This window comes from Drosophila novamexicana, unplaced genomic scaffold (genome assembly GCF_003285875.2).
Source record: "Drosophila novamexicana strain 15010-1031.04,08,12 unplaced genomic scaffold, DnovRS2.1 tig00004549-arrow-arrow-pilon, whole genome shotgun sequence".
Classification (NCBI taxonomy): Eukaryota; Metazoa; Arthropoda; class Insecta; order Diptera; family Drosophilidae; genus Drosophila; species Drosophila novamexicana.
Genome location: NW_020825047.1, coordinates 1,727,414 through 1,799,502, shown reverse-complemented (window position 1 = coordinate 1,799,502; position 72,089 = coordinate 1,727,414). Strand labels below are relative to the sequence as shown.

The window sequence follows — 72,089 nt, the reverse complement described above, 5'->3', positions numbered from 1 at the left end:
GTGTTCTCCTTCGTACATAATCTCTCACACCCGAGTGGCTGGGCAAGTCTGCATCAAATTCGGCACAAGGTTGTCTACCCAGCCATAAACAATGACGTTAGCTGGTGCAGGAACTGTTTTCCATACCAACGCGCAAAAATCAACAAACATAATCATCTGGTATTAGACAAAATCATCGTGCCCATCGGCACGTGATGATGTGATCAAGTCCACCTAAAATTTGTGGTTATGCCGCCGCATCAAAACTTTCGATATTGTCTAACCATGATTGATCGTTTTAGACTCTACCCAGAAGCAGTTATGCTTACAAATATCACTGCCAAATATCTCGTGTTCTAGAACACCTAAAACCATAACCCCGGCACTCTAGGCACTCAATTAAAAAACTAAGGAACTAGCTCATCTAGTCGGTAGAGAGCACATCCATACCATCCACAATCAAACGAACATCTAGAGAGCTGGCACCGATCTTTGGAAGCAGCCCTGATGTGCCACTCGGACATTTGATGGACTCAATTTCTGCTAGCCCTGATTCTAGGACTACGCAAATGCAATAAGCAAAACTTTGGTTCGTGAGTTGCTAGAATGTTGTATGGCACACCACCTCATTTAACAACTTAATTTTTTGATAACGCAGATGCGATCATGTGCCCTTTAACTTTTATAAGCGCTTTTTTTGATTAAATGCGAAATATACGTGCAACTCAACATGTCAGTCAAAAAATATTTTTCCACATACAGGCCCTCATAAAGTCGTTCAACGCCAGAGCGACAGAGTCTGCGAACTGAAGATCAACGGTAAGGTAGTTTCAGCTTATCTTTACCCAACCTGACTACAAGCACACTCTTTGTAATCTGCTCGTCTGCGCAGACTACTTCATGCAGTGCTGTCAGTTTTTATTTTTCTCGGCAACAAAACTGCAAGATATCGGACACCAAAACTACAAAAATAAAAACAATCTTTAATTAGGAGAATGCGAAACCATTAAGCATATAGCATATAGACTGGGCAACCAGTGTGTGTGTGTGTGTGTGCGTGCTAGTGTGTGTGAGTGTGTGTGTGTAGGTGGGAGTTTTTTGTTTGTGTTTTTTTTGTATTCTGTTTATTAGCAAACTTTTATAAAATTATAAGTTACATTTTATGCTTAGGATGTAGTTGGGGGACGTGATTATTGGGTAGCGTGAATTGCCTACGGAACGGCCGCAAATCATTTCTTCACAGGCATGTTGTTGCTACCTAAACTTGCTCCGCTCACCGTCTGTTGCGCTCGACTCACCTGAGTTCCAGCATTACTTCTGCTGCGGGGGTGCTGGCTGCGGCCCACTTTGTGCGGTCTCTAGCATGTTCCTGACTATGTTGTCCTCTGCGATTCCTCTGCCGCAAATCACTCGTCTGTGTTGTCGTGGCCAAATCGGTTTAAGTAGCTTCCGAAGCACCCGTGTCCTATTGTAGCATTCTTTCTCCAAAGTAGCTGCTTATCGTCTGCTGAAGGTACTCTGGGACACGGAACGTTGACAGGGCATCCAATATTTTGTCCCACCTTGCTGAGTTAAAGGCGTTTTACATCCAGCGTGACAATGAGGCAGTACTTTTTTGTGCCGCTCTTCCATCTAGATCCTTGGATGGCGTTTGTTGCTATGCCGACCACTTTATCTAAGGCTTCTACTGTCGATTTTACCTTGGTGAAAACCAAATTGATTTTGGGACAAGCCACCATTGTTGTCAACAGCTGCTTCCAGCCTGGTGCAGATTAGCTTCCCCAGTGCTTTGCCCAACGTGTCCAGGAGGCAACTCGGATATTGCTAGTTTCAGCGCACGGTTAGGGATTCCACCTGGACCCGGCGCCTTAGTGGGCTTTAGGCTGCTGGCAATCGTCGGCACCTCGTCGACTGCGACTTCGTCGATTTGCGCCGTGGCTGCTCCTTGGCTTGATGGGCGTGTTTGCGTATGTACTTCGGGTCTGTTTGGGAATAGCGTTTCCACCATCAACTTCAGCTCACATGGGTTAGAAGGCTGCGTTGCTTGCCGGCGTAGAGCCTTTTTACAACTGTTTTATATGCCTTGACCCGTGGAACATATTCGGCTGAGTCACATAGCTCCAGGAAGCATTCTCTCTTGCTATCACGTATGGCCATCTTAAGCCGTTTTCTGGCCCTTTGGTACCCTATTTGCTCTTTGGCATAGTTGGGTCGACCTCGGGCACGCTTGTATCTCCTTCTGGCTTGGATGCAGTTCCGCCGTGCTTCGGAAATATTTTCTTTCCACCAGTAAGTGGGTACATGGTGGCGCCGAAACGTGTTCCGGGTTGGCATGATTTCGTCACAGGCACGCGATTTAATACATGTCATTTGGGAGGCTCTACTCTCTGCGTTGCCCGTTAGGGCAAGCGATTGGACAGCGTTCGAAAAGGCCTCGGGGTCGAAAGTATCCAGTCAGTAATCTTTCCGACATATGCTTCTCGTTCTGGCCGCAGTTCCCTCGCCGATCGCACATATTATTGCAGAGTGATCGCTTGCGGTGTATACTTCGGTTAGTTCCTATTGAGATCGATTACTGATCCGATACCGCCCCGCATAAAGGTGCTTTTCGAGCCGGAGTTTAGCAAGGCTATATCCAGGGCTGCGAAGCTTTTTAACAGGGCACGACCTCATGCGTTAGTTGATTGGCTACCCCATTCCACTGCCCAGGAATTGAAGTCACCAGCAATAATGACCTTCCACTTGCGTCGTCTACTAGTGCGTCTAATGCAGCTGTGAATTCACAAAGCTGCATGCTTGGGAAAATTTATCGATAATTGTAAGAATGGTATTGCCATTGATGGTATGTAAATCTATATGTATGATTTGCATTGGCCTTGCTGGGGTTTCGGTTTCTTGATAAATTAATTTTTTTAGGCTGTCCATCATATTTTAAAGTTTGACATATATCGCAATCATTTATAATAGCGGCCAGTTTACTTTTTAGTAGGGCTGAGTAAATTTTCTCCTTAGATGGGCTACTGTTTCTTTAATATCCCTGTTTGAGTCTGTCGTGTTTTTTAACATAATTGTACATCTGATAATTTTGTACAGGTTTGTGGGTAAGAAGTATTCTTTGAAAGATTCTTCTATGAAATTGAAATTGTTGGGGGCGAAAACTGCGTACGTGGGGTTCTTATATTGTTGTGTATTAGTTTTGAATGGTGTTGAAACTATTATTTGGGAGGAACGTTTATTAGGAATAGTAGTTGCAGGTTATATTCGTTACCTGGTTTATTTGTTACCAGAACTGAATTTGTTGGGTTCGCTTACTTTGCCTGATTGTTTACGTTTACGTCTACTGTGACGCGGCTAAGTGCGTCTGCTACGACATTTTCGGAACCTTTTTTATAAAAAATCTCATAATCATATTCAAGTAGTTGTAACTTACAGCGAACCAGTTTTGAATTTGGTTCTTTGAAGTTCATAAGCCACGTGAGTGGTCTATGGTCTGTGACAATTTTAAATCTTTGTACAAACAAATAGCTTCGGAAATATTTGGTTGCCCAAATTATTGCCAGCATCTCATTTTTTACTGTTGAATAGTTTAATTCGGTATCCTTTAGCGTTCGGCTAGCGAAAGATATCGGTTTTTCGTTATTAGGCGTACCTTGGGAGAGTACTGCCCCTATAGCGATATTACTGGCGTCAGTAGTAAGAGTGAATGTTTTAGTAAATTCAGGGTATTCTAATAGTGGATCATTGCAAAGAAGGTTTTTACAAGTTTCGAATGCAGATACGAATTCTTCGCTAGTAATAACAGCTTTTTTTTCTTTTAACTGTTGTCCCTAATGAATTTTCGGTAATACCCCAATAATCCCAGTAAAGACTTGATTTCTTTTTTGCTTTTGGGATTAGGATCAGCTTGATAAGGTTAATCTTCTTTGGACTAGGTTTAATTTCCTTGGCAGTGACGACGTGCCCTAAATATTCTATCTCCTTTCCTAGAAACTCTGATTTGGCTGGTTGGAGTTTTAAATTTGCGTTATTGAGTTTATCAAATACTGCTTTTAAGTCTCTAATGTGTTCTTGTAGGGATGCCGAAAAAATGATTATGTCGTCCAAATATATTAAACAACATTTGCCATTCAAATCGTCTAATACGTTGTCCATTACTCTTTGAACCGTGGCTGGGGCGTTGTTAAGCCCGAATGGCATTCGAGCAAATTCAAAGTGACTACCTTCCGCAGAAAAGGCTGTTTTATCAATATCTTTTGGATGCATCTGAATTGATCGTATCCGGTAGCTAAGTCTAGGGCAGTGAAATAATTCGCCCTGCCTATATTGTCTAAGATGTCGTTTATGTTTGGCATCGGGTACTTGTCCATAACTGTTTTTCGTTTAATTTCCGGTAGTCCATTTCTTGTCATTGGACGCATCCATCTTTTTTGATACCAAAAAGGTTGGAGCGCTCCATGGAGAGTAGCTGTGTCTAATGATATTTTGATCTAACAGTTTTTGTATTTGTTCTTGAATTTGATCTCGTTCTTTTATACTTTACCGGGATGGTTTGGTATAGATTGGTATTTCGTCCGTTGTCTTCACTGTATGTTTCACTAGTTTAGTGAAGGTAAGAGGGTCTCCTTCTTGGTTAAATAGGTTTGGAAATTTTAAGCATAGTTTTTAAGTTCTATTTCTCTGTTTAAGTGTTTAGTTACATACTTGGGCAGTTGCAAGCTTTTTTGCAACCAATTAATTCTAACTGCTTGTGCAGCGAAATTCAAACACTTAGATTAGTTTTCAAATGGATTTATTTGCCGCGCAGGGCACTTATTAGAATTTATAAGTTTTATATTGTTGCTTGGCAGCCAACTCGAATTAGTTGTGCCTAGGTTGCGATCAAACGAAAGACTAACTAACTATGACAATATGTAAAGCGAATCGAAACGAAACTCCAATAAGACGCTCGCCGGTTAGAGCGAAGGGCAGCAATGCAAAGCAAAGCAATGCAGAAGGAGAGTGGGCAGCAGCTTACAAAGAGCGCGCAAAAACTATTTGCTCTTAGGCTGTAATTATGATTGTTATTTTCTGCTGTTCATTCATCCTGTTTGGGCAGCAAACACAGCTTTCGTACAGCTCTACGTATGACTCCAGTCGCAGTTTGAAGCACAGCAACTCTGGATACCCCATCAGATCCAGAGATCAGCTCTTGCACTCTGGCGAGTGCACTCAGCGGCGGTAGATTCTCATCCTTTACAAGGACAACATCGTTAATGGAGAGTCCAGGCTGAGGAGTGCGCCATTTGGAGCGCTGTTGAAGAAGCGTCAAATACTCTTCGCGCCAACGGGCCCAGAATACTTGTTGGAGATATGTGACGCGCTGAAAATAATTTAGCCGATTGAAGTTAAGCTGCCTTAGATCGGGCTCAATGTATGATGAAGATGGCGCTGTACCCAGGAAGTGTGCGGGTGTCAAGACGTCAAGATCACCTGGATGCTCTGAAAGTGGAAGCAATGCTCGAGAATTAATAATTGCCGTGATGTGGCAGACGAGCGTACGCAGCGAATCGAAATCCAAAATGGAAGAGCAAACAGATCGATAAAAGTGGTGCTTAGCAGTCTTCACAGCGGCTTCCCATAGTCCACCAAAGTGCGGAGAGCGAGAAGGGATGAACAACCATTCAATTGAGTCGGTTAGGCAAAACTCGTTAACGGCCTTGACATGCTCGTCACTCAGGAACAGGCGGCTCAGATCTGCTAGTTCGTTCTTGGCACCTACGAAGTTTGTCGCATTGTCAGACCAGATCCTTGAAGGTCGAGAGCGAGTCAGGATGAAACGTTTTAGGGCGTTTAGAAACGATGTTGTGGACAAGTCCTTTACAAGCTCTAAGTGCACCGCCTTTGTAGCGAAGCATATGAACAGACTGATATAGCATTTCACTGGTGGCCTGTTGCGCACTTCGTTCTTGTAGTATAATGGTCCACAGTAATCCACGCCAGTGACCATAAAGGGATACGATGTATCAAGACGATCAGCTGGTAGGTCTGCCATTATATGCTCGGCCAATCGTGGCTTGGCACGAAAACAGATTATGCATTTGGCAACAATACTGGAGACTGTTTTTCGACCGCCAATGGGCCAGTACTGGAGCCGAATCGAAGACAATAAAGCGCGAGGTCCAGCGTGTAAGTTTCGTTTATGAAAGTGAACTATGATTGCTCGCGTCACAGGATGCTGACGGGGCAATATAATCGGATGTCGCGCTGAGAAGTCCAACGACGAGTTTTTCAGCCGTCCACCGATGCGGAGTAGGCCGAAGTCGTCAAGGAATGGTGCAAGAGAGGCCATTGAGCTAGACGGTTTGACATGCCTTCCTTCCTTCAATGCCTTGTAGTCATCGCTGAGAGTAGCCATTTGCACTGACCGCAGCAACCAATGTGTGCCATGATGCAAGTGGTCAACAGTTAGTTCAGCTCCTCGGATTCGATTTACAAATTTGTAAACATAAGCAAAGACCCGCTGCAGCTTGGAAAACGAATTGATGAACTTGCAACCAATCGAGAGATCCGGTTGCGCTGCAGTTCCGAGGAGTACCTTGTGTCGAAGTTCTGGTAAGGATTCGACAGGTACACAGGAGGCAGGCCACTCTTCTCCTTTCCCTTACTGAGAAAACTCGGACCATGGGCCCATAATGGAGACCGGAAGAGCTCACTAGGCAGCGCTCCTCGTGAAATTATATCCGCCGGGTTTAATTCAGTGGGAATATGATGCCATTCCATTCCAGTGGTGAGCTCTTGGATGGCTGCGACTCGGTTGGCAACGAAAACATTGAATTTCGAAGCATCATTGCGAATCCAAGCCAAAGTCACGGCAGAGTCTGACCAACAGTAATACCGACAGTCGAACACTTTCATTTGGCATATTTCGCTGAGAAGTTGAGCCAGTAATGCAGCTCCGCAGAGTTCCAGCTTTGGTACCGTGATGGTTTTCACAGGCGCGACACGCGATTTGGAGCATAAGAGACGCACGCTGGTGTTGCCATGGCACTTTGAGACTGTATAGACGCATGCTCCATAAGCGCTTAGGCTGGCATCACAAAATCCGTGAATCTCCACTGTACTGTCTGATGAGAATGCTCGACGGGGATACTGGAATTGCTGAGTATACTCAAAATCAGCGCAGAAGTTGACCCAGGCTGTGCTTAAGTGTACGGGCAGGCTCTCATCCCAGTCCAGCTTTTCTCTCCAGAGATCCTGCATAAAAATTTTCGATTTTGTTATTACGGGACCAACAAGACCAAGGGGGTCGTAAAAGCGAGCAATTGCGGAGAGTATTGACCGTTTTGTCAGTCTGGAGGGCAACCTCAGTGGAAGGAAGGAGAAAAGGAAACAGTCTGAAGCGGGATCCCAAACGAGGCCTAACGTTTTCGTGATGTCACTGCCATCGTCAAACTTAAGCAGCGTTTTTCTATCCTCTTCCGGTATGTTTTGGAGTACAGATGTGTCGCTAGAACACCATTTTCGCAGCCTAAAGTTCCCCTTCGCGAGTAGTCCAGATGTTTGTTTCAATATCTCAATTGCTTCTTGAACACAGCTACCACCAGAAATGAGATCATCCACGTAGAAATCTCTTTTAACAATGTCAGAGCCAATAGGGAAAGTTTTCTGCTCATCCATGGCCAGTTGGTGCATAGCTCGCACTGAGAGAAACGATGCTGGTTTGTGCCGTAGGTGACGGCGTCTAATTTGTAAATCTGTATCTTCTGATGCTGAGACTCACGCCACAAGATACATTGAAAATAACTGTCTGCGGGTTCGACTCGTACGCATCGATACATTTTGCATATATCGCCTGTCAGGGCGACTGCAAATGTACGAAACCGCATCAGTATCGAAAACAGCTTCGGTTGGATGGTAGGACCTGCCATCAGTGCATCATTCAGCGAGTGTCCAGAGGTAGTAACTGCCGAGCCATCAAACACGACCCTTAGCTTGGTTGTAGTGCTATCCTCCTTCAGCACGCAGTGATGTGGCAGGTAGTACTTGCATTGGCCCAGTGCAGCTGAGGTAACAAGTGACATGTGACCCAAGTCAAGATACTCCTTGATAAATGCTGCATACTGGGGTTTCAATAGTGGATTACGGTCTAGTTTTCTTTCTAAGTTCAGGAATCGACGAACCGCCTGTTGATAGGAGTCACCCAGCGGATACATGCCTAGTCGTAGCGGTAAACGAACTGAATAGTCGCCAGTCGACAGACGTTTAAAATTGGCCTGAAAGTGTGCCTCACAGTCGCGTTGCTCCTTGTTTGGTACGGCCTCAGGCTCGGTGCAGCATTCCAATTCCCAAAAACGACGGATTAATTCATCAATCTGTGTATTAGGCTGCAGATGCGAGTCAACCAGCAGATCTGGATTCACCATTGATCTCATGGCCATGAATGATGATTTTTCAGCATGTGAGGCACCTCCCGTAGCCACCCAACCAAGGCGAGTCTTTTGCAATATCGGCAGTCCAGCAGCCAGTTTAATCTGGCCGACGCATAGCAGATCGAAGAACAGACTGGCTCCAATCAACATGTCGATTTGCTGAGATTTAAAGAATTCAGGATCAGCTTGTTGTATATTTGATGGAATGTTCCATGATGCAGGGTCAAGAGTGAAGCCAGGCTGATTATCGGTGATGGATGGTGCAATCAAGGCCGGGATGCATGTGGAGTACTCCGACACTCGAGATTTGACATTGATGTTGACCGAAACCCCATCGGACACAAATGCTGCGTCACCAATGCCAGAGACGATTGCTGTTGACTTGAATTTGCGCAGCTGGAGCTGATGAGCAAGACGAGAGGTGATGATGTGCAACTGCGACCCAGAGTCGAGCAACGCACGGCAGGGCACGAAGTGGCAGTGGCAAGCAGGACAACATCGTGCTTGAGATGCTGGGCGGTAGTGAGAGGCGAAGATAAAAGTGCCGCCAAGGTATTTTGAGATGACGAGTAAGTTTCGGTATCTTGAGCATTGTTTGGGCTAGAAGCAGCGATGTGACTGCTTGTGTTTCCAAGATGCAACAAGCTATGATGTTTGCTTCCACAAACTCTGCAAGCGCTGGAGCCGCAGACTCTCAGCTGATGTCCCCTTTGCAGGCAGTTTAGGCACAGCGCAAGCCGCTTGGCTTCGTGAAGGTGCAGCAAGGGCGATAAATTTGCGAATTGCAAACATTTATAAATAGAGTGGCCTGCGACTTCACAAAACACACAAGCACTCGTTCCATTCCTAGTCACTACAAACGTTATTCTACTACTGTTGTTCTGGCCCACCTGGGAGCTAGGCGTGTACATTGCCGTAGCGTGATCCGCATTTTCCAGCCTTTGGCAACGCCTCTCTATGAAGGTTGTAAACCGCTCGCATGATGGTATGACGTCCAACGGCGCATCATCCTCCCAGCTAGCCTGCGTAACGCTATCTAGTTTTTGCAGCAACGTATGTACTATGACGCAACCGGCGATCTGTTCCACACTGCCCATCGATTTTAAAGCACGTAGATGAGAGTTGAGCTTATCTGAAAATTCGCGCAGCTGTGCAGTCGCGCTCTTGTCCACCTTTCTCAAACCCAAAATTTCAGCGATGTGTGCCTGAAAAATAAGACGCTTGTTATTAAAACGCAGTTCTAAAGCGGCAGCATAATTAGCGTTTGAAATTTCCAATGAGCGAATTGTATCCAGCGCTGTTCCTTTAAGGCATGACCGTAGATGCTGGAGTTTTTCAATGTTGGTCAAATACGGATCCTTGTCAATGACCGTGGTGAACAGGTTCGAGAAATCGGCCCATTCTGTGTAGCCTCCACTAAACTCCGGCAATTTAAGTTGAGGCAATCGAGAGTGGTTTGGAACAACAAAGGTAGAACGCGAGTCATCGGCTGCGGCTGAATTGAAGGTGGAACAATGCGGAATCTGCTGAACCTTGCTTCGATTTCCGCGCTCGCGTTGAAGGGACAGCCGTAGCTGCCTAATAGTTGACTCAAAACTTGTCTGAAGATCCTCCTCAACGCTGGCATGATCCACCTCCAACAAACCATCACAGACTGTCTCAAATTTCGCCTGCAAGTCAGATGCCATGCTTATGTAATCTTGCAGCTCGTAGTCATCAACATCGCGAAGTCGAGCGGGATCAAGTTCCGAGGACAATCTATTGAGTCGATCACTTAAATTCTTGATCTTTATTTTAAAAACAGCAGCCTGGGTTCCAACCGCCACTTGACTAGCTGATGTCGCCTCATCATTTCCATTTGCACTTGCACCTTCATCAAACATTATGAGTGTAGCGCACAACAAGGTTCACACAGCCGAACTACAATACAAGTCTGATCGCGCAAGTGTTCGTGCGAGCAAGATAGCGTATAGCGGGTTATAGCGCGCAACGATTAACGGGGATTTGCTACGGCGTTTATGTATAACAACTGTATGCAGATGCGCAAGCAAACGGCTCACCACACCGCTTTGCCCGAACTGATAACTGTCCGTTGACACGACAAGAACGAAGTACAAGAAAAAATAGAAGAAATGAAAGAAAGTATCACGTCGGGGTCACCAAAATGTGTAGTTGCAAGCTTTTTTGCAACCAATTAATTCTAACTGCTTGTGCAACGAAATTCAAACACTTAGATTAGTTTTCAAATGGATTTATTTGCCGCGCAGGGCACTTATTAGAATTTATAAGTTTTATATTGTTGCTTGGCAGCCAACTCGAATTAGTTGTGCCTAGGTTGCGATCAAACGAAAGACTAACTAACTATGACAATATGTAAAGCGAATCGAAACGAAACTCCAATAAGACGCTCGCCGGTTAGAGCGAAGGGCAGCAATGCAAAGCAAAGCAATGCAGAAGGAGAGTGGGCAGCAGCTTACAAAGAGCGCGCAAAAACTATTTGTTCTTAGGCTGTAATTATGATTGTTATTTTCTGCTGTTGGATGATGTCCGCAGCCGTCGGTGTTATCTCTGCTGTTACTTGACCAAACAATGTATACTAGAATTTAAATATTGGTCCTTGAAGGTAGTTTCCTATATTTTTCGACTTCTAGTCGTGTATCTAGACAAAAGTTCTGAGTCTCATTCGAAAGGTTATTAACTTCCAACTCAAGTTATTCAGAGTACAGTCCTCCTGATATAAATAAGTCTTTGTTAATAGTAGTTGGTTCGCACCAGAATGTTCCGTGTTCAATATTAACGGGTAGCTATATTACTTTCTTAGATTCTTCTTTATAGTATGTAGGTTTGACAATATTTTACCAGAATCTAGGTGCAGTACGATATAAGTTAATGGTGACCTTGCGTTTTCTTTGATTAGGTATTCTGTTTGTTCGTCGAGGTGCTTTGTTGAAAATTTGCGTCCTCATTATAATTATCTTTTTGAGCATATTGTTGCTCGACATTATGCATGGAGCCTTTAGGCTGTGAATTCCCTGGGTATTTGTTCAATTGTCTGTATTGTTAGTCGGAACAGTTTTCTTCGGGCATGATCGCCGGAGTGTTATTATGTCTTCTTTGCTTAGAATTGCCACTATCATAACTTTCGTTATGGCTGCGTTCGGCTCGTTCGTGCAGAGCTGCTGTTCCGTGGTCTATATTATCGATTTCGTTTTTGTTATTTCCTATTTTCTTGTGAGAAATATATTTCTCTTTATTTTAATGCACATTCTAGGGCCTCTCGAAGGTTGCTCGGCTTAATGGACCTAACAGTGGCTCCTAATGGGCCTTTTAATTCCTGACAGGAACAAATATAGACATATGTCTGCAAATAACTTTTTTTTTGTTTTTATTGTAAAGCAGTAACTTGGCCGGGGTGGTAAAACTCAATCTTACCAGGACCGCTCCGCCGCAGAGTAAAAAGCCTGCCTAACACGCACACAATCGCTATTCGGTCTATGCCGCCGACTTGTAAAAAATAATGTGAACACCGACGCACTTTATGTATGATCGTTCGCACTTTATTTCTATTAATTTTCCCTGCTGCACCGTCACTTGTCTCGTTTTCCTATCTTTCTAACCTCGCAGCTACCTCGCGTTCCCCTTTAAGCTCGTTTTTTGCCGTCGCACTCACACATCCGGTACTTACGCTCGCTGAATCAAAAGTGAAGCTCCTGATCAACTTCAGCAGCTCGCAACCCTGTTCGCTCTTTTCGCCGTGCGACAAAAACTCTCTCTCTCTCTTGCCTATGTTCTCTTTAACTCCTAATGTTAATCTATGTAGTTACATAATTAGCTCGTCTTGATATCTTTTTCGACTTCATATTATTTATTCTTAGCATACTAATCCTTCCTTTATACTCCTTCCTATAATACTCCATACATAGTCATATAAAATATATAAAACTTATAAAACCTCATTCATGTTATTCACTTTTATGTTTTCTTAGTGATAATAATTTTTTTGCGACCCTGCGTCACACCCTCCCCTTCAGTAGCTTTCTACTGGCGTAAGCGATGACTCGTTCCTCCTCGCTCCTTGAGTTGCTCTAATGCATCCTGCTGCTTTACGCCCCATGGACATGCTTTACCCTTCTTCAGGAGGGCAGTCATCGGCTGAACCACTGATGCAAAATTGGGAACGAAGCGTCGATACCACGAGGCAATCCCTAGGCACTGTCGCAATTTCTTGCAATTCGATGGGGCCGTTAGTCGTTGAATCGCGAGCACCTTTGAGGGGTCCGTGCGGGTCCCTTCACCGCTCACCACATGCCCCAAATACACTAGCTCCTTTCGGAGGAATCGACATTTCTCTCTGTTTAATCTCAGGTTTGCTTCCCGCAGCCGTCGAAACACCCTTTCAGGATTGGCCACGTGTTGCTCCTAAGTCGATGATGTCGTCCAGATAGGCGAAAGCGTGGGGCTCCATTTTTGGAACTTGGCGCACGCCGAGTGCAGACCGAAGGGTATCACCTTCCTGGTGTAGCCCCCGGCCCGAGACCGTAAACGCAGTATATTGTCTGCTACCATCTTCCATGGGTATCTGCCAATATCCTTGCTTCAAATCCATCTAGCTCACCGGCTAGCGCGACTCTTTCTGAGGTGTGAGGTTGATCCTCTTGCCCGTATGATCCAGCCACCCTTGCTAGCTTCGCGCCTTTATATGCTGATCCACGCATAGGCCCCGAATCCTCGCCTCTGCTGACCTCTGTCGTCGCCTGCCCTTTCACTCTAACCCTTGTCGAGTCCCCCTTATGCTTCTGTTACTGTTCTTTACTGGCGCTCTAGACACCCCCCGAATGTCTGACCGCGCCTCTAAAGGCACTCTAGGCACCGTACTGTCCGACCGCGCCCTCGGGATTCTCTCCACGGGACGGACTACCGCCCCCTGCCGAATCCCTAACCTTGCCCCGGGATCAGCTCCACAGGACGACCAGTCGTCCCTTCCCTGATTCCCAGTTTTCCGGCGTGCCTTGCGTCATCTCGCTGTCCCTACAACGTATCGTCGTACTTATCGCACGGAGAAAGTCCATTCCTAGAAACACTAGCATCGATGTGGAGGCACGCCGATCGTGGCTAAACGGATTTCCGCATGCACCATCTGTGCGACATCTAGCCCTGATCCGTACCTCCCTTATCTTCAAATCCTTCGCCACTTTTGTCGCGCAGGCAGCACTGATGGAAGATCGGGTAGCACCGGTGTTTCGGGCTCCGTTGACGTCAGCTCCCGGTCCGGATGGCACAGCTGCCCGTTTCCCTGAGCCGGCCGACTACAGCATTCCTTGCTACTCACCCCTCTGGTCCCGCATTGCACACAAAAGACCACCTGAGGGTTGGGACATTTCCGCCTAAAATGCCCATCTTGTCCGCATCGGAATATCGGGTGTCGCCTAGCTGTTCTTCCAGAATCCTGACCAATCATCCTGTTGGTAACCTCTTCTCTCGGTGCCGGTAGCGCCCCTGAACTGGCGATGAAGCTACCCTGAACGGGTTGTTTTTGCCGGTTGTTGTCTGCGCTTACCCGTCGCCTAGAAACGTGCCCATGCCATTCCCTAGTCGAGATCGCGAACTGGATGGCTACTGTTGATCCTGCTGCTTTATCCCTTCGTATTCGACGGCTAGCTGTATGAGCTTTGACAGCGATGAGATGTCTCCGCATATACTCTGGGGCTGCGATGTCGTATATCCTACTTAATTCTCTCTCAGGGCTGTAGCCTGCGTGGTGCACCAACACCCTTATGTCCACCACATACTGTTTGAATCCCTCGCCTTCTCGTTTACGGCCAGCCCGGATTTCGTCTTCTAACAATTCGAAATATCGCGGGGGCAGAAAGAAATCTAAGAATCCCTCCTTGAATTTATCACATGACACGTCCTTTAGCCAGCTCGTTAACGTGGTAACTTGTCTGGGACGATGTCGTATGACGGGGCTTGATTCTCGATGGCTTCCACGAAGGACAATGGATCAGTTTTTCCAACGAAACGTATACCCCACTTCCTGACTTGTTCGGGTACGATGCAGTGTCCCCTCAACTCCAGTGGTAAGCGCGTCGGTGTTGGTGGGACACCCTCAGCAACACTAGATGTCACCGATTCCCCTTTGGCTCGGGATCACCGGAACTTCGAACAGGCCAGGAGTGCTCGGGCGGGGACCGGAATCCGATTCGGATTTCGACCGCCGATCCCATTCAACCAGGTCGGGTTTGAGCTGGGCTTTCTGCTCGGGGGTCCGGATGTTTTTGGCTTCTAGTTCGGCTAGCTGAGCCCATACTTTGGCCGTGTGCGGGCCCCCAGAGACGAAGCTTGCCAACCGGCGCCGCAAGTTTACGACTCTCCCTAGGTCACTCAACCCGAACTCCTCCTTTCGTCGCAAGTGGATCCAACGCACGCCCACCCCTGGATTCTGACACTCACTCATATGCATCCTTTCGTATGTAACCTCTTATCTTTGTCGATCTTATGGCCGAGCTCCGACTTTTGTTTCCTTCCTTGGGTTGTGCTTCTATCTCTGTAAGCTAGTGAGTCTTTTCTTTATTTTAACCATTTTCTTTTAATCACTTTTATTTTTAATTATTTTATTTTATTTTTTATTTGGTTTTATTTTAGGTTTTTTTTATTAAAACCTGAACTGATGAATTAAAAATGGGTAAAAAGGGTATATTGTATTTGTGCAAAATGCAAATGTATGTAACAGGCAGAAGGAAGCATCTCCGACCCCATAAAGTATATATATTCTTGATCAGCTTCAGTAGCCGAGTCGATCTCGCCATGTCCATCTGTCTGTCCGTCCGTCCGTCCGTATGTATGAACGTAAGGATCTCAGAACTTATAAGAGGCTTAGATTGAGATGTTCCTAGTGCCTGCGCAGATCGAGTTTGTTTCCAATAATCGATAACTTACTCCGTTTCCAAGCAATCGATAAAAATCGATATCGATATCATGTTTATTTCAGCAATTTTGTTAAATATTAAGAACTAGAGTCACCAAACTTGATATGTGGCTTCTAGAATATTATATATATTTCAAGTGTCTTTCATTTTATACCTATCGCCACCTCCCCGCTAACACCCCAGAGCTATAAATCAAGTTAATAACCCAACTTATATTGCCAACCAATCTAAGCCATAATTTTAATACAATTTACTTTTTGAGAACACACAAATATTCTATGGTACAATAAGACATACTGTAGAAAATTTCATTAAGATCGGTTAAGAGAAAACCAAAGTTATATGTAACTGCGCAATTGGATGGCACAGCTAGCGAAAACATCAGGAATTTGTGTGTACATGTACACACACACATTCATGCGAGTCTGCTTTACATTATAACAGCATTTTAGTAGGTTTTTTTTCGATAGTATTTGATTATTGGTGTGGCTGTTAAGTAGAGGCATATAAAGTATTGCGGTCTGTCGCGAGTTCGAGCCCTACCTGGAAAACAATATTTTTTTTTTGCTGGCTTGTCTGTTGAGTAGAGTCGACAGCAAGTAATACGGTTAGTTGCGAATTCGAACCCTGCCAAGGGAACTTTTTTTTATACCCTGAACCCATTAAAAATGGGTATAATTATATATTGTATTTGTGCAAAATCCAAATGTATGTAATAGGCAGAAGGAAGCATCTCCGACCCCATAAAGTATATATATTCTTGATCAGCACCAATAGCCGAGTCGATCTAGCCATGTCGGTCCGTCTGTCTGTCCGTTTGTATGAACAAAAGGATCTCAGAACCTATAAGAGCTAGAGACTTGAAATTTTAGATGTAGGTGCTCCTAATGCCTGCCTAGATCGAGTTTGTTTCCGATAATCGATAACTTACTCCGTTTCCAAGCAATCAATAGAAATCGATATCGATATCCTGTTTTTTGGGCAATTTTGGTAAATAATAAGAGAATATATATATGCATTTGATGTTGGAAGAAGAGGGTTCAGGGTATCCCCTAGTCGAGAGCTCCCACCTAGAACCTCTTACTTGTTTTAATTAATTGCATTATAAAAATGTGTAGTGTGCCATGGTAAAACAGATAATTGCATATTTTTTGTTTTTGTAAAATATTATAATCATCGGATGGTTATGTTCTTCTAGTCAATAAGCCGCACTGAAATACCGATTCGAACATATTAGTCACAACTCATTTGTCATTTCTGCGTTTGCTGCACAAGTCGCTTTGAAATGTAGCACCACTTGCCGTATATTCGAACTTGTTGTGCTTGTAGGCGACTTGTTCGCTGGGTTTGATAATGTGTTGGTCGCCCTGAAATATAGCCTCGACTGCAACTTCTCCAAACTTGTTTGGATGTTCTAGACGAATTGTTCGCTGGGTTTGATAATGTGTTGCTGCCTCTGGTCTATAAGTCGCCCTGAAATATAGCCTCGGCTGCAAATTCTTCAAAAGTGTTGTGTCGCGTTGCTTGTTGGTTCGTTTTGAGTTGTTGCCTTTGGCTAAGTAGATCGCACTGAAATACATATCCAATTGCAGATGTTTTCGAGCCGATTGTACGAGGGAAGTTTTCTTTGTCTTGAAACATCTTGTTGCGTTGAAAATTGTAAGTCGCCCTGGAGTACAAGTTCGACTGCAACGGTTTTGACTTCACCATTCGTACCACATTTTATATTTTACTTTATTATTTACTTCCAGCTGTACTTGCACTAATTGTACGAGATAAAAAAGTTTATTTCTTTTTATAATTTTGAACATAACGTTGCGTTAAAATTCGTTAGTCGCCATGAAATACGAATTCAACTGCAATAGTTACAACTTCACTGTTTGTACTGCAATGCGTGTGTGCTTTACTTTATTAATTCATCTATTTTTGTTATATTTAATATTGCGTGCGACTTTGATTTATTTTTGTTTTCTTTTATATATTTTTTATTTTGAGAGAAAATATTTCTTTTAATCACATTCGTTCCACCATAGCACCTTTTTCTTTTTAGACATTTCAAAAAGGAGCTTCATGATCCGTAGTTACGACTGCGCCAGGTACCAGAGGAGAACCTTGTCCAGTGTTAAAGGTGACTTTCTTAGTGTGTTAAGTTATGTGACCTCTGATGTTGAAAAGGTTCCTCCAGTTCAAGTTAATAATTAAGTCAAGAATTTAATGATTTGAAATAAAAAGATTACAACCGCTTTGTGTTGAAGTTCAAGCCAAACTAAATATTTTGTATATACAGAAGAATGTATATATCTCAATGTCTACAAGCTGCCAAGCTGGTCGTGGATGGTGTCCCATTTATATATGTGTCGCAACATCAACATCCTGTCTATTGCCTATGTTGCGTTTTTGGGTTGATGCAGCAACATAGTGCTACAATGTTGTGTAGGCACTTTTGGTCAAGTACAGGGTGTCATAGTTAGAGTGCCCAGAGTGGCTTGACTCCTGGCGGCTTGGGGATGCCATCTCGAGAGGGGCTGAGATGGTAACTCCTGCGCTTCTGTTCTCTTACCTTTATTTTCTGTTCAGTACAAAGCAAGCCCAAAACGCAAATGAACCGCACCGAAATGGCATATTGTGCAAGTGCGTGAAGCGAACAGTGTTTTGGGACTGGTTGGCTAAATACTTATTCTCTATGTGTTCTTTGAGGGTAGGTTGAGGTTTCATCAGTTGGGTTAATCTTACATTTGTAAGTCTCATATGAATAAATAATTCCGTCTCTATAGCTAGCTAATAGTATTATTATTTTCCTATGGCAGCTATAATTAAAAAGATTTTGTATACAAATTAGTGCATTTATAAACGCACTTTTGTATATATTGGTTGATTGCATTCACAAATGCAGTTGAGTTAATTAAGAACAGTAATTTATGGAAAGGAGCGGTACGCTTCGCTTTATTCATATCCAAACTTAGACTAATAAAATACAATTTTGGTTATAATAAGCAAAGCTAGCCTGCGTCGCCGTCGCTGCCGCGGAGTCACCGTCGCTGTCGAAGAGTTGCCGTCGCTGCCCTCAAAAGTGCACCGTTAGCGCCTCGCGTGTGGTGTCGGATGACCATTGCGGCTGGCAACAAAGTTGCGACATATCCGCCGCGATCATGACTCTGGTCATTGGCTTTCCCAGAGCGCTGGATCAGCAAATACCAATAGTCAGCGGTTAACTTATATACATACTCACTCAGTTGATGTGAACTTTGTCTCGCCCAATGCCGTTCGCCAACAGGTCGACTTTCAGTGTCAGCGCCGGGTCTTGACTCCCCCGGTTCTATGGCGAAACTTTTGCACAAATCTGCTTACCCATACATTCAAAATATATGGCAAATTACTGCCCATAACCACAACGGCAAAAATAAGTCAACGACCTCGGTAGGCCTAGGGCATCACTTCGCTCATTCCCCTCCGAGCGATTCGGGCGGGCACTCGCCTACGCTCTCCCACATTATTTTTCGCTCAGTGCAGTGGATATTGTGGAAAGCGTTGCTAGACTTCCGTCTGGAACACTCGGGCTCGGCCAATATACTGCTGAGAACTGCATTCGCTGTCTAATAAGATGTATTTTGTCTGCTGGATGCAAATGTGAAACCTTATGGTCACATAGGAGCCCTGACTAATGAGCCAATTTGTAGTTTGCCCCGTTTAAAAACATTTGATTTCTTAGACAGCGAAGAATGTCGTCACCCCTCCAATTTTGGAATTTGCTGCAGATACGCCCTGATTGCTGACCACACGGTACGGTTAACTTGCTCGCTTGCTTTGCTCTGTAGCACATAGATCGCAGTGCGCAGATGCCAGATTTCGAAAGCTGGAAGGTATTCGATATGAACTGTAATCCGTTGTCAGAGTGAATGACCTCGGAAACTGTAAATTTGTAAAAAACTTTGCTGTCCAAAAAGTTCACTACGTTGGAGGCCATAGCGTCCCGCATTGCTATAAAAAAGGTGAACTGGTGAAATGGTCGACTTTCACCAAGATCAAAGCGTGCCCTTGCTCTGACGTGGGTACTTTCCCAGAAAGTCAACGTGCAGTTTTTGGAATTGTCGCTCGGTCACTACTTCTTTTCCACGCATTCGGAGGTTCGGTGCCTTGATTTCTTTGCATCCCTTACCTAATCCCTTACCTGACTAGCCATTCCGGGCCAGTAAAGCTGACGACACAAGGTCTCAAGTGTTTTCACAACATCATGACCAGCAGTCTCATCTACATGAGCCTTCGCTGTTAAGCCTGTCAAAGAGCTTGGCACCTACATCTTCCACAGTGTGCCTTCTAACTCGTCTTCTAGGCGGACGAGTCCCATGCGCTTAAAAAGCAGGCCATACTCAACTTTCAAATCTAGTAGCTTATTCTGATTTAAACGTACCTGTTCAAGCAAAGGCTGATATTTCGCTATCTCGAACTTGGGGACTTCAAATTCTAGTAGTCTTTTTGGATCCCTGCCCACTGCTTTGACACTGCTCGATAGCGTATCGGCCATACCGTTTTCGCTGCCTTTACGGAGCTCAATGGTAAAGTCGCAGCCTTGTAGTTGCAATGGCCAACGAACTAGTCTCCCGCTAAGGTCCTTCATGGACAACAGCCATGTTAAGATGCTTCTTAATGGCATCCCTTCTAGGTCTGAACTTCTTTATTGCCAGTATCGACGCTAAGCACTCATTTTTGGTATTGGATTGGATTATCTCGTCACTCAAAGGAAACTTGTTATTACCCTTCTTCAGCATTTCTGTCAGTGGTGTGGCCATGGTCACGAAATCTTGCATTAAGCGCCGGTAATAATCTGCTGTACCCAAAAATCAGCGAACTTCCTTATATCGAGCGAGGTACTGGGATTCGCTTGATAGCTATAACCCGTTCGGGGTCCACCGCCAATAATAAAACCGAGACATTTGAAAGCCTTAAAGCAAAATTTAGATTCGTGCAGTCCGATTGAGAGGTTTGCTTCCATTAAGCATTGACTCGTCCCAGGTAGCTTAAATTCTTTTGGAAATCGGGGAAAACAGTCAGTAGATAGCCCAACAAAACAAAAAAGTTTGACCGTAGGTCGGTGGGGATTACTTTGTCCATCAGACGAACTAAACGTTGTGCTACATTTCAAAGCCCAATTGGCCTTATTTGAAACTGACACAAGGGCCTGACTGGTTGCTTTTGTCGTCTAATTCATCTTGCCAATTCACGAACTTCAGATCTACGCTGAATATGTAATAGGTTTCTTCTATCCTGGATAAGATGCCTTCTATACGTGGCAGCGGATACGCGTATTTTACTGTCAAATTGTTGAGCTTGCATGCACTTTCGCACTCCTTGGGCTGTTGCACTGTTCTATTAACCCCAAGCTCAACTGTTCATCATTTACTACTTTCAGCATCGCTGGCGATAACGGTTCAGGTCATTCTTTGAATAGTTTGCACATACTACTAAGTCGACAGTGCATTTCTCTAAGTCCGTCGTTTGTAATCCGGTACGTTCAAAAGACAAAAACGTCCCGCTTAACCGCTTCCAACCCTATTCTTTTTTCTCTAAACAGCTCCCATGAATTCAGCTCACTTTCCAGCTTTTTCTCTTCTTTCGCGTAGTGCGTCATCAGGCAAAAGCTCATCCACTTGGCGTTCCGTGGAGATTAGCTTGGGATCCAAAATATCTATGGCTAGGTTAAATGCTCGCCAGATATTAATCCCAAAATAGGCTCGCTGTTCGATGTAAGGGCAGATAAAAAACGTTATATTTTTACGCTGTTCCCTGTAGATTGGAAGCTCTAAACGATCTATAATCCTCCACCGGTTTTGACTAATTCTACAACCAACTCTCGACTTCCTTTTTCCAGCAGACTAATGCTGGCGCCTGTGTCTAAGAAACCTCTTATGCGAGGTATTCCCATGAATACATCGGTAAATTCAGGCGAGTGGGTTTTTTCGCCTAACCCGAAATATATTCTTTCTTGTCTCTAAGTATTTTCTCGATATTTCTTCAGGAGCTAAATGCCTAAGCTAATTAATACCCTTATTCCTACAAACATATTCTGACCGCTCGGCTGTTTCTTCTTCTGGGCAGACTGCATCCCTAAGTCGCCCTGCCTCTTCACGCTCACCCAACCGTTTCCCGATCATTCTGGATATTTGGGAGAAATGGTGTCTGGACAGGCACAATTAAAACAGAACAAGTTGCGTTCGGTGGATGTACTTCGGAACCTAACAGCGGCTGTAGCGGTTGGTAACCTGCCTGCCCTTGTTCGTTACCTCTTAACGGGGCGCAAGGGAGCCCGGCAGTTGTAAACGGTTGTGACTGGAGGTCTTGCTCGGTACTTTCGCCCTTACTCCACAAGCTAGTATCATTTGTCCGACACCTAGAACGCGTTTTGCGACCATGATCAATTTGACCTCTGCCAGTCGCCATTTAAACTAAATTCTTATGCTACCTGAATCCGAAGAAAACAAAACAATCCACAACTGAACAAGTACCTGTCAAGACAAAAAACAACAAAATACATCAACCTAAAGAGGGGTGGGAATGCCATGTTTTGGTTGGAATACCATCTGATTTGAACTACGCCATCCAATGCCGTCTCTTAAGGTTGATTGCTGATTACTCAGGTCATCCCTCTCATGTATGACCGGCAATCGAGAAACATTTACCCTACTAATCCGTGTCGTTTTTACCATTCGGGATATCCCCGTATTCTACTCGGACCTAGAGTTCGATAACCATTTAGAAAAAAAACGAACATTCTTATTTCAATTACTTCAGTAATTTACTAACCTAATTCTACTATTTATCACAATATTTTATCGCAGTTTCGTTTATATTACTATTTATCACCAGGCAATGTCCATGTTGGCAAATAGCTTACTACAAAAAAAGGACAGCGATGACTCAGCGTGCCCCAGTAAGACATGAACGCGGCCGGAAAAACAAAAATAAAATTCCTTGAGCATTGTGCGCGTCGCTCTTCTAAGCCGTGTAAGTCTCCAGACTCTAAACATTTCTCTAATGGGTCAGCTGATCGTTAGAATGCCCCTTCTGTCAATCTCAGCCCGCACAATTGACGTGAGACTAGTCTCTTGTCATCGGCATTCGAATAGTCCAAATGGCAGACAACTTATTGCTAGATTTAATTGTTAGTGCTTTACTTTATGTATTTTTAAAATTTTGCCGTGAAACAGTCTTAGCTGACCTCATCCACAGCAGGCTCATTGGTTCAATATGAGCTACCTTTGAACATCTGTTGCAAAATGACCTATACAACACTATAGAAAAACATACTACAGAATTGAACAACATCAATCAGCTGGAACTACAAATAAATGAACAACATAAACAGCTAGAACCACAAATAAATGAAAACAACAAAGGTTAGATTATAATATAAATTAGCAAAAGACATCATTAATCCAATTGACTCTTCCAGATTGAGTCCCTGTTCAGGAGCAGGCGTACCCGCCCTACCTGAGACGATCACCTTATCTCGTCTCCCTCATATTGCCCACTTGTTGGCCTACATCAGCCTGTATCGACAGTCATGCCCTTCTCTCACTGTCAACGAACAATTTACCGGACATGATTCTTTCTCTTCAATAAGTGCGTATAATTTCTTGTAGCTCATAATTATCGACAGTATTAATATTTCTTATTTATCGTTACAGAACATTACGTATACTAAATCTAATGATTTAGTTTATGCGTTGGAGGCAAGGACAATCACACTAAATTGGACAACTATCCGGGCTTTCTGGCCGCTGCCTTAAGCCTGGGGTGAAAATTACGCCGCCATCCCGTTTTTTGGCTCTCGTCGTCTCATCGCTGCAGCTCGTCGTTGGGGTCTCCTCTCTTCTTTCTTTTGGATGACATGCGTTCGCCCTCAGCCCCAGAAATGTTGTCGGCCGGACGAGGGCCCTCAACGTGAGCTTCGATCCGTACTATTTTGGACATGATAGGCTATGGCTATTTTCGGCATATGCATACATTCAAAGGTGGTCACCGTTGCTTAGTTGAGTCGCTCTCCTCCTACTCTGCCTCTCACGGGCGGCCGCAGTCGCAGTCGCAGTCGCTCTTCTGAATTTCCCCACTCAGTGCAGTTGATTGCAAGGCGGGCGTTGCCGCCCTCCAGCTATTTGCGTGCCACTGTGTGCTCAAGCTCACTCACGATACCCTGACAACACAACAAAAACGATATCGACGCGGCCGATAATATTGAATACAACAAACTGGATTTTGTTGATAGTCAAAAACATCATCATGGTAAATCATATACTGAGATGGAGAGAAAGGTTAGAAAAAAGCCAAAACATATATGAAGCTAACTGCAGCTGAGCATTTAAACAAAACTCACTCATTTATAATTAATAAATTAAAAGTGTGAAGTACTAAAAGTAGTGTTGTTATCTGATGGAAACAAGTTTACTATTTTTTGCCAAAACTACTGCGTAACGGAAACTAAATATTGACCACGAGAAGCAGAACATTGCACCAACAGCGGGGCAGTGATGATATCGGGCTGCACAGTTGATAAAGGCGTGGGCGAGCTTGGTTTTATTGATGGGATAATGGACAGCACAGTTTATCTAAACGATTACCATGTTGTTATTGAGTTCCCTCATTTATCTTTTCCTGAGGATGTATACTTTAGAGGTTGCAATCTTCAATTGCAATCCTCTTATTTTTCTTTAATCAACTACCAATAAGCATTGCTTTCGCAAAGGACACTTTTTCTTGCCATTCAACGTATTTATGCAACCGATGGGTCTTTGTTATATGACTCAGTTGATATGAATATTGCTATTAATTTTTTTTCTAATAACCTGAATTCCCTCTTAGATGATTGTATTCCTAATTCAATTCCTATACCTGCTTCTTCAAAGCCATCCTGGTTCACTCCCAGCCTTTTCAACTTAAAAAATATAAGGTCGAAATATTTTAAAAAGTTTAAAAAGTCTGGTTCGAGTATTGGTTTGGCTAAATATTCCATAGGCAAGTCGAACTTCTTCTATTTTTTTTTCAATTCTCAGAGCTGTGCGAATTATCTTACTCGCTGTAAAAGGGCAATTTGCCCAAGTCCGTCACAGTTTTATAATTTTGTAAGCTTGCAGCGTAAATCTTCAAGGTGTCCTCTAAAAAATAATCACTTCGACTTTGCAGCATTTCTACGAATCATCTTGGACCTTTACTCTGAACTCTTTTTACAAATCATCTCCACTCTTTTATATCACATGCCCGGGTACTTATGCATGCTGGAGATGTGAAACTAATTCTATCATAAACCAATCACCTACATCATTCTCGTCTACAAGACGATTTGAACGCTATGCTAACTTTGCTGTTCGACACATTAATTACATCTAATTTGTTCAATGTGTATGATTATGATCTTCAATCGTACCACACCTTATCTATATATATATGATCTTCCAGAGGTATCCACCCGCAGGACAATCCTCGAGGTTGTCTTCCCACATAACTTGATTGTTGGCGACATAGATTCTTCTTTTCTGGTAGGGCGTCTTCAATCCTCTGTTCCGTCCAGACCTACCAGGAATTTTCGCCCTTTATTCCTGGCAAAGTGCACAACAGATTACACTATCTACAATTCTGTCAGTGTACTAAGTGAAAATAACAATAGTTTGTATCACGTTTTCTCCGCCGAACAGTCCTTTAGAAACTCACTGACCATTCCCAGCTATGAGTAGGGGGCATAGCTTGAAGTAGGGTCGATGATTACCCATCACTATCTCTTAATCGTAGCTACTTAACAATCTATATATCTAGTCTAAATTTTCTTACTTTCTTAATAGCTTCTTGCTTTTTTTTTTTAATATTTTATATTCTTAAATATTATAGTAAATTAAGAATATTATTATATACTTAAGTTCACTAATTTATCTACACCCAAAATAAGGATTTTAGGAAATAATTTTCATAATTTAATGTATTAAATAATTAAAGTTGAAACTTTAGGGGAAACTCTCTCGAAATTTAGATTATAATATAAAAATACCTATTTCAACAAATAAATTACGTTTTTGGTTGCCTAAGTTTCCATTAGGTTTAATTACATATATAAGGTATTTTTACGTAAAGATATCATATTATATACCGTAATCAAAGACAATATAAACAATAAGATGAGTAACAACAACAAAACGCTACTATTGTAGGAATGACCTGACGCAAATAAAATGCAGCCGTTCTTGTGCGCGTCACTTTTTTGAATGCCTTCGCAGATCACCATTTTTTCACCATCGTTCTCGTTTTTCTTATGCTCGTGTCAGAACGAAAGTAAGAGCATCGAATGTTTCGCTCTCTGAGCAGTGGGACACTTAATGCTATATCACAGTAGAATCTTACATGCTAATTATTACTGCACTATGCAGCTTGATTTTTTGAAAATTGAGAACGAAAACGAAATCTGTAGCATTGCGCTCTCACTGCCGAGAGAACGAAAAAGCTAAAACTAGAATGTGCTCTCAGCTTTGGCTCTATGAGGGCCGTGCAAGCAATTATGTTTGTATGCGTGTGAATATACATAAATAACAGCATATTTGAATGTATTGTTATCCACTACTCTGGCAAAGGCTCTGGCTGCCAAGGAAACAAATTTCTTAGTTTTTTTAGCGCAGATCACAACCTACCCAAATTTCTGTTGACATATGAATGCATTTTGTGTACTGAGGTTGGCTCCATACAGAATATGTATTTTTAAGTCGATTTGCATTACTAGTGCAATTATTACCAGCGTCCACTTGCTGCTACTTATCTGATCTCTCCTTTATTCAGCCATTACATAAATAACACACACAAAAGTTATGCAAAAAAAAAAATTATAAAATTAAAATCAAAATTATTTGTATTTATATATACAATGCATAATATATACTGATATACATATACAATATACATATATCATATTACTTAAATAATAGACAATATATATTGTATATATAAAGTATATAAATAATTCAGTAAAGCCTTAAAAAAGGCTACCATATTAAGTCATATAATAGCCTCTGTCCACTGAATACATTTCTTACACATTTCTGAAAATATCACATTTTTGCAAAATGTGTGAAATGCGCCCTGTGTCCTTATAAGAAAATACATCTCACACATCTTTCAAACAAGTCACATTTTTGAAAATTTTTTAAATTCGCCTAGAACATTTCGTGTTTTTTGCAATGATTAATCGAGATATCTATCGATGTTGTGAAAAATGGTAAAGAATCATAATCATAAATAGCTGATATATCAACGAAGGCAAGCGGCAATTTTAAATAAGAAATTTAACATTAAAATAATCCCACAGTTTTTAGAATTTAAACATGGCGAAATCTCGAAAAGAATACCTAAAATGGAGCCCTTACTTCGAGGGCGCAATTATTGAGTTTTGGAAGAAGAACTTTACGGCGCTTATGTATATTAAAGAAACTCCATCAGCTGTTTATTTAAAGAAGCGGTATTTTGTCACTCACATGTTACCGCCAACCGGTGGAACACCAATATGTGAAATTTGAAAAAGTGGCATTTCTTAAACCAGTGGACAGAGGCTATAAATAAAGCATGCATTTCATGGATAAAGCACTAGCACTTTGCGTCGATCGTAGGTTGTAAACTTTTTCGCTCAATGTACTTCGATAACGAAGCGACACAAAGCAGCATCTACCAACTTTGCTGACGGCAGGCTGGCGACTAACTTCTTTGCTCGTGTCAGCATCAGCAAGTCGCGACTTCGGTATTCGTTCGTCTGGTCTTTGGAGAACGAACAACCAGTTGGTAGGCATGCCGTACGAAGCCTCAAAGGCCAAATGATAGGCCAGGCTAGAAATGTTGCGCCGCATTCAAATGTATAGGCGTTACTTATCATAGGTTTTATTTTGCCTGTACCATTATGGTCTTCTTTCTAAGTTTTGACTTATCAACAACGTACCAGACATAATTTTTTTTTCGATAATTTTTAAAATATATCGAGATGCTGTGTTGACATCACTAAAGCTTAATATTAATTCATTCAAGTGAAGGTGGCGCGAACTTATAATTCTGAAAACTGAATTTATTACATGTATGTAATAATCGATTTGCAATATACGCTTGCTGTTAAACAAAAGTTAGGTAACAAATTGGTAATACGTTTATTATTGTAGTGATAAGTACTAGTTCAAACGATTATTGCAGGTTGTTTTATTTTTATGTACTTTTATAGATGTCAAATAAGCATTTGTATGTACGTATGAATATCATTAAATGTAAGTGAATTTATGAAAATAATTTTATTATTATCTGTATATGCATACTTAAGAATAAATGTTGAAATTTTATATATACATGTGTATGGCGTCAGTCATGCGATAAGCCGTGAAATTGCAATATCCATACAAACATATGTATTCGTGTAATAGACAATTATATACATACCTCACGCAAAAGCACAAAAGTTTACGAGTTGGTGGTCGTTTTTGTAGTTTTATGTCCACAGCTAGTTTCAAACAGTACTTAAACATACTTTAGGAAGCTATTATAACAACATTTGGAATGTAGGTTATCAAAAAATGTGGAATTTATTCTAAGACCCTGAACACATTGAAAATTGGTAAAAAGGCTATAATGTATTTGTGCACATTTGCAGGCTTCTGCCCATTGAAAAACATCTCCGACCCCATTAAGTTAAGACATATGTATGTATATCACCATTATAAGTCAAGTCCATCAAGCACTTATACGTCAGCTTGTTCGTGTATTATACCACTTACCAAACTACATAAACATAGATAGGACATGCAGTACAACCAAAATGGACACATCAAAACGCTGACATCTGGTCCAAAAACGCGAGCAAGAGAGTAAGAAATACATATGATTTGTGTGGTAGAACGGCATCGCTGTCTTTTTATTCGCTCACACTACTGGAAACTGCCTTGGCTTACTCTTCTCTTCCATATGATTTGTGCGATAGAACGGCATCAATGTTTTTTATCTCGCTCCCACTACAGGAAACTGTTTTGGCTTACTCTCAGTGCTATGTACCGTTTATTAATGCAAAAAAAGTAATTAATTATTAATTTGTTATTATGTCGGTGCGGAATTCTTGCATTTTAGCTCGTTATCGTTGGTAAGGGTATCTAAGCTTTGGCATGTGCGCATTTAAACTATTTTCGACTTGCACATTTTGTATATGAATAGAAGCATTTTGTATATGAATCTGTGCCTGCCGGTTGCCTGGCCGACTGGCCACTTCCATTAAAAAATTGTCATTGTCCTCATAGTCGGACTCATCTTTTTCTTGTGCCATTTTTGATGCCACTTTGTCGAACTCTTGAGCAAGATGGTTTTCCTATTGCCAACTTTGCCAGGAGACCCGCTCAGATGTATTCGCTCTTTTTTTTTTGCCTATTTTCATGTTGTTGCTGATGAGCGGTGGGCTGAATGCACTTTGACAGAGAATCGGATTATGTTTCACATGTCTTGTTTTGGGATTGCTCGGCTTGGTGCTGATCGCCGTATTGAATCTTGCCCTGTCCGTACTGGACCCTGTTCTTTTTTATCATACTGTTTAGACTGCTTGTTGGTTCCTAGTACGCTGCGCAGCCTTCTCTTCTAGGCTTCTGAAATAGTTCTCTGCGATGCGGTATGTTTCATGGCTTGCCCTGATTTCCTGTGCGACGCCAGGGCGGATGATAAATGAATGAAATTCTCACGCATACTATTCGCTAAATCAGCATCTAACGACATGTAAAACATGTTTGTAAATTTCGTACGCGGCTACCGCTTACGATCGCAATGACGCGTGTGTTTCTTGCTTGCCATCGAACTCTACTAAGCGTTACTCAGCCTCTCACAATCAGTAGCCCACCTTCGGACTTTAAAAGATTTTAATAAAAAGTTGATTCTTTTAAATTTTTAAGGCTTATTATTAACTTGGGTCGGTTTATTCTTGTTTATTACATTATTTTTAAAAATTGGTATATGGTATTTAAAATTGAGCATCCCACCCTAATGTTTTCGTTGGAATTACAGTTGTGGACTTTCACTCAGCGACTTCTTGCTGCCTTCGCAGTGTTATTTTCGTCTTCGGTGCCCCAATCGCTCCCACGTCTTCGGTGTAATGTTGATGTGAGGCATGTGTGCGCTGCACCTGTTGCCGCGCTCTGTTGGGTTTATGTTCTCTAAATTTGTGGTTTTATATGAGTTTTTTTTACTGATCTCACTGTCGTTCTTTATGTAGTTTTGATAGCTGGACACTATTTTTTACACTGAACTCATTTAAAATGGGTAAAAAGGGTATAATGTATTTGTACAAATGTATGTAACAGGCAGAAGGAAGCATCTCCGACCATGAAGTACATATATTCTTGATCAGCTTCAGTAGCCGAGTCGATCCCGCCATGTCCATCTGTCTGTCCGTCCGTATGTATAAACGCAAGGATCTCAGAACCTATAATAGCTAGAGACTTGAAATTTAGATGAAGGCGCTCCTAGTGCCCGCGCAGATCGAGTTTGTTTCCGATAATCGATAACTTACTCTGTTTCCAAGCAATCGATACAAATCGATAACGATATTCTGTTTTTGGGCAATTTCGGTAAATAATAAGAGCTAGAGTCACCAAACGTGACTTATAGCTTCTAAAATAGAATATATATATGCATTTGATGTTGGACTAGAACCTCTTACTTGTTTTTTTTTGGCTGGTGTGGCTGTTGAGTAGAGTCGTCAGCAATTGATGCGGTCAGTTGCGATTCGAACCCTGCCAAGGGAACTTATTTTTTGTATTTTTCTTTATTACTCAAACGAGCGCGTAGCGTGAGCTGCATTTGGTGTTGGAATAAGAGGGTTCAGGATATTTCCTAGTCGGGAGCTTTCGACTAGAACCTCTTACTTGCTTTGTTATGTCACTATGCTTACAATAGATTAAAATATTAATAATTATTTTACGGCTGTGTTGAAGGTTTTCAAATATAATTTGGATATGATGATGAATCCATGTATAGCTCTTAGGATGAAGTAAATAATTTCTAAATGCGTACCGAATCTTAAGGACCACATTGATATATTGATAGCTGGCTAACTTTATCAGAAATACCTTTATTTTTTAAAGATAATGTCTGGACGTGGCAATTTGTTGTCCTTATTTCATAAAAAGACGGAGACATCGAACGGTTCTTCATCTAGTGGAGAGCATGCCAAGGATAGTGGCTTAGATGCTACCCAGTCGGTTTCAAGTGGAGAATACCGACGCATTGCCAGGGATGATATTGCAAGTGAGCTTGCATCAACTATTCAAAATGTCAGCATTTCAATTGGACGTGGACGTGCAAATTTGCTGCAATCCTTTAAAAATGAATCCCAACAATTAAGGAACGAAAAAAAAACATCGACTTTTTCAACACTCGTAGATGATATAAATTCTCCTGGACAAAAAAAAGAATTGGTTCAGGCAAAAAATTCAGCTTTTACTTGTGATAGATCTGAAATCAAAACAAACAATTCTATGGATGACACAATTTACGGCACTAAAGGTAAGGGCAATATCGTTCGATAACACTTTGCATCGGTACTATTCTGGTACAAAAAATGTATGAGCAACATCAGACACGACAGAGCTAGATTCTTTAAATTTAGCAGCTAGAACTAGAAGTACAAAACTTAACATGTAGGATATCTTGAAGTGTATACGAATCCACATGTTCCTTTTTTATACCCTGAACTCATTAAAAATGGGTAAAAAGGGTATGTTGTAGATGTGCAAAATATAAATGTATGTAACAGGCAGAAGGAAGCATCTCCGACCCCATAAACTATATACATATATGTTCTTGATCAGCATCAATAGCCGATCTAGCCATGTCCGTCTGTCTGAGACTTGATTTAAGCTGTAGGTCCTCCTAGTGCCTGTGCAGATCGACTTTGTTTCCGATAGTCGATAAAATACTCCGTTTCCGAGGAATCGATAAAAATCGATATCCACATAATGTTTTTTGGGCAAATTGGGTAAATATTAAGAGCTAGAGTCACCAAACTGATATGTTGCTTCTAGAATATTATATATATATCAAGAATCTTTCATTTTATATCTATCGCCACCTTCCCGCTACCACCGCAGAGCTATAAATTAAGTTAATAACCCAACTTAGATGGCCAACCAATCTAAGCCACAATTTTAATGCAATTGACTTATTCAGAATACACAAACATTTTATGGTACAATAAAATATACTGTAGAAAATTTAATTAAAATCGGTTAAGAGAAAACCAACTGTAACTGCTCAATTGTATGGCACAGCTAGCGAAAACATCAAGAATTTGTGTATATGTGTACACACACACATTCATGCACGACTGCCTCGCATTCTAACAGCATTATAATTGCGACTTTTTTCTGAAATGCTATTTTAGTTCGTTTTTTTCTCTATAAAACTTAATTATTGGTGTGGCTGTTGAGTAGAGGCATAGCAATGTTGCGGTCTGTCGCGAGCTCGAGCCCTACCTGGGAAACTATTTTTGTTTGTTTTTTTTGCTGGTCTGTCTGTTGAGTAGAGTCGTCAGCAAGTAATACAGTCAGTTGCGAGTTCGAACCGTGCCAAGGGGACTTTTTTTTTATTTATCTTTATTACTTCAAACGAGCGCGTTGCGCGAACTGCATTTTGTGTTGAAATAAGAGGGCTCAGGGTATTCCCTAGTCGACTAGAACCTCTCACTTGTTATTACTGCTAAAGCAAACGAGCTCTTTTACCTATTAACTTACCTCGTCCTTTTAGGAAATAGGGTATTTTGGGTAGCTTTTAATTAGTCTGTCCAAGTCATTTACTCTGTCTATGTTAAACAGTCCGTTCTAGAGATACTATTGATGGCTTCGCATTTGTTTATTTTATGAATGGAATACTTTATATTTATGATCCCTTTTCTTATTTTGATTTTTGTTTCTAATTCTTTAAAACTATCATTTCCCAAAATAGCATCGTACGCTGAAAGGTTAGCAATATGAAATATGTTACATTTATTTCTGGTTGGTTAAACTGATTGGCAACTTTGTGGTGTGTAATGCGCTTCCACCTATAGTTACTGCTTTAACCAATTTTTGATTTCGGATCAGATTAGATACTAATTTTGGTTGGATGCTGATCCTGTTTAAACCTAGTGGTATGTTGAGTGATTGGCCGCTCCCTATTTTACACGCGAAACATGGTAATAAGGAATCTGTTATTCTAAAAAATTTGATGATGAATAGCTTATGGTATTTTAATTAGTTTCCCCATGTTCGGTATATTCGTACAAGTGTACGTATTGAAATGTACACAATTAAATAAAACACTTTGTTTAGTTTAGTCGATATCAATATTTATTAATTTACTTTTCTGGGCACTTTAACTTGTTTCACTCACTAAGGTTCAGAGAAAAGTAAGGCTAAACTATAAAAGCATTTCAGCATCAAAACTGAAAATAACAAAAGCCTACTTGGTCATTGTACCTTTTGTATGAATGAGTGTTTGTGTGTATTTCAACACTCATTATTCCAACAGTACGCATATCCTTCTTGACTCTCGTAGTCTTACAAAGCTTGTTTTAGTTCTCTTCTTCGGCCTGAATAGCAAATGTATCCTGTCTTTTGTCTGTTTGAGTCATGGTAATGGAGCTCTTTTGTCTACTTCGAATTGTGGTCTATTCATATAATTGAATATTCTTGATCGGAGGATTGGTCAACATTCATAAGCTCTCGCCACAGTTTACGCTTATGATCTGTTACCGATATTCAGTTACCTTGTTATTCGTTATTTAATTTTCGAATGAATTGAATCTTGGCTGCTCCAGTTCATGATGACATAGGTACGTTTTCGGTCGTTGTCTACCAGCATGTCTAAAAGAGCTGCAAAACTGCTCAATGAAGAGCTTGGCCGAGGTGACAGCGCACATCCGGAGATCGGTCTTTCCCCTCTAGGAAGATGCCTATTTACCTATTTAATGTTAAACGCTCAGTTTAAGGCTACTACTAACGCATTTCAGCCATTATCTGTCTCTAGTAAACTTGCGCATGATCTCGTTAAGACCGTATATACTTCGCTTTTTTTTGTTTTATCTTCTTTGCTGCCATTGTTGTGGCTGAGTATGTTTTTGGTAAACTGCGAACTCTGATTTTCAAGTACATTAGCCGATGCCGCAGCAGTTTACCTGCTAGTTTAGCCGTTAAAGGAATAACTACATTGGGTTCATTGCTTTAAGGCCTTGGCTCGCTGCTGCATCCTGTCTGCGCACTCGTGTCTGTTTTGAAACGCTTTCGCATCGTGCAGTCATGTTTTATATATTCTCATATATATATTTTTTATTTAATCACATATACAATCACATTGTAACACTTTGTTGCAATCATAAATATTTCCATTGAAAACAATGGATTTATTCAAAACATAAACGCAAGTCAGTGGCTCGAGCAAATCTATTATGATAGGCCAATTGATGGCTGTACGGCAAAGTGGTGACCATGCATCTCGGGGCCAATTTCCGTGGTTGCTATGTACAAGAACTACACAGCTGCACGGGCTCAAGAGACATTGTCCTTTCAATCATACAAGATTTTCCTTGAAATTTTCTTTGTAGTCTTAACATTACGGCCGACTTTTCTTTGTCTTGCTTGTGTACTTGTGTATTTTGGTATATTCTTGTCGGGCACTCGCGATAAGAAAACTCCTGATTGTTACTTGGAGCAGGGTCTCGACAGTTATTCAACACTTTTCATTTGACTGTGGTGTGAGGCGCCCACTAAGGTAGCCACCCCACAGTTCATAATTATAATTATAGGGTATAAGCATTGTATAGCATATAAGCATTGTATTCGTAATAAGAACTGTTAAGGCAAGGTGCCGATGTATTGAAGCTAATTAAGGGCAAGGATCCCAGTTTGAATTAAACCGCCGGCCGCCGCTGCAACCGTGCGTTGCTGATCGGTTGCTCAACACTGCCTTCGAGAGCGCAGCTTCAATTCGGCGGCGAAGAGCGAAAGCTCCGAAGCGAGGCTGCGAAAGCTCGCGGCGAAGTTGAGCGGCCGAGGCAAGCGCACGGCTCGCTAGCGAGCGAGCCGGCACTTTTTGGACAACGATCAGAGTGAGTAGACGTGTCGAGAAAAGGAGCGCGAGTGATAACAGTGAGGTGTCCAGCGGAGCGCTAGGGCTCCAAGGCAGGGCGGCAGGGCCTTAGTTTACGAGATCCAAGAGGGAAAAGTTAATAAAACTAATAAATAAAGTGTATGTAATCAAAGTAATGGAAAGAAATGCTGATCTTTTTTGTCCTTATTTGTGCTAAACATCGGAAATTGCCGAGGTTCACCAAAAACCTACGGGGATAGTGTGGTTGGTGCGAGGCCAAGGCCCGATGGTGTAGATGGTGCGAGCCTGTAGCCTCCTAGTGTATTTAGTGCGAGGCCAAGGCCCGCTAGCGTAGTTGGTGCGAGGCCAAAGCCCGCTAGTGTAGATGGTGGGAGGCTACATCCTTCTAGAATAGGTAGTACGGGGCTGCGACCCAGTAAAGTAGGTGTTGTGGACATAGAGAAACAGGTATGGTTAGGTCGGTACGTTCATTTTTCCACCCCCTTAAACTCTCAATCCTAGCGAACTTAAATGTCTTGTAAGTCGCTGGGCCTGGTAAGACTGAGACTCATACCCCGGCCAATAGCTTCCTTATAAGTGGCGCCCGAGCAGGGACCTGAGTCGTTTGAGGGCGTGGCATATCGGCGGCTTAAAACCCCGCGGGGGCGCCCAATTAGGTGAAAAAAAAAAATGTAAAGGGTACTTGTAGTCGGGCACACCATAGAGAGTGGGTACCCTGGTAGAGAGCAAGAGAAAAAAATACCTCGCACATGGGCAAATGAAAAGAACAGGGTGTTGATTAGTCGAGCATACTCCAGAGAATTCGTTTCATATCCTGTGTTAGGCAGAAATAAACACCTGCACAATCTAGGCGACCTAAAATGTGTGCAGGATCGAGCGCATAGAGTGAATATCGGGAAAATAACGGCGATCGAAAACAGGCGACAGCGAGACCAGGCTTGCACACGTGTGCATAGACGCGCGCCGCAGCCGACGTCGGCGTCGAAGGGCGTTAAGGCGTTGCGACAGAGGCTGTACAGTGGGACAAATTCAACTCGCATGCGGTGAAAAGTTGAATTCGTCTGTACAGCCAACGCAAGCAATGAGAACGGGTGTGTTGAAAACTAAACAAAACGGAGTGAACTATAAAATAATGAAATTAAAGGCAAGTTAAAGGAACGAGAAGTTAAAGTTGAGGGAAAAGTGACTGATTTTGTTTTATTGTTTTGGTGGCGTGACCGGGGGAAAAAAAAAAGAAAATAATATAAGAATAACAAAATATATATTAAAAATATATATTAAAAAATTCGGATAATAATAACAATTGTCAGTAATTGGTGAAGTTTTTTGTTAAAACAATAATGACCAAAAGGATAAATAATAATTATTATTGACTAAAAAAAAAAAAACAGAGTGAGTGGAAAGCTCAAAATGAAAACCCGTGGGTAGGCGTGCGTTGGATCCACCAGCGACGCAAGGACGACGACCCTAACCGTATTCTCGGTCGGAGGTTAGGCCTTTCACAAAAGTTTCGGAACAAGTTCGGAAGTGAGGCATGATGGCCGCTCCGACCCCCTCGGGTTCTTGGAGGACCTAGAAAAACGAGCCATTACGGATGGTATCGCCCTCGATCTATTGCCCCGGGTATTGAGCGAGGTGTTCTGCGACAGGGCCGCTCGGTGGTTCTTGAGCAGCGGGCTTAGAGATGTGCCATGGTCGGTGCTCAGGAAGGGCTTCTTGTAGTTCTTCCTGCCCCCACGCTACTTCGAAAGGCTTGAGGACGAAATCCGGTCCCGCAAGCAATGCGTGGGGGAGGAATTCAAGGAGTACCTGATAGAGCTGAGAGCTCTGATGCATCACGCCGGATACGAACCGGCACAGGAGTTGCACCGGATCTACGAAAACGCCGCTCCCGAATACAAACATTATGCAAGATTTTTCCACACTGTCCCACCTGACTCAGCTCGCTATTAGCGAGCGGAATACTCCGGAAGCAGGGCAGGGAGCCAGGTGGTCACGAGCTCAAGTAGCGCGGAGTGGGAAAGGACGGTACAGCCCCCGGGGGACACCATAACCAATTGCGGTCTACTCCCATCGGATCCGGAGCGATCGGTGTGGAAAGACAAGTCTCCTCCCCGCCGGCAACGGCCACTGCGGAAGTGGCCCACCGGATGATGAGCCAAGAGGCCGGAACCGGGTGCGATCCACGACGAGCGTGCCGTAGGTGTGCACAGGAGGGGCACTTTGCCAGGGAATGTCCCAACGCGCCCGTTTTGTTTTGTTGGGTATGAGGACAGCGGGGCAGAATTAGCCAGGATTGTTGTCACTGCACGGAAGCGGAAAGCGGGCAACGGCGTCGCTCAGGTCAGGGTCGGGTCGACGCCGACCCACACGGGACTCGGTAGTAGTACACCCGCTTAAGGTGGAGGGTGGCCGGATCGTCGCCAGGGTGGAGATTGGCGGGCGGGAGCTGCCTGCTACTATCGATACAGGGGCCACTCGCAGCTTCATGAGTGAAGACGCAAGTGGGCAATTCGGGGGAGAGTGGAGAACGAACAGGCGCGCATTCGTCTGGCAGATGGGTTCGCGCTCGAAGTTGGGAAGGCATTGACGATAGACGTTGGCCTAGCGGGGAAGGTGGTCAGCATGTTGATGCTTATCATGCCCGCAATGCTGGACCACGTCATTCTAGCGATGGACTTCTTGGGTGCAATGTGCAATACGATACGCTGCAGCGAGGCGGAGCTGGTCCTAGAGTGGCTGACGTCTCCGACCGCGGGGCCTGAAACCAGGGAAGAGCCGAAACAAGGCCTCTCGCGCCAAGGAGCGGGAGTGCCTGCTCGGCAAGCGTTGGTAGAAGAGACGAAGAAAGAACCGAAAGAGGGCCTCTCGCGCTAAGGAGCGGAAGTGCCTGCTCGGCAACCGATGGTAGAAGTTACCAAGAAGGAACCGAAGGAAGGACTCCCAGGTCATGAAAGGGGAGCATCTGCTCGGCAACAGGGAGAGGATACCATGAAGGAACCGAAGGAAGGCCTCCCAGGTCAGGAAAGGGGAGCACCTGATCGGCAATAGAGAGAGCATACCAAGAAGGAACCGAAGGAAGGCCTCCCAGGTCATGAAAGGGGAGCACCTGCTCGGCAACAGAGAGAGGATACCATGAAGGAAACGAAGGAAGGCCTCCCAAGTCATGAAAGGGGAGCACCTGCTCGGCAACAGGGAGAGGATACCAAAAGAGAACCGGAGAAGGGCCTCCCAGGTCAGGAAGAGGGAGCACCTACCGGCAACCGATGGAAAGAGGAACGAGGATGGGAACATCAAAGGGGTCTCGCGCAGGATTGGACCAAACGCTTAAAGAGGAGGCGGCACGGAAAGGTGCCAGATAACAGAGGGATTGGGAGCAATGGCTAGAATCCATGCGGACACAGGGGATCAGGAGCGACTGCCAGAGGGGAGCGATCATGGAGTTCTATCTGGTTGGAGTGATACCCGGAGGTGGCGGGACGCGAAGCGAGCCCAGCATCGAAAAGGCAGAGTGGCCAGCGGATCGGGATGCGGAACTTAGGGAGCTCATGGAGTCGGAACTGGCACTCTTTGAGGGGCTGTAGGGGGTCTCGCATATCGCGGAGCACAAGATCCGGCTAAAGGACGATAAGCCTTTAAAACAGCGATATTATCCGAAGAATCCGGCCATGCAGAGGGTGATTGACGAACAGGTAGATGAGATGATCCGGGCAGGTGCCATCGAGCCGTCGCGTAGTCCGCAAAAAGATGACTGGCGAATGGCGCATGTGCATCGACTACCATCAACTCAACGCGCATTCCATCCCAGATGCTTACCCTGTTCGCAGGATTAATCACATCCTTGAGCGGTTGCGTCACGGCCGGTTCATCTCCACTCTGGATTTGAAGCACGGGTACTGGCAGATACCGATGGCGGCCGATAGTCGGGAATGTACGGCCTTCACGGTCCCCGGAAGAGGTCTTTTCCAATAGCGGGTGATGCCATTCGGTTTGTACTCGGCGTGTGCGACCTTCCAGCGAGCCTTAGACATAGGGCCAGAAATGGAGCCTCGTGCGTTCGCCTACCTAGACGACATCATGGTAATAGCGGCAATGAAAGAGCAACATGTAGAGAACTTGAAGGAGGTGTTCCGCCGTTTAAGGTCGGCTAATCTCAGGCTGAATAGGAAGAAGTGCAGTTTCTTCCGGGAGAGGTTGGTCTACCTAGGACATGTCATTTGTGGGGAAGGAATACGTACCGATCCAGAGAAGGTGGAGGCGAGGGCTTCGTTCTAAACTTCGCAACTTAGGAACAACCTTTAACAGCGCTCTTAAAGCAGTGGCGGAAATGGGCCTGGGATCAATAACAGGAGGAGGCATTGCGTCAATTGAAGGACAGCTTGACAACTACCCTTGTGATGGCTTGTCCAGACTTTTCCACCAGATTCGTCCTACAGACTGACGCGGGCGAGTACGGCCTCGGCGCAGTGCTGACGCAGACGATAGAAGGGCAGGAGTGGATTATAACGTACGCGAGTAGAAAGTTGCTGAAGGCCGAAGTGAACTATTCCGCCACCGTGAAAGAGTGCCTGGCAATCGTTTGGTCGATACGGAAGCTGCGTTACTACCTATAAGGGTACCGTTTCAACGTGATAACGGATCATCTGGCACTTAAGTGGCTCAACTCGATCGAGAGCCCTTCAGGCAGGATCGCGCGATGGGCACTGGAGCTACAACAGTTCCAATTCGACGTCCACCGTCGAGGGAAGCTCAACGTCGTGGCCGACGCACTATCAAGACATCCTCTAGAGACCTGTCAACAAGCAGTGGTAGCTGAGTCACCCTGCAAGTGGGTCGCGAGTATGCGTACTAGAATCGCCGAGGAGCCGGCCAAGTTCCCGGACTACATAGAAGAGAATAGGCAGCTATATAGGCATTTGGGCCACCGGACGGACGACGAAGACTACATTCCCTGGAAGCTATGTGTGGCTAGTGGTCAACGGCAGAGGGTATTGGCGGAATGTCATGATGCTCCCACGGCCGGTCATCAAGGCGTGAGGAAAACAGTGTGGAGGCTAGCCCAAAGGTACTACTGGATATGTATGTTCCGTGACGACGCCAAGTACGTGAAGTGTTGCGAAACCTGCCAAAAGTTCAAACCGGCTGGACGAATGCTGACGAGGCAGGTAGCGGAGCCAATGGCAGTACTCTGTGACAACTTCGTTGGGCCCCTTCCACGCTCGAAACACGGCAACACAATGCTATTGGTGTTTCATGATGCCTTTTCAAGTGGGTGGAACTGGTTCCTCTTAGAAGAGCCACGGTGACACACCTGCAAACCGCGTTCCGAGATAGGATTCTAAAAAAGTTCGGCGTACCCAGGAGGTTCGTGTGCGACAACGGAGTACAATTTACAAGCCGTAGTTTCAAGGCTTTTCTGGAGTCTTTGGGCGTAGAGGTTCAGTAAACCGCCCCGCAAGAAAATCCTGCCGAGAGGACCAATAGGACCGTGAAGACCCGGACCCAATGGACGTGGAAGAAGGGCGTTAACAGCAGACCTAACTGAAAAGAATAAGTTAACAATAGATAGAGGTTCCATATATTGTGAGCTGCACTGCTAGGACAGGGAATAACATAAGCAACCGATAGGCGATAAGTTAGTTGAATACCCAAAAGTCGTCGCCACAAACGCCGTGTGGAAGCGACGGTATCGTCGTCGAAGTAAGGGGCGGGGGGTGTGAGGCGCTCACTAGGTAGCCACCCCACAGTTCATAATTATAATTATAGGGTATAAGCATTGTATAGCATATAAGCATTGTATTATTAATAAGAACTGTTAAGGCAAGGTGCCGATGTATTGAAGCTAATTAAGGGCAAGGATCCCAGTTTGAATTAAACCGCCGGCCGCCGCAACCGTGCGTTGCTGATCGGTTGCTCAACACTGCCTTCGAGAGCGCAGCTTCAATTCGGCGGCGAAGAGCGAAAGCTCCGAAGCGAGGCTGCGAAAGCTCGCGGCGAAGTTGAGCGGCTGCGGCAAGCGCACGGCTCGCTAGCGAGCGAGCCGGCACTTTTTGGACAACGATCAGAGTGAGTAGACGTGTCGAGAAAAGGAGCGCGAGTGATAACAGTGAGGTGTCCAGCGAAGCGCTAGGGCTCCAAGGCAGTGCGGCAGGGCCTTAGTTTAGGAGATCCAAGAGGGAAAAGTTAATAAAACTAATAAATAAAGTGTATGTAATCAAAGTAATGGAAAGAAATGCTGATCTTTTTTGTGCTTATTTGTGCTAAACATCGGAAATAACCGAGGTTCACCAAAACCTACGGGGATAGTGTGGTTGGTGCGAGGCCAAGGCCCGATGGTGTAGATGGTGCGAGCCTGTAGCCTCCTAGTGTATTTAGTGCGAGGCCAAGGCCCGCTGGCGTAGTTGGTGCGAGGCCAAAGCCCGCTAGTGTAGATGGTGGGAGGCTACATCCTTCTAGAATAGGTAGTACGGGGCTGCGACCCAGTAAAGTAGGTGTTGTGGACATAGAGAAAGAGGTATGGTTAGGTCGGTACATTCACTTTTCCACCCCCCTAAACTCTCAATCCTAGCGAACTTATAAATGTCTTGTAAGTCGCTGGGCCTGGTAAGACTGAGACTCATACCCCGGCCAATAGCTTCCTTACAGTGGCTACAAAACGACCTTTTTCGATGCATTTAACGATGCATTTCGTTGTTCACTTCATACAGCTCTGTACTGCTGAGAAGTTGAATACTCTTAAAGAAAACACTTTTATATTATGTTTTTTCACACGCCATATTAAACGACCTATTAGAAGAGCTGCTGTGGCCCGGAAAGCAATCGGGGACTGGTGCCGATCCGACCAAGAAACAGCAGATGGCAATGCAGAGCACCTTCATGACTCATTCACGCTGCTCATTGGCGGACAAAGCGGACACTATCAGATTCTTGGAGCTAGCAAGTTTGGGTGACACACGCATCGCATCAGCATACCTAGACGAGATTGAGAAGAAGCGATAAAAATGCTTCCTAAAAACTGTATCCAGTTGCTGACCAACGTTATTAACCGATGCTTTGAGGTTGGACATTTCCCTTCCAAGTGGAAACGAGCTGAGGTTATTTTAATACCAAAGCCTAGTAAGCCTGAGGCAGATCTCTCCTCCTATCGTCCCATTACTGGCTGCTCTCTCTAAATTGCTCGAAAGAGTTTATTTACGTATACTGTTGCCAGTATTGAACGAGGCTGGTTTGATCCCAGACCATCAGTTCGGCTTCAGGCGCCTCCACGGAACACCGGTACAGTGCCATAAGATCGTAGAGCAAATAATAATTCAAAGAAAAGAAGTAATGCTGTGCGGTCATGCTAGACGTGAAGCAAGCCTTTAATAGGGTATGGAACTCCAGTCTACTGCATAAGCTTAAGGAAAACTTACCAGCATCCTACTTCGATTTTCTTAAATGCTACATCTCCTGCTGACAGTTTTACACTAAGAAAGCAGACTGAAAACAAGCTGGAAAAATACTACTGGTTGATCGGCAGGCAGTCCAATTGAAGCTTCTCGTTAAGCTTTTAGTTTAAAAATCAATTATCAAGCCAACATGGACTTACATCATCCATCTTTAGGGTACCGCCAGTAGAAGCAACATGTGCATTAGTCAGCGATTTCAACATAAAACTTCGCGTATTTGATCTAACGCGCATATTTACCATGGAAATAAGGTAATTCACAGCCAGCTAAATATTCCTTGGCTAAAAGAGGTTATTGCCAAGCTGAGTTATCGCTACATCGCCAGACTAGGCAACAGCTCAACAACAAGGCGGCTCAAAAGGAAACACCCTCTTGATCTCCCCCAAAGAATCTAACTCCACATATTCCACTGCTACTTAACTGTCAACGTTCACAGAAAACATTTAATTATTGCCCAAAAAGATTTAAAAAGATAATTGCAGATTTTAAAAAAAATAATAATTATGAAAAAAAAAAAAAATAATATATATAAATATTGAGTTTTTAAATGTTTTAAGAAATTCTACTTTCTACATCATCAAAATTATTTCTATACATTTAACTAATATGTTGTTCTTTCTTACCAACATTCATTTACAGGTTCGCCGGTTAATTTGTCATGTAATTATATAGGAGTAAAGTCTGACCCTAAGAAAGGAGTTTATCTTTATGAAGTACGATTCAATCCTCCTGTTGATTCCATTCATTTAAGAATGAAGTATTTAAATGAACACAAAAACCAATTTGGAGGAGCTAAAACCTTTGATGGATCCATCCTGTACTTACCGATTTTATTAGAAAGGGAATTGACAACTTTTGTTTCCAAAAATGTTGATAATAAGGATATTGAAATAAGACTTCTGTTTAAAAAAAAAGAGTCCCTTAAAAATTGTATACAATTGTACAATATATTATTTGACCGCGTCATGAAAACTTTAAATTATGTTAAATTTGATCGAAAGCATTTTGATCCCTCACGACCAAAAGTTATTCCCATGGCGAAGTTAGAAGTTTGGCCGGGTTATGTTATTGCTGTCGATGAATTCGACGGTGGTTTAATGCTGTGCTGCGATGTATCACATCGTTTACTATGTCAAAAAACAGTGTTGGATATGCTAATAGAGATTTATCAACACAACAAGATGAATTACCAAGACAAAGCAAAAAAATATTTAGTTGGAAGCATAGTTTTAACTCGATATAATAATCGGATGTATAGAATTGATGATATATGCTTTTCCCAAAATCCACATTCAGAATTTGAAACAAGAACGGGATCTCTTAGCTACGTTGAATACTACAAAAACCACCATAATATTTACATTAAAGACGACAAGCAACCATTACTTATAAGCTTAAAACAAATAAGGAAAGAGAAAACTGTCAATACAGAAAACATACAGTTTTGCTTAATCCCTGAACTTTGTTACCTTACCGGCCTACAAGATGAAATTCGGTCGGACAAAAAACTAATGCGTGAAATAGCAACTTTCACTAGTGTTACTCCAAATCAGCGTATTCTAGCTCTTGATAAATATTTTAAAAATGTATCTGAAAACGACGAAGCGAAAGAAATCCTCGAAAACTGGGGCTTATCGCTCTTTAAAAATTATCATAATGCAATTGGTCGCAAAATGGATCCAGAGCAAATATTTTTTGCTAACCAATGCATTTCAGCTGGTCATAAGGCAGACTTTTCAAAAGATGCCATAAGCAATGAAATGCTAGAAGTTAAACATATAAAAAGTTGGATCGTTATTCACCAAAAAACTGATGTCCGATCGGCAAAAATGTTTTTAGCTAACGTAGAACGATGCTGCGAAGCTTTTGGAATGAGCATATGTAAGCCAACTATAATTACATTAGAACAAGATAGAGTGGATACATATGTTGATGCTTTACGACGAAACATTAGTACTCAAACCCAAATAGTCGTTTGTATATGTCCGAATATCAGAGATGACAGATATAGTGCTATAAAGAAAATTTGCTGCTCGGAGCTACCGGTCGCATCACAGGTAATAAATTGATTGATAAATAAATATATACTTTAATTTCCTCGCATTAGATTTGTTAAAGTTAGTGCGGTAACCGAAGGCAATGTACATTTAGCCTGAAGACGAAAAGATTTAAAATCGTAGCTAAGTAATGAATAAAATCGGATGAGTTAAGAGATGGTATAGAAATGAAAGGAACTACCAATAAGAAAGCGAAAGTTGGGGATTTAATTAGAGCTGGGCAACAATAAAAGGGGTATTATCTATTATTTATCTACGAATGTCATTGTTGCGTCGTGCTGACCCAATATTCAGTAGAGATTCGGCTGCACATAGGATTTTAAAAAAAATTTTCCAGCCTGTAGGCGATACATTCGAAACCGACACATTTTTGCAATAATATTACTTGGCTTTGTTATTCAACGGAATACTACATTTTCAAATTTTAAAAAAGAATTTCTCTAAATGTATGCTACAAAGAAATTGATCGATCCACAGAAGCTTAAACGGGTAGAATTAATAAAATTATATACTGTTTTATTAAAATCGATGATATCTTTGTTCAGGTTTTTTATTTTTGGCCATGCTCATGGGTGTAAGCGATGCATAAAGTGTACCTGAGAAGGCTGTCAACATCTTCATTTTGCCTAATTCGTGAATCAATTAACAGTTTGAGTGCATTTAATTTAAAATCATTCTCATTCTATTGAAATACTGTAAACTCTTTGAAACAGTAGTCAATAGGATACCTCGCGCGAAACAGATTATGCTTACAATTTCAAAAACTGCCTTAGACTTAATGAATTCTTGTATGTCGAATAGTAGTCAAGCTCTTGTAGCATTATCCATTCAGAAATATTAGCATAGACTTAAAAGATTTTGATTTTTTACCGAGACAACCTCAGTAAAAAACTATTTGAAAATGTGTTTAAAGTCCATCGTGTAAGGAACAACCAGTTGAAATCAACGGATTCTGCCCAAAAAAAAGTATGTTTTTTAAACATTTAACCCGCAAGTCCATACAAGAGCGTTGAATTTTGCCTAAAACGTATCAAAACAAGTAAAAGGGTCTAGTCGGGAGCTCCCGACTAGAGAAAACCCTGAAACCTTTTATTCAACACCAAATACAGTTCGCGCAACGCGCTCGTTTGAAGTGATAAAGAAAACGAGAAAGAAAGGCTTTTTTTCATAATGCTTATAGTGCTTTGCCCGTATCTAAGAAGCACAGGGAAAATAGTTAATGCCGAGTTTGGGCAAGATATCTGGATAAACAAAATGTTTTTTCATACAACTAAATTTTGCATATATATGAGGAGTAAAGTGAAATTAATAAATGCCGAGTTTGGGCAAGATATCTTGAAAAAACCGAAATGTTTTTTCATTTTTTCATTTCATCTAAGAGCGTTGAATTTTGCCTAAAACGTGTCAAAACCAAGTAAGAGGGTCTAGTCGGGAGCTCCCGACTAGAGAATACCTTGAAACCTGAAACCGCGCCACGAGCTCGTTTGAAGTAATAGAGAAAAATAAAAAAAAAAAATTTCCCTTGGCAGGGTTCGAACTTGCAACTGACCTAATTAGTTGCTGACGACACTACTCAATAGCCACACCATCTCAAAAAAATAATAAAATAGTTTCCGACTCATAGCACCACTTGTTATGTCTCTACTCAACAGCCACACCAATTATTAAGTATTATTGAGAAAAAACGAACTGAAACAGCACAGAAACAATCGCAATTACAATGCTGTTGATAGAATTCGAAGAAGACGCACATGAATGTGTGTGTACATGTACACAGAAATTCTTGAAGGTTTCGCTAGCTGCCCCATCCAATTGCGTAGTACAACACATAACGTTTGGGTCTTTCTTACCCGATCTTAATGAAATTTTCTACAGTATATCTTATTGTGACATAGAATATTTGCGTATTCTCAAAAAGCTAATTGCATTAAAATTGTGGCTTAAATTTGTGGGCAATACAAGTTGAGTTGTTAACTTGATTTACAGCTCTGCGGTGGTAGCGGGGAGGTAGCGATGGGTGTAAAATGAAAGATACTTGATATATATAATTATATTCTAGAAGCAACATATCAGTTTGGTGACTCTAGCTCTTAATATTTACCCAATTCGCTCAAGAGAACAGGATGTGGATATTGATTTTTATCGATTTCTTGGAAACGGAGTAAGTTATCGATTATCGCAAACAAACTCGATCTACGCAGGCACTAGGAGGACCTACATCCAAAATTTCGATTAGTTTCTAGCTCTTATAGGTTCTGATATCCTTGTGTTCATACATACGGACAGACGGACATGCCTAGATCGACTCGGCTATTGATGCTGATCAAGAATATATATACTTTATGGGGCGGAGATGCTTCCTTCTGCCTGTTACATACATTTACACAAATACATAATACCCTCTTTAACCCATTTTAATGGGTTCAAGGTATAAATATTCCTATTGGAACCACATTAATATTTTGAGATTTAATATTCGGGCTACTCTTATTTTTGCGAATAAACAAATGTCCCTGGACACAATAACGACTTCTGCATAATTGTATCAAGATCGGTTAAAAAACAGAGAGGCTATAAAGATTTAAATATATTTTAATAAATTCACCACTGGTCGAGTGCCTGAGCTTCCCTGTTAAACTTTTGAACTTTTTTCTGCGCATACAGATAAAAATACACTTAATACACACAAAAGTGGCGCTTTTTATGTTGGCCTAAAGTAACTTCAATATTTATCGTCCGATAAAGCTTGGAATATTCAGATGAATTAATGGGAATTATAGAATTCTGATTTCAATACAAAAGGAGTTAATACACAAACAAATAAAAACGGATGATCCGCTCAGCTCGTCTTATAACGATGAATCTATATTATATAATGTCGGCAGTGCGCTCTTCAAATGCATACATTTGTACATATAAATACATATGCACGCGTGAACTTCCAAAGTTTATTGCAAAAATATAATATGCACATCTTTTTTAGCTGTTTGGTATAAGAGAACTAAGATGCTAAAAGATAGATACTGTGTTTAAATTTTTGACTAAAAAGATAACAAATCAATCAATAAAAAACTATAATAAAGAAAATTTTTGAACTCGAAAATTTATAAATTACTATTTCAATAAATAATAATCTGATATGTTAAGATACCGACCGATTGATCATGTTAAAGAATCTAATACTAATGAAATTGAGCTCATAAAATAGATACACGAACATAGCTTTATAGACGGCTGTGAATGATGAATAATATGTAAACTTAAGGTGTTAGTGCTTGAAGAGAAAGAGGAACACTTCAAAAAAAAAAAAAAAGTACAAGATTTTGGTTAAAATTTGTATTATAGTGCTATTATCTAAGCGGCGTACATTCAGGGCATATATGTATGCGAATTCGTTTCGCAGTATAACTGCCTTGAACTTAAACTGACATGCATGTCAGGCTATATATTTGTTTTCCACAATTTAATATACTTCAGTAATGTAGTGTATATTTAAAGGTAATAAATTCAAGGACGTTATCCAACGAAACGAAAAATCGTTCCATTGTCCAAAAGATTATTTTGCAAATGAATTGCAAAATAGGAGGATCATTGTGGACTGTAAAAATTCCCTTTAAAAATGTAATGATCTGTGGAATCGACTCATATCATGATCCTCGTCAAAAGGGAAGCTCTGTAGCTGGTATGTTAAATAATAATATTGATAAAATTTAATTCATAATATCGTAAATATTATTGCAGCATTAGTAGCTTCGCTAAACTCATCTTATACGCATTGGTACAGTAAAGCTGTTATACAAACTAAAAAGGAAGAGATTGTTAATGGACTTACCTCGTCTTTTGAAGCTGCACTAGAATGCTATAAGACACGAAATGGTTACTTCCCTGATAATGTTATAATTTACAGGTATGAGTACTTTTTATTAAAAGTAAATGTATTATTACTAAAACAAAAACTGTGTCAACACTTAACGTTCGAAAATTAGGTTTTAATATACTTCAAATTACTTTAACCGTTGTGCGCCAACTTAACTTTCTAATAGTATTTCCAAAAATTTGCTTGTTAACTAATGGAGAGTGCTAGTTGACTATCGTAGTTGGACGCTGTTAGCATTTTTTTTTACCGCTAGTGAATAGATCTAGCTCGGAGCTTGAGAAGCTTGACAACCTGAACAGTCTAAGAAGGGCTCCAGTTCATGCAAGTAAGGGGCTCTAGTCGGGAGCTCCCGACTAGAGGATACCCTGGACCTTAAAAAAAAGTTCCCTCGGTAGCGCTCGAACTCGCAGCAAACCACCCCACTTGCCGCCGCCTCTAATCAACAGCCACACCAATAATTGAGTTCCAATAAGAAAAACAAAACAGATAAAAATAGCACCACAGAACACAATTTAATCGCATTTGCAATGCTGTTGAGATAATTAAAAAAACATGCGTATTAATGTATGCTGCCGCTGACATGTGGGATGCCAATATATATATATATATAGCTACATGTTTTCTTCAATAAATTCTGTGCTTCTTAACCGATCTTAATAAAAATTTTGAGACACTATCTTATTATACTACAGAATATTTGTATATTCTCAAAAAGAAATATAATAATATATCAAATATACAAACTATTCTAGAAACTGCTCGAACCAATTTCGGTATCGATTTGGATTGATTACTTGGAAGCGAAGCAAGATATCGATTATCGGAAACAAACTCGTACTGCCCGGGCATTAGGCCTACGTTTCGAATTTCAAGTCTTTATCTCTTATAGTCTCTGAGATCCTTGCGTTCATACATACGGACGGGCGGATAGACAGACAGGCATGGCTAGATCGACTCTGCTATTGATGCTGCTAAAGAATATATATACTTTATGGGATCACTGATCTTCGTAGCATGAAATACATACTCACCATTTGAACCCAATTAGAAACAAGAGGTTCTAGTCGGGAGCTCCCGACTAGGGGATACCCTGAACCCTCTTATTCCAACACCAAATAAATTAATAAAAAAGGTTCCCTTGGCAGGGCTCGAACTCGCGACTGACCGCACCACTAGCTATGCCTCTACTGAGCAGCCACACCAACAGTTATGTACTTATGATAAAAAAGGAACTAAAATAAGATTACAAAAAAAAGATGCAACTACCATGCTATTAGAATGCGAAGCAGACGCGCATGAATGTGTGTGTGTACATGTATACAGAAATTCTTAAAGCTGCTGCCCCATTCAATTGCGCAGTTGCTTCTTTATAAAATTTTCTACAGTATATCTTCTTGTACCATAGAATATTTGTGTATTCTGAATAAGTCAATTGCATTTAAATTGTGGTTTAAATTGGTTGGCAATAAAAGTTGGGTTATTAACTTGATTTATAGGTCTGTGGTGGTAGCGGGGAGTTGGCGATAGGTATTAAATGAAAGATACTTGAAATATCTCGATTTTTATCGATTGCTTGGAAACGGAGTAAGTTATCGATTATCGGAAACAAACTCGATCTGCGCGGGAACTAGAAACATCTACATCTAAAACAGACAGACGGACATGGCTAGATCGACTCGGCTATTGATGCTGATCAAGAATATATATATACTTTATGGGGTCGGAGAAGCTTACTTCTGTCAGTTACATACAGTTGAATTTTGCACAAATACAATATACCCTTATACTCATTTTTAATGGGTTCAGGGTATAAAAATTCGTTGGTGTTTCCGGTTGTTAATAATATTGAAAGTGCAAGTAGTATCGAAATTGTTTTGTAATTCAAGCAGGCGATACAAGTGTTGGAACCGGTAGGATCGAATTACAATACGATTCTAATGCATTTTTATATCAGATATCTTAACCAGCCTAGGCATTTCCTAGTTTTTCTAAGCTCCTTACATGTAAATCTCAATCAACGATCGGTCGATAATTTAGCTCTTATATAAAATACTTTTTTCAAGACATTGACCAATCCCGTTAATTATTAGTTTATATAATACATAAAAGCCATTTTATTAATATTGCAGTACTATATTTTAAAGAATTATAAGAAGAATCGATCGAAAAATGATTTGTATAATATATATTATATGTTGTATATTATATTTATTTGTTTGTTCATCAAACTCGGCATTCCCTTTTTTTTACTCATAATATATAATTTTAGCTTGGTAGAGAGGAAAGAAAATTGTCTTACTGTGATATTATCTAGATTTTGTTACGTAAAAAAATTACTAAGCCAAGAAATAAAAACTTGGCGCACAAATTTGAGGTCTAGATTCGCTTTTTTGTTATTAGCAGCCTCATCTGCCTTCCTCAAAAAGGGATCTGCAAACAAAAAAAAAAAGATGCTTTTATAAACTCACCTTTATAATTCGTAAAGTATTATAAATGTGTTATTTTATATCTTTGTCGTTGGCAAATGCATTTGTTATAACCTGAACTTGTTAAGAATGGATAAAAATGGTATAATGTATTTGTGCAAATCTATGTAACAGGCAAATGGAAGCATCTCCGGCCCCATAAAGTATATATATTCTTGATCAGCATCAAAAGCCGAGTCGATCTAGCCATGTCCGTCTGTCAGTATGAACGCAAGGATCTTAGAACCTATGAGCTGGAGATTTGAATTTGTTTCCGATAATTGATAACTTGCCACGGTTATCGGTTATCGATTACTTGAATCGATAAACATTGATATCGAAATCCTTTTTAGCAAGTTTGCTAAATAATAAGAGCTAGAACCACCAAACTTGACATGTATCTTTTAGAATAGTACTAATATATATATATATATATATATGTATATATATATATATATATATACATATATATATTCAAGTACCTTTCATTTTACAACCATCCCCCCTTCTCGATTTTACCCCATAGCTATAAATCAAGTTAATAAACAAACTTGTACTTAAGCCACAATTTTAATGCAATTGACTTTTTGACAATTGATCTTGATCGCTTAGGAAACATAAATGATATTAAGAAAACGTTTTTGGCTACATGCGTAAATTGCATGAATTTCTGTATACATTCATGCGCGTCATCTTTGAATTCTATCAACAGTATTGCAATTGCGATTGTATTTTTTTCTGCGCTGCTATTTTAATCCTTTTTTTCTCATTAAGCCTCAATTATTGGTTTGGCTGTTGAGTAGAGGCGGCAGCAAGCAATGCGGTCAGTTGCGAGTTCAAAAATTTGTATAACTACTAAAGCAAACGAGCGCATAGCGCGAGCTGCATTTGGTGTTGGTAGAAGTTGTTAGTTCAGAGTATCCCCTATTTTACTTTTAATTATTTGTTGTTTCGCTGCCTTGATCGCAGTCTGTAGCGCAGCTTGTTGCGCTGTCCCTTTTCTGTTCTCATATACACGCGCCGAGTCTGCGTTGCAGAGAGCGTCTTATCTGGCTGTTGCTAAATCCTTGCGTCTGGTTTGATTACCACGCTGCGTACAAGTGCTCAGCTTGTTGGTGTCTGTGCGTAAAGTAAGTCGTCACACATTCTTTGTGGACATTTATGTTAGACGCTAGTTTAATTTGTACTCGTGAGAGTTCCAGCATTACCCGCAGTTAATATGTAATTATTATATTTTTTATTTCAGAGATGGGGTTGGCGATGGTCAGTTGAATGTATGTGCCAAGTACGAAATTCCGCAGTTTGAAGTGTGTAATAAGAGTATTAAAATTACCTTTATAATAGTTCAAAAGCGTAATAATACTCGATTCTTTTCGGTAAGTTATTTAAAACTATATTATCCATATATAAAAAAATACTTTAGTCCCCGATAATAAAATAAATAATGGAGCTCGAATGAATTTGAACAATGATCTTTAGTTTGAGTTTGAGACCGATCGGATGGTAAAGTTTCATAAAAACGTTTTTCGCCAATTCACCGCTGTAGAGTTTTGAGCTGATCTGAAGAGAATGTACAAGCGCCAGAAGATCGTATGTTCTGATTATCTTAACATTAATTTGCTTTATGCCATCTAAAGGGTTTTATTGGCGAAAGATTGCACGTGTCCTAAACCAGTATCTTGAACCAGTGAGCTATATCTGTCGTGACGTCGAAATGACAACAATGTGTACATTATAGTTGTGTTGATGATAGCCAGAATGTTGCTAGTACATACAAAAACTCCCTTTAGTGTTAAAACGCTGATATCTAATGAGTTCGATGTCCTTGATGGTGCCAGCTGAACCATTTTCTTGATGTAGAATCGCGTTGGTAAGTCAAGTAATGTGATGTAATGCAAAACTTTAAAACTTATGCTACACCGCCAGAGGCTGGTTTTCAACTTGAATGTGAAGCCAATTATTGCGAGCGAGCTTACCAAGCCAGATATCCATCAGTGATATGTTTAATATTATATATGGCCATGTCCTGATTTTAGGCACTCAGTTACGCTGCCTGCATCCCAATCGAGAACATAAGACAGAGCTGAGTTTGCATTACAAGAAGTCTGGAAAACAAATTTCTTTTATGTCCATGCTGATGGGTGCTGGAGACACCACAAACCGGAAGTCGTTCAGTGGATGGACAATAAACTTCAAATTATGCCAGGTCCAACTGTTTGATTGTCTTCAATAGCTACAGCATGTGATTCAACTTTAAAGGAACCTACCTAGCAATCTCCTCATAGCCCCGACAGTCAGCAGATCACAACAAAGGTGGGGTTGGGATTGTCTTGAAGTTGGAGAACGGTGTTAAAGTTTGCTAGCGCCTCTGCTCTGGCCATGTTCGGCCTAGACCGCTTCCTGAAGATTATGTTTTAGAGCACTCCTGAGTGCGAATGTTTCGCTTCCACGTCACACTCAAACTTCCATCAGAAATCAACCCTTTAACGATAGTTCGCCCACAAGAACGCTCGTTCGGACTCAGCAATGCAGCAGCTTACGTCGATAAATTCAATGTTACGTGCACTTGGACCACACTACGCCCCACGAAAGACTCGTCCGCAACGACTAAAACGGAGCGCAAGTTGCCTGACTGACTGACTGATTGGTGATCAACGCACAGACAAAACTTTAAGAGCGAGGAAGCTGAAATTTTCAGTGTAGCTACCTTATGTGATGAAGGTGCACGTAAAGACGGGGCTTTGTTTGTGTGAAATCGCCCTCAAACTCATTTTCAAAGATCTATTCAAATTCATTTGAGGGGTGTTTCACACTTCTCGCAAAATGCATCTCTCCTTGGTGGAAATGGGGGTCAAAGATTTGGTGGGTGACGTTTCGTGTTCAAATCTATTTCCAAAGTTCTTTAAGAAGAATCATTTGAGACGTGTCTTACGCGTTTCGCAGAATCCAAGCTTCCTAGGTAGAAGATTCAAAGATTATTTCGGAAAAGTTTTAAGTTATTTTCGATTTGCATCAAACTTATTTTCAAAGCTCAATATAAAAATAATGTAATGAATACGTGTTTCTTCGATTTAGAAAATTCCATCCGCAACTGTGGAAATTTGTTTAAAAAACTTAACATAACTTTTTGGGTGACTATCGATATCAAACTCATTTTCAAAGATCAGAAACTGTTTGACACGCCATCGCAAGGTTCACCGTAATTTGATGGAAAATGCGGGTCAAAGGTTTAATAAACGCACATTTTTTATTCGGCCTCAATATTCTTATCACAAGACTAAGAAGGGCGGAAACCTCTGACGACATTTGGTTCCTTATTCGATGCACTTTAAACATATTTTTGAATATAATTGGAGATCTAGATGGTACGGGTAGATAATATACAAAATTTGTAGCTCAAAAGGTTTCACGGGCAAGGCCGGGCAATACCCGCTAGTCTCTCATATTTTTTCTCTCAGAAGTCGGAAAATGAGCCACCCTGCCAGCTTAGTTACTTCGATTTGAGCTCGATCGAAGCTCTGGTGTTATGGCGCAAAGTATCTATTAGGCGTATTGTCTTCCTGAATTTCCAATAATTGAATTAAGGCAAAAATGCTTATCATCAAGTCACGAAAGTACACGAAATCATTTGGCTCCATACAGCGTACATTCGGATTTGTGTATTTGTGAAGCGTATAAGGAATCATGGACTCAATGTTGCAGATGTTCGTCACGGGACTCGGATCCTTCTTCGGCTTGTACAGAGAACGAACTTGTGGAATGATATCAGGGAGATTCGTTCTCACGGAAATGTGTAAAACCCATCTCATCTTTTGCATCATTCCTGGATGAAGGTGATCTTCTCCGTGTGAGTGGCAGGCTTAGCAATTCGTCTCTAGACTATGCGGAGCAACATCCTAATGTTACGTTTCATGATTGGAATTTAAACCCTGGTCTCCGCGCTCTCCTAGATAGCGAGTCTTCCCAAAGAGCGCGTGGAAGCCTTTCGAGCGTTCACCGTAACGTAAGTCTATTATTGCGGACCTTTCTTCTATAAGTCGGAAGCACCTACGAGGTTCTTATTATACTCGCTTTCAGAGAAACCTGCCCGACTCCTGTCCTGGCCTCTTGTTAGGTTGTCCTCTAACAGCCATCATCGAGCCTAATTTAACCAAACTAAACTACAACCGCTTGTTTGGATGGCAGCGAGTAAGACAGCTGCAACAGGTGTTCTGGCCTCGGTGGAAAGAAGAGTATTTCACCTTGCTGAAACACTGGGCTAAACGGCGTACTCAAGCATTAGCGTTGTGCGTCAATAACATGCTCCTCGTCAAGGATGAAACATCTAAGTCCTAGGAAGGTTGAAGTATCTCGTGTAGCCGATATATGAACCACACCTGGACTCATGCAAAGAGCCGTAAACAAGTTGTGTCTCCTGCCTCTTAATAAGTCTGTTGAATGTCATGCTTTTAGGAGTATGTTTGACTCTGCAATAGTCGCAATTAGCGTTAGCAAACATTAAAGGACGTACACGAAGTTTAGCGAAACATCTGTTCATTGAATAGCTTAATATCTGTACATTCGGCAAAATGCATTTTTTCCACTTATAAACATCCAACTTTAAACCACTACCAGCCATGATCCAAATGGAGATACCATTAACAGCAATAGAAGATGTGTTGCCACTACAGCTGATTAAAGGTCTCCATACTAAGAACATAGAGAGGATAGGCGCTTTACGAGCCAACTTCAAGACTAAAACCATTACAAATCTCGAAGTAACATGCGGAATACTATTGGTTTTCGTAACCTACATAATAAAACTCAACTTTGCAGACAAACCATTATTATTGGGGTAACAGCTACACCCACTAGCAACAAACAGCGACCAGCCAAGGTTAGCGAAACAGAAGGTCCCCCGGAAAATAGCATACAAAACATAAATACATTCACGATCACCGAGACTTTCGAGATCAGAGAGGCAGGATATAACACCTTAGTTACCCAAAATACCAACATTTGAATAATCAGCCTTTTTACATTTGGTTTCCATACGTGACAAGTTAACGTGCTAGGAAACGCTAACAGCGCGTTTGCTGGCCAGCTACCATGGAATCAGAAATTCGCCAAAACGATTGCACAAGAATCAGCAAAGTCAATAGAGTTCGTTGGTTCCCAAGCAATGTGAACCCCTGCGAATTGCACCAATTCCGCATTTCTACAGACGCTGGCAACGCAGACATCAAGAACGACATTTCCACATTAGACCATGGTTTTCTTAGCTTATAATTTAGACATTAAGTTTAGTTTGTAATTAAACTCATAGTACTTATAAATTTATTTAAAAAAATATTTTTTTTATAAATATCAACCCACAAATTAGATCAACTATGCATTCTTCTGTAAGAAAAGAATAAGCATGTGTTTGCATGTGTGCATATCTCAGAGCGGTGATCGTGGATGTATTTATGTTTTATATGCGATCAGCTGCGAGTTCGATCCCTGCCAAGGGAACTTTTTTTTTTTTTTAATTTATCTTTATTAATTGAACGGGTCATTAAAATGAACTACTGAACTTATTCAGTGATTTGTAAACTAAATCTGTCATTTAGTTTATTCGTTCAGCTATTCAGTCGGTCATAACGATGTATTTTGTACTCGTTCAGTTGGTCATGACCGATACATTCTTGATACTCGTTCAGTCGGTCATGACCGTTGTATGCAACTCAGCAGTTCAGTCGTTCCAGAACGATACATTCTTTTGAGATGTTCAGTTCTTATTAAACATAAAAGGTAGCGGGATTTTAGTTTCACTTTTGATTTGACTGCATAACTGAACTAAGCGAAGTTCATGACCGACTGAATAGCTGAGCAGAATTCATCGTTCATGACCGACTGAATAACTGAACGAGTGAACTAACTAACTGATTTAGTTCACGGCTAGAAATTTAACGAGTGAACTTATTTAGCAAATTGAACTAGAAATCCCCACTCTAGCGAACAGCATTTGGTGTTGGAATAAGAGGTTTCAGGGTATTCTCTAGTCGGGAGCTCCCGACTCGAACCTCTTGTTTTTTGCTAATATATTTTTATTACTGCTAAGGCAAACGAGATACATTTGGTGTTGGTAGAAGAGAGGGTTCAGGGTATTCCCTAGTCGGGAGCTCCCGACTAGAACATCTTACTTGTTTTTATATATGCTTGGCATATATATGTTCATATGCAGTACCTAACAAATAAAGACGAACGACGAAAATAGAGTAAGAGATTGAGACAGAGACAGGAAGAACCAATTTAAAAGATACAAACAGTGTCTTACCTCACCAGTGTTATTGTTTGCAAAGATTATGAATAAAAATCTATGTCATTTCTATATGGAATTGGTGGTACTAGCCTTGACCAGGTTATACAATATCGATCTTACGCACTTGACAGCAGTTGCTTGATAAATAAAAAAATATCTAAAAATTCCTTAATGTAGTATCCTATCAAAATTCACTTGAAAATTGAGTTGCTTTATAATGAGGGAATAAATAATTTTAATTACATCAAATAATGTCTAATCAAAACTTAGATTAATGGCTGCTAAACAATTTATTTTAAAATTTTCAGGAAAGTAACAACAATTTCGAAAATCCTTTACCGGGGACGGTGGTTGATAAATATATTACAAGAACGCATATGTATGATTTCTTTTTGGTTTCACAAATGGTTCGACAGGGTTCCGTCAGTCCAACACATTTCATTGTCTTACGCGATGATGCAAATTATGGTCCTGATATCATACAAAAATTATCTTATAAGTTATGCTTTCTGTATTATAACTGGCCTGGAACTGTACGGATTCCTGCATGTTGTATGGTAAGTTTGCAAATTTTTTCCAATAGTTTTAAATGAGAAGTTGACAACGTACGATATAAAATGTGACAATGAACCTAGGAAAAAATCAGAATATTCACAAAAGCCTTTTGTATACTTTTAGCATTAGATAGGAACTATGAATACAGGTTGAAAGTATTAATATTCTATATATAAAACTGGTTGTCCTGACTGACTGACTGTGATTAAGGTGCACGTTAAGCCGGGGTTTTGGGAAATTCCACCCGCAAGTATGCAAAAATCGCGAAAAACGATTGTATGAACATTTTTTGTTTACCATCATTTTAAATTATCTTTGTTCAAATTCATTTGTGGGGTGTTTCACAAAAATGTATTCCTCCTTGGTGGAAATGGGGGTCAAAGATTTGGAAGCTAACGTTTCCCGCTCAAAATCATATTCAAAGGTCTATATGAAAAATCATTTGAGACGTGTTTCACACTTTTCGCAGAATCCAAACTTCTTTGGTAGAAATGCGATTCAAAGACTTTTTGGGCTGTTTTAAGTTTTGTCCGATTTGCTTCAAACTTATTTTCAAAGCTCTACATAAGAAGTTAAGGAATACCTGTTAAGGCGATTTGGGAAGTCCCAAACGCAACAGTGGTAAATTGAAGTAGCAAGTAACTTCGAAAAATATGTGGACATACATTAGACGAATGTGCATACTTCAGGATGCCTAGCCATTGTCCCCTGTCAGTATGCATGAACGCGGCGATCTCAAAACATATCAGAATTGGGCTGTTGTTTTAAATTATCAAAACCTTGCTTAAAATCATGTGTATATACTGTGACCCATTCAAAATTGAAATCAGTAGAAAGCATGTCCGACGCCGTAAAGAATATATATTCTTGATCCGCATCAACTGATCGACTTATCTGATGTAGCCATATGAGCTCGTAAATCTCAGAACCTAAAGGAGATAGACTAAAAATTCACAGTGTTTCTATAATTAATAAGATGCCCAATTGATAAGAAGTGCATAAAAATCGATATCAAAATCGTGTTTTTGAGCAAGTGTTAAGAACTTTATTCTTTAATTGTGGAGTGTTAATCAAGTTTTGGTAGAAGAAGGTTAGGAGTATCACATGCTAAAGGCACTGAGCAACGAACTTTCATTGATCGTAAGATTTTAAGTCCAGCTTGCTAACTATATCTGTGTACTTATAGGATAAGCATATACCTTAAAAAACGTCTGGAAGTAGGTAGGCAATGAAAGAGTCAGTATTCGCACACGCTCAGTCACAATTAACACGTGTTTTGAAGGATGTCCCCTATATCCCTCCCTTATATGCATGAGTTATCAATAATTTAAAATAGTCTTGGTAATAGGTGGACGTATACTTCAAACTTTTAATCTCTAGCTCTTATAGTCTTTCAGGTCTACGCATTTAAAGAGACAGGCAGGCAGACAAACGAACAGAGAGACAGACGGGCAGAGGAATGCGCTCTGATAGTTTGGGCTAACGCCCGTTTTTATATTTAAATATCGAGTTTTTTTATATGAGAATAGTATAGCGCACACTACTAAATGTATGGTTAGCGTATGCAATTTCTCATCATAATATGATATTATTTTGCCCTTTTCTTTCAAAAACAAGGTTGTTCTAGTCGGGGGTGCCAGCCCCTTGCTCTACGAGCTGGTTTGTCTTAGTTTTTTACTTTGTATTTTTTTTTTTACGCCAAAGTATATATGAGGAGTATACTAAAACAGTATACCTAGATTGCCAAAAGGATTGCCAAACAAGAACCTACCCGCCGATCTATCGTTCATATGATATAGAGATCCAATACAGAAGTTTCCGACATATGTATTGCCTGCGAAACAGACAGACGGACGAAGGGGCAAACGAACAGACGAACATGGCTTTAATTATTCGGCTTTTAATGCTGATTTATGACAATATGATTAAAAATCCTAAAATTATTGAGGACATATAGGTACTAATTTATAAATCATATTACTTAATACTTGTAAGTTTGCTTATTTTGTTTAATTTTTAATATTTTTTCAGTACGCTCATAAGATGGCTTACTTAATTGGTCAAAGCATTCAACGCGATACTGCCAGTAACTTATCGGAAAAGCTCTTTTATTTGTAAAAAGTGTTTATTAAAATTAAAGTATAATTATAAACATTTTGTGAAACAAATTCGATAATTATACCGCAAGCAATGAAGAGCGCAGTTATATTAATGTTTTTTAATGTTAAGTATTATAAGTTGTTTTATGGAATAAAAATATATCTTTGCGCTTTAAAATGGGGTTGTCTTACTTAGCTTTTGCTTTCAATAAAATTGTGTGCGCTTTTACATCTTTGGTAGTCTTTAACTGTTCTTTTGGAGAGGGCGGTTTCGACTGGGAGCTTTTCAAGCACAGACGCCAGTTTAATAAATAAAACAAGTAAGAGGTTCTAGTCGGGAGCTCCCGACTAGGGGATACCCTGAATCCTCTTCTTCCAACATCAAATGCATATATTTATATTCAATTTTAGAAGCTATATGTCAAATTTGGTGACTCTAACTCTTATTATTTACCAAAATTGCCCAAAAAACAGGATATCGATATCGATTTTTATCGATTGCTTGGAAACGGAGTAAGTTATCGATTATCGGAAACAAACTCGATCTGAGCGGGAGCTAGGAGCACCTACAGTAGTTTGTTTTTGATAATCGATAACTTACTCTGTTCCCAAGCAATCGATAAAAATCGATATCGACATCCTGTTTTTTTTAGCAAATTGGGTAAATAATGAAAGCTAGAGTCACCAAACATGATATGTTACTTCTAGAATATTATATATATGTCAAGTATCTTTCGTTTTTAACCTATCGCCACCTCCCCGCTACCACCCCAGAGCTATAAATTAAGTTAATAACCCAATTATACTGTAGAAAATTTCATAAAGATCGGTTAAGAAAAAAACAAAGTTATATGCAACTACGCAATTGGCTGGGGCAGCAGCTTTAAGAATTTCTGTATATATGTACACACACATATTCATGCGCGTCTGCTTCGCATTCTAACAGCATGGTAAATGCGACTTTTTTCTGTAATGCTATTTAAGTTCCTTTTTTATCATAAGTACTTAATTATTGGTGTGGCTGCTGAGTAGACGCATATCAAGTAATGCTGTCTGTCGCGAGTTTTTTTTTGCTGGTGTGGCTGTTGAGTAGAGTCGACAGCAAGTAATGCGGTCAGTTGCTAGTTCGAGTTGTAGCTCTTGCTGCTCCGGTGTAGTAAATGCGAACGCTGCTTACAAAGACTAAAGTCAGCAAGCTGGAAGATTTCAAAATTGAGTTCTACAGCTTTCAGCTACAGGAGTATAAGCCAGGTGTATAAGAGGGGTGGTGGTGAAGGGGTTTCACTACTCCACGTTGCACCGCCATATGAAAGAAGAGATGCTAAGCAAAAAGTTGTACACAAAGAGCCAATAAATTTGTTCTCCTTAAACATTGAGACCGCGTCCAACAACAGGGACATACATAATATTAAAATAATAAATAGGCAAAAGATCAAGATCGAGGCCATGCGCAAGTAAAGTGAGATCGCCCAAGGCAGACGCTGCCAATGCTATGGACATATTGCCTGCTTCTGCCGGATGCAGCCACGATGCGTCCGATGTGGCCAGAACCACAGATCCTCGGAATGTGACAAGCCAGCTGGCGTACCACCCAACTGCGATCACTGTGGAGGAAATCATTCTGTCACCCCCAACAAACGCACTACTAAACCGAGTCGGGCTCATCAGGGTGTTCAAGTGGCTGGTTGCGTTGCTTACCAGTCTCCTGCTGCATGGGATAACGCCGTCAACAATAACACTACTCAATTCACGCTCTAGGGAAATTGGTCTCTGATATGACTAAAGCCATCGACCGGTTGCTGAGATGCAAACTCAAATGTGGGGACCCAAAATCCATTCCTTAGTATTTTCAACACTCTGGTCTAAAAATGACCTCCTTACGCATATTGATCTGGAATGCTAATGGCATTTCAGAAAAAGCGCCTGAGCTTGAGTTTGTCGTTCCTATGAGCGAAATAATACTCCTTCACAACTTTACGCCAAGGATCTTTATTTATCAACTATACACTTCCAGTACACTTCAACGAGCTAGGGTCAGAGCAGGTGTTGCTGTGCTGGTTAAAAATGAATTAATGCATTACCCGCTGGTCACAATTGCCAACAGTTCCTTCTAGTTATCTACGGTAAGTGTGAATACTGCTTTAGCAGTCTTCGCTCTGCGCACGATATACTTCCAGCCCAATGGTAAAATCGAAATCAACGATTTCAACATTATTTTCAACTCCGTGGGACCCAAAGCGTTTATAGGCACTGGCTGTGGGGTGACCGCACTATAGATGTCTGGCTTCCCGTCGGGTAAGAGTCCTAGCGATAGGTTCTTTGCCCTGTATCAATAAATACCCATTAGGATTATAGGGATTTTAAACTCCTGGCACCTGCACAGCGGAAACTTGGCTTTAATTGTGGAAATTAGTACCCAGCCCACGGACGTCTTGCCAAACTATAGGGTGCTCTCTAGACACTCTTTAGTTCCTGTCTTGCAAAGTAAGCTGTGCGAAACCATCGATCGGAATATGGAGCTGCATATGATTCAGCAGATTGACGATGCAAGCAAGCTGCCCAGCAGGCAGGTCCTAGCATCACAACACCACGTAGGTGTGTGTAGGCACAGCTCTCTATTGTAAAAATAGAAAGATACGAGACTTGATTAGATTAAACAGAAGGCAGCGCAGGCGTTCCTTTCGCACCTGCCAGCCCGAAGACAATGCTCTGTGGCAACGCTAATGCCCCCAACTAAAAGAAGTGCTCAAGATCCAGAGAGTAGAGCACATCGAGTAGAAGCTAGAAGCATTGGATTACACAAATGATTCTGGCTACTCTCTATGCAAGGATACTAGGTCACAACTGGGTTGTGGACCACATCGTTAAGCCATACGATGACAAAGAATACTGTAATGGTGTTTTTGTCGACGTGCAACAAGCATTCGATCGAGTATGGCACAAGGGCCTCCTCGCCAAAGTGTTCTCTGTCCGTTTTTCTACTCGGCACAACTTCCACCCTTAGTGGTAAGTCGCTACTTGCCTCATACGCATACGACTTCTGCTTTTTTTTACTGGGCGCTATGCGAGTTCGCAGTAGACGACGTTATCCTTTTAGGTCACATATTCAGGCCACAGTCTCAAACAGTAGGTTTAAGATAAGTCGCCTTTACTGGATGTTATGCAAAAGATCCAAACTCCCCTGTGGGGTAAGAGGGTAATATATAACGCTGTGATCGGTCCTACCTGAAGATATGGTATCCAGATGTGGGGAATGGCTGCTAGTTCAAACCGAAAACGTGTCCAAACTCTCCACAACAAAACCCTTCGGTTGATTGCGATTGGTACGAGCGCGGTTCGACCCTTCACCGTGACTTGGAATTAGAAACTGTTGAGCTGCAAATCAACCGCCACAATAGCCGATATAGCGACCGTTTTAAAACACAGATGAGCAGACTGGCCCGACCTCTCTCTGTAGCTCGTCCTATCACCCGGCTGAAAAGGCGACATCACCATACACTGCTGTCGTAGAAAAAAAATTTAAATTATCCTCAAGTATTATTAAAATCTTGTCCATATGATAAGGTGTGGCATTCAAAACTTACTCTACCTGCCTTGTTATGGCCAATATTGCTGGCCGTTTCCTGGCATATCTATTAAAACAAAAACAAGTAAGAGGTTCTAGTCGGGATATCCCGACTAGGGGATTCTCTGAACCCTCTTATTCCTACACCAAATTCAGCTCGCGCTACGCGCTCTTTTGATTAAGAAGTAACAAAGATAAATTAAAACAAGTAAGAGGTTCTAGTCGGGAGCTCCCGACTACGGGATACCCTGAACCCTCTTCTTCCAACATCAAATGCATATATATATTCTATTTTAGAAGCTATATGTCAAGTTTGGTGACTCTAGCTCTTATTATTTACCAAAATTGCCCAAAAAACAGAATATCGATATCGATTTTTATCGATTGCTTGGAAAAGGAGTAAGTTATCGATTATCGGAATAAAACTTGATCTGCGCGGGAACTAGGAGCATTTACATCTACAATTTTAAGGTTCTGAGATCATTACGTTCATACATACGGACGGACGGACGGACAGACAGACGGACATGGCTAGATCGACTCGGCTATTGATGCTGATCAAGAATATATATACTTTATGGGGTCGGAGATGCTTCCTTCTGCCTGTCTCATACATTTGGATTTCGCACAAATACAATATACTCTTATACCCATTTTTAATGGGTTCAGTTTATAAAAATCGTGAGTTGTCTTCCGTATTAGGTTTCTTGTACCAAATACCCAGTAACATTGTCTCACGATGGCAAACAGTGCTAAATCACCTGGTTGCAGATGCATAAAGTTCTCGTGATTAAGATGATCCGGTGCTTGGCATGGAAGGTCAGTTCCGAGTTTATTATGCGCGACGGTCCAAAATCCTCAATGATTGGCAGTTTTGCGTCGTGAAAATCGCAAGAAGAAGGAACTCAAGATGCGTACAAGTTTTGTCCAGCAGGACACACGGTTGACCAGCTCGTCAAGAAGAGATGGTGCAGGTTTGTTCAATGCCAAAGTTAACAATGTGGCAATCTGTACTTCTTTCCAAACACGGTCATCCAAATTGAAAAGAGAAGTTTAGGCCGAGTTTTTGTTTGTCATGTTACATTTTTCATCATGAAGCCCTTGTGGCCATCACCAAAAGAGATCGAATTTAAGCAGATCTGCGTCTAGGAAGCGCAATCTGAGATTGGCGACGAACGTTTTCAATTTGGACGGTGTATTGGGTGACTAGTCGTAGCAGTCGACTCAGGAACAGCGCTCCACAGAGTGCTTGAGTGGTGTAAGTTATGTAAATTTTACATGACCATCTTCATATGGAAGTCGAATGTAAACAGAAATCTTTGATTAGATTGATAAGGAGGCACAGTGAATTCCTTCAATGCAATAATATGTATGCGAAATTTTCGCCATTGATTTGCCAAGTCCAATGGGAGCTGAGAATCCCAATCCAAGTAATGCAGCAGTTGCGCTATTGAGCTTTTTCAATAGCTTTCACAAATAGAAATAAGGAACCTTATTTTATTTCTTTTGTTTCAATTTGTTTATTAAACCTTCTGAGAAGCAGGCAGACCCTTTGGTCTGTCCTTATAATTTAAGTTTTAGAATTTAACAAAACGTTTATAAGGGCAAGCGAACCCGAATTGGTGCGTGCCGATTACAGTGAAGCGACAGTTGATTTTTTATAATTTTAAGTAATGCAAGTGGCCGATGTGTGCTTTGCTTCAGCCTAACACTAAGACCGCACTCATCAATTGCACTATGTGGCGAATTAGTTATAGCATTTCGAAGTGTTTGAAAACTGTCATAAATTGAAATGGCTTTGCGCTTCAGAAAAGTCACCTTGTTTGCAGAGGGCACTGCACTAGAGGCATTATTTTCGGTTGCCATTAGAATTGTTGATAGAAAGCGTGTGCGAAACTAGCTGAGTAACTAACAACGGTGATCACTTGTACATACAAACCGTTCAAAAAACAATTGTTGTAAGAACTTCGGCGAACGCAAGTGTCAAGCTATGTAACGAAGCAACGGCAATAGCTTGTAGTAACGCACGAATGAGCAAAAAACTTTAAGCGACCGAGAGAGTAGGCAAAGCGACGGCGATCGTTCTTATTTTTATAAACTGTACAAAACGAAATGTCAGGTGGTGATATTTTAAGTTATTGCTTTAATGTAAAGCAAATAATCTTACAACAAAATTCACGTCGGGGTCACCAAAATGTTGCGCTATTGAGCTTTTTCATGCTTTTTTCGTGCTTTATGGAGACCCGCTATATTCAAGCTTGCTGGGCTCAAGCGGTGGCCAGGTACTGTTCGGAGGATTGGCCCTGCAAGGTCACCTGACATGGTATGACGGGCAGCTGTTTCCAAATGTCTCCGTGATTTAACTGCGAGACAGCTGCAACCGTATCAACCTCGATTCGCACTAGGTATTTATGAAAAAAGATATAACAACATGAGCTCTGAACGCCTAGGGTACCAAGTCTATACATAGCTTTGGTAGGATGCGAGTTGTTCCCTCGGTGCCGCACGCCATGCACATGGTGGTCAGCCACTGAGACTGAGCGCGCTGCTCTGTGCTGCTCTGTTCCGGGTGGCGGCTGTATTCAAACAACGGGGCATGGACACCTTTGGCTTCCTCAGAAGGATTATTAGGTCCGGGACTAGGGTGTTTGGGCGGTAGAATAATCGTGACTAGGGTCTTCAGGGAATCTATATCCTATTTGGCCATTTACTCAAACGGTGCATCGTTCGTATAATGAGTCGCTACATGAGCTTGGAATAGTCTGGTAATGCGAGCGGATGCTCACCGGGGCGGTTTTGGTTAATTGCTAACCTTTGCCCCCGAAGGTTGGCCTGCTCTGATTTTTCTCTAGAGTCAAAGCCTAGAGGTTGGTTCAAGTTTCTCATTGTGTTTATCTACACGTGGCTGCCATTTCTCCTTGGTGAGTGCGCTTGTGTCACGTTGCCACGATCAGCACAGTGCCAGTGGTCCGCCGTCGGAATTGCGACGATTGGCCATATTGAGCGCTTCTGTCAGGATACCCGGTTACTGACGAGTAGGCGGCAGCTCACCAAAAACAGCTCGTTCTAGTCGCTGCCGGTACGGATACTTACAGGAAAGTGTTCTCGCATGCCAGCGGACAGTACTGCGTAGGAACGGCAAGGTGGCGTGGAATCTCTGGGCCCTGCTCTCCGACCAATGGTATTCCTACATCATATCGGCTAGAAGACGCTTAGATTCAGGCCAGGGTCTTTTCAGTCGTACACAGGAGGTGGCTTCGTATCCGGCATATCTGCTAGTCCCCCAGTATGGTGATGGCTCGCAGTCACGGAATGGTTGAATGTTGGTCCGTCATTGGTGGCCGCCGCTGGATTAGAGCGCGCAAAGATAAAAGCGCACTGGTCTAGATGCTGCGTCCTTATCCCTTTTTGAGCCACTCTAAAGGCTCTACAGCGGTCTTCCGTAGATCGGGCAGCGGCCCGAAATTTAGCGGCATGTTCGACTTTCGTGGTATAATTGCTGCAATTCCATCGTTGGCAGTGGAAGCTGTGGCGCCGGCTCAGCCGCATTAGTACCTTTGGCGGAGCCGAATGGGCTAAGAAGGCCACCTAACAGAGCGCGTTTAAACGAAGACCACATTTGCTGGAATTTTTGTTCGCAATGATGTTATCTGGCACCTATGCGGTTCATAACTCTCACTAACCGTTCGCACGTTTGCTGCTGATCAGCTTCATCGTCTTATGACCCTCTCTTACTCTCTTCGCCGTGCGGCGAGAACTTTTCTCTTAGGCCTAGTTACTTCTCTGCTCATTTTGTTATCATTTAAAAGGACAGATTTGCTTCTTATTAATTTTAAATTATAATCAATTTCCTATTTGAAAACAAAAAATCCTCTTTCCTTGCTATTGACTTAATAAGTAGTTCATTTCTTCTAGCTCTACTTCATGTAGAAAGAAGTTGATTAATGACATAAATAAATTAGTTTATGGCTCCATGTCGTTCCTGATTTTTTTTTACCTCTTAAATTTTGTAACCCTGCGACACCCCCCTTTTCCTTGACGGCGCCTGCTAAACAGTTTTAGGCCATGGGTGACGTTTACCTTTAGCGAGCAGTTGCCATCCTTGACCTCGAATCGATTCCATTGACTGCGGACAACTCATGGCGGCAACCCGGTTTGGAAGGTGTGGCGGAATTAAACCGTTTGCCGTCCGTTCTGTCCACCCTTGGAGCGGGAGGACTTCCTTGCGCGCGGCTAGTCGTTATTCTTTTCGGACGGACTCCATCAAATAGGACACGCTAATCGTAGGACGCAGGCCTCACTTATGAAGGATCGGGTTGCATCGGTGTCGATCGTCGCCGCATACTCGTCCTCGCCCATCCTTATCATTGCAACGACACGAGCCCCCTTTGACTCGCAATTAGTTTACTGGTTCCGGACTCCGTTGGCGGGGCCGCCCACCCGCTCCCGGTCTGGGTGTCACCACTGCTCTTTTCCCTAAGCCGGTCGTCCAAAAGATTCTTGGCTGCTCACTTCTCTAGCGCCTCATTGCACACACAAAATGGCCTGGGGATTAGTAGACTCCCGTATGAAATAATCCTCTTGCCTGCATTGGTAAATATTTGCCGCCGCTTGGCCTTTGTCTTTGGTTCTTGGCCTATCATCCCGTTTGCGGCCCCTCGTCGCTGCATCAGCAACGACCTGGGGATTGTTCCGCCGAAGATCGTCGAGTCTCCGGTAATTCTAAACTGGTTGTCCAGTACGTTTGTCGATGGCGCCTGCCTAAGCGGATACTGCTGACCCTGTTGTTTTATGCCCTTATGTTCGGCCGCCAACTGTAAGAGCTTGGGTAAAGATGAGAAGTCTTGTATCCGTCCTTACTGTTTGTATTCCGCTGCCGCATTTTCGTAAATCCTATTTAACATGGTACATAAGTGCATGCAGGTTAATCGCGAACTACTTGAATCTTGGATCTCATCCTCAAGCCGCTTAAAATACCGTGGTGGATATGAGGATTCCAAAAAATTCCCATTACACGTCACGTAGGCTGCTTGTCATGAACCGATCAGGACCTCGTTCAAACGTATCCATCCTTTATGTGTGTTTTTCTATTCTTTCCATTTATTATTTTGTACCTAGACATCAGCAAGCGTTTTATTCCTGTTCGTACTTATTTTCCCCTGCTTCTTTTATCTCGTCCTTACTTTTCTCGGTTTTTTTTTTAAATTTTTTTTCAGTTTACTGAGTTTCATTTATTTTATAATTGCAAATTATTCTATTTTTATTCTATTTTTATATATTATCAAATTGTTTACTTTTGTTGTCTATTATTATGTCATTTATTCATTCACTCCGCTTGATTGTATTTTATTTTATCTTTATATGATATTTGTATTTTGCTAAGTTTATATTATTACTTTGGCTTGTGAACGACAACGATCCAGTGATTGGAAACACAGGAGGCATTCTAACGCAGAAAATCTAAACGAACAAATTTTCAGATCGAAAAAACCGAAAAACGACCACAACATTCAATTAATATTTTCTTTGGGCACGACACAAATTACGACTTAACATAAGCGAGCCTCCATATAATAAGGAGAACATAAATACTTAAGAATACACTTAAATAAAAAAAAAATTATTCAATTTATGCACCAGACGATATTTATAAAAGCATCCAAAATAGTGTAAAGATGCTACTGGCCGGGATATAACTCTCAGTCTTACCAGGTCTAGCGAGTTACAAGATATTTATAATTTCGCTAGAAGGGAGGGCTTAAGGGGGAGGGGGGTGAGTATCCTGACCAGACCAAGCCTAGCTCTATTTCTGCACACCTACACTACCGGGTCGTGGCCTCGTACCAACTACACGAGCGGGCCGTGGCCTCGCACCAACTACTGTAGCGGGCCGTGGCCTCACGCCAACTCCACTACCCAAACTCTCTATTGGGCCATGGCCTCGTACCACTACTCTATCGGGCCGGAGCCTCGCGCCAACTCCACTACCCAAACTCTCTATCGGGCCGTGGCCTCGTACCACTACTCTATCGAAACACCAACCGGTATTGCCCTACCCGGGGCCACAATCTCGTACCACATGCTCCTGATCGAGGTTCGACCTAACCTCGGTTAATTCCGATATTAATGTAAGCCAGGTTACCAGAAAAACAAAGAACTATCCGGTTTCTTCTCGATAATTATAACATATGCACTTTATTCACTCCTCGCTTATTGCTATTTTATAGTATCTCACGAGCTTAACCCTGCCGCACTGTTTCCTGGAGCCCTAGCGCTCCGTTGTACACTCTATGACCTTCCTCGTCTCACAATGCACGTCTACTCACCCTTAGCGTTCGTTCCAAAGTGCCGGCGCGATCGCCGCTCAACTGCGCCGCGAGCTTTCGGAACTTCGCCTCGGAGCTTTCGCTCTTCGCCGCCGAATTGGAGTTGCGCTCACGAATGCTGTGTTGAGCAACCGATTAACAACGCACGGTTGCAGCGGCGGCCGGCGGTTAAATTCACATTTGCTCTTTTAACTTTCGTGGCTCCTTGCCTCTTTACTCACTAATATAATTGATGATTATAATATAATTAATACACTGCGGCTTATAATATTGTCGGCTCCTTGCCTCTTATATAGCTAATACAAGTGTTACTTGTAACATTGGCGGCTTCTTGCCTCTTATATAACTAATACCATTAATACTTATAAACCCATTGTTGGGTTGTCCCGCCAGCGGCTCCTTGCCGTGATTTGGCCATGAGAACGATGGCTCCTCGCCAAGAAAACTGAGGGCGGCGGACCTCAGTAGCCGCCTCACAATAGATATTCAAAATTCTTCGCACAAAGAAACATTTACAACATTTTTAAGCGCACAAAACTATTTATATACCTTGTCGATACAGACGCCAAGGAAGTGAAATTCGTAACCAACACACTGCTTCAAATCATAGACGCGATGACGAAAATACCGCACAAATAAAAACAGGCCATTTCTTCCAAAATATGAAAATAAAAAGTTGCACAAACAATTAATAATTGCAACACTTGCAATACATTAAAATACGATGGACATCCACCCAAAGTATTATATCAAGATACAGAAACACCTAAGAAATCGTTACATATCATAAGCACGGTTCCATATACAATAAACGGAAAACACGGTCACAATAATTGAGAAATTCTCCAGATTCGCAACGGGATTCATAAAAAATTGTATCAAACTTTTTGGAATACCCAGAAAAGAAAATCACCGAAATAAAATTACACCTAGAACCTTCTTATTCCAACACCAAATGCAGCTCGCGCAACGCGCTCGTTTGAAGTAATAAAGATAAATTAAAAAAAAAGGTCCCTTGGCAGAGTTCGAACTCGCAACTGACTGCATTACTTGCTCACGACTCTACTCAACAGCCACACCAGCCAAAACTAAACAAGTAAGAGGTTCTAGTCGGGAGCTCCCGACTAGGGGATACCCTGAACCCTCTTCTTCCAACATCGAATGCATATATATATTCTATTTTAGAAGCTATATGTCAAGTTTGGTGACTCTAGCTCTTATTATTTACCAAAATTGACCAAAAAACAGAATATCGATATCGATTTTTATCGATTGCTTGGAAACGGAGTAAGTTATCGATTATCGGAAACAAACTCGATCTGCGCGGGAACTAGGAACATCTACATCTAAAATTTCAAGTCTCTAGCTCTTATAGGTTCTGAGATCCTTGCGTTTATACATTCGGACGGACGGACAGACAGACGGACATGGCTAGATCAACTCGGCTATTGATGCTGATTAAGAATATATATACTTTATAGGGTCGAAGATGCTTCCTTCTGCCTGTTGCATACATTTGGATTTTGCACAAATACATTATACCGTTATACCCATTTTTAATGGGTTTAGGGTATAAAAAAAAAAAAAACAGTTTTCCCGGTAGGGCTCGAACTCGCGGCAGATCGCACCGGTTGCTATGCCTCCACTCAACAGCCACACCAAGTGAGTATTTTTGAGAAAAAAACGAATTAACATAGCAGCACAGAAAACAATCGCAATTGAAATGCTGTTAATAGAATTCGAAACAGACGCGCATGAATTTGTGAATACAGAAATTCTTGGAATTCTTGCTCCATCCAATTGCGCAGTACAACACATAACGTTTGGGTTTTTCTTAACCGATCTTTATGAAATTTTCTGCAGTATATCATATTGTACCATAGAATTTCTCAAAAAGTCAATTGCATTAAAATTGTGGCTTAAATTTGTGCGAAATATAGGTAATATATAAGGTACTTAATATATATATATATTATTCTAGAAGCAACATATCAAGTTTGGTGACTCTAGCTCTTTATATTTACCCAATTTGCTCAAAAACAGGATGTCGATATCGATTTTTATCGATTACTTGGAAACGGAGGTAGTTGTCGGTTATCGGAAACAAACTCGATCTGTGCAGGCACTAGGAGGACCTACAGCTAAAATTTCAAGTCTCTAGCTCTTATAGGTTCTGATATCCTTGCGTTCATACATATGGGCAGACGGTCGGACGGACGGCCGGACAGACGGACATAGCTAGATTGACTCGTCTATTGATGCTGATCAAGAATATATATACTTTATACGGTCGGAGATGTCTCCTTCTATGCGTTACACATTTCACGACAAAATTATAATACCCTTCTGAAAGGGTATAATAATATAATATACTAATATATTTTCTTGTTGAATCTTTTCTTGTGCTTATAGTCTGTATAAATGTTCTATTGATTCTATTTTTATATTTCTTTATCGTTTGGATAATAATAAATTTTGGAAGGGTTTTTAGTTTTAAAAATAATATTCTTTCCGCAATGTTGTGAAGATGATTGAATAATATGTTAATGTTAAAGCTTATCCTATTCATGTATTGTAGTAATGATTTTTGCTACCTTTCTAGGTTAACGTTTTTAGATATTACATTTGGAGAGTTTCTCATAAAATAATATATTAGGTCCTGCTCTTCATTAATATGTTTTGAGATGTTTGCAGAAGTCCCTCTTTCTGTTGCACGCAGCAACGATGTGAAAACCAGCTGGATCGGACCACTAAATCATATAGCTGCCATAGGAACTGTCGTCGAAAATTAAGTTTTTGTATGAAAAAACATTTTGCTTATCAAGATATCTTGACCAAGCTCGGCATTTATTAGTTGTACTATGCTCCTCATATATATGCAAAATCCTATTAAGATCGGACCACTATATCATATAGCTGCCATAGGAACGATCGGTCGAAAACTAAGGTTTTGTATGAAAAAACATTTTGTTTTCTTCAAGA

The 72,089-nt window shown here is 41.6% G+C and overlaps 1 protein-coding gene across 2 annotated transcripts; it reads left to right on the top strand.

Moving 5' to 3' along the window:
* The first annotated feature begins 27,379 nt into the window (after positions 1 to 27,379).
* Positions 27,380 to 59,328, top strand: LOC115769289 (protein argonaute-3). 2 transcript variants are annotated; one of them, XM_030714015.1, is made up of 8 exons: positions 27,380 to 27,451; positions 30,433 to 30,853; positions 42,520 to 43,937; positions 47,436 to 47,619; positions 47,679 to 47,844; positions 51,526 to 51,655; positions 56,871 to 57,119; positions 59,149 to 59,328. In XM_030714015.1, the coding sequence occupies exons 2-8, from the start codon at positions 30,436 to 30,438 to the stop codon at positions 59,233 to 59,235; spliced, it is 2,652 nt and encodes an 883-aa protein (XP_030569875.1). In that variant the 5' UTR covers positions 27,380 to 27,451; positions 30,433 to 30,435; the 3' UTR covers positions 59,236 to 59,328. The 2 variants fall into 2 exon arrangements, with proteins under 2 accessions (XP_030569875.1, XP_030569876.1); XM_030714016.1 differs by lacking the exon at positions 27,380 to 27,451 and adding an exon at positions 27,528 to 27,585.
* The last annotated feature ends 12,761 nt before the right edge of the window (positions 59,329 to 72,089 follow it).

What these genes read in the sequence shown, in the direction of transcription:
- LOC115769289 (XM_030714015.1), top strand. Translation starts at nt 30,436, where the DNA reads ATGTCTGGACGTGGCAATTTGTTGTCCTTATTTCATAAAAAGACGGAG. An exon ending in AGCTACCGGTCGCATCACAG is followed by an intron (nt 43,938 to 47,435) that starts GTAATAAATTGA and finishes GTATATTTAAAG; the next exon opens with GTAATAAATTCAAGGACGTT. An exon ending in GGATTCCTGCATGTTGTATG is followed by an intron (nt 57,120 to 59,148) that starts GTAAGTTTGCAA and finishes ATATTTTTTCAG; the next exon opens with TACGCTCATAAGATGGCTTA.